The sequence below is a fragment of the Papaver somniferum genome, chromosome 2 (genome assembly GCF_003573695.1).
Source record: "Papaver somniferum cultivar HN1 chromosome 2, ASM357369v1, whole genome shotgun sequence".
Classification (NCBI taxonomy): Eukaryota; Viridiplantae; Streptophyta; class Magnoliopsida; order Ranunculales; family Papaveraceae; genus Papaver; species Papaver somniferum.
Genome location: NC_039359.1, coordinates 5,389,212 through 5,461,300, shown reverse-complemented (window position 1 = coordinate 5,461,300; position 72,089 = coordinate 5,389,212). Strand labels below are relative to the sequence as shown.

General features: G+C 39.1%; 3 protein-coding genes and 2 long non-coding RNA genes across 5 annotated transcripts; 4 read left to right on the top strand and 1 right to left on the bottom strand.

Moving 5' to 3' along the window:
• The first annotated feature begins 23,685 nt into the window (after positions 1-23,685).
• On the top strand, positions 23,686-26,327 carry LOC113346738. Its single transcript, XR_003358612.1, has 2 exons — positions 23,686-25,573; positions 26,105-26,327. It is a non-coding gene; the product is annotated as an uncharacterized LOC113346738 (long non-coding RNA).
• A 3,218-nt stretch (positions 26,328-29,545) lies between these two features.
• On the top strand, positions 29,546-33,566 carry LOC113346737 (protein DETOXIFICATION 33-like). Its single transcript, XM_026590239.1, has 8 exons — positions 29,546-29,877; positions 31,064-31,605; positions 31,701-31,787; positions 31,892-32,187; positions 32,292-32,410; positions 32,516-32,602; positions 32,699-32,764; positions 33,094-33,566. The coding sequence occupies exons 1-8, from the start codon at positions 29,611-29,613 to the stop codon at positions 33,130-33,132; spliced, it is 1,503 nt and encodes a 500-aa protein (XP_026446024.1). The 5' UTR covers positions 29,546-29,610; the 3' UTR covers positions 33,133-33,566.
• Positions 33,567-34,002: 436 nt separating this feature from the next.
• LOC113346736 (protein DETOXIFICATION 33-like) lies at positions 34,003-37,026 on the top strand. The gene is made up of 8 exons (XM_026590238.1): positions 34,003-34,420; positions 34,886-35,427; positions 35,536-35,622; positions 35,718-36,013; positions 36,092-36,210; positions 36,291-36,377; positions 36,482-36,535; positions 36,662-37,026. The coding sequence occupies exons 1-8, from the start codon at positions 34,151-34,153 to the stop codon at positions 36,683-36,685; spliced, it is 1,479 nt and encodes a 492-aa protein (XP_026446023.1). The 5' UTR covers positions 34,003-34,150; the 3' UTR covers positions 36,686-37,026.
• A 1,225-nt stretch (positions 37,027-38,251) lies between these two features.
• LOC113352931 lies at positions 38,252-39,290 on the bottom strand. The gene is made up of 2 exons (XR_003360993.1): positions 39,235-39,290; positions 38,252-38,582 (listed from the first exon to the last, which is right to left on the bottom strand). It is a non-coding gene; the product is annotated as an uncharacterized LOC113352931 (long non-coding RNA).
• Positions 39,291-54,044: 14,754 nt separating this feature from the next.
• LOC113350611 lies at positions 54,045-54,680 on the top strand. The gene has a single exon (XM_026594750.1). It carries the CDS (start codon positions 54,045-54,047, stop codon positions 54,678-54,680), a length of 636 nt encoding a protein of 211 aa, XP_026450535.1.
• The last annotated feature ends 17,409 nt before the right edge of the window (positions 54,681-72,089 follow it).

Sequence of the window (72,089 nt, the reverse complement as noted above, 5' to 3'; positions counted from 1 at the left end):
TCATATCAAAATGACCCTTGTTATATAGAGGATTGACATCCCTCTTGCTAGTGGTTATAGAAAAACAAAGTTACTGTCAGTGATGAATAATCAGTGTGAATTAGAGGTGGATTCAAAGACCTTGGTATTTTGTTTACATTTGTTTCCAAATTCTTGCTTCACTGTTTGCTTCTAAATTCTATGCTTCACTGCCTTTGGCTCATTGCCATTGTAACTGTCATTTGCCACTGTCACTCTTTGCTTCATTAGTTCACTACTCAGAGAATTAGCTTAGGAAACTTCAACTCACACCCTAGTCCCTGTGGATTCGACCCGTATTTGCACAAGCTACAACCGACACCGTGCACTTGCGGTATAACCATGTAGGCTTCCCTTATACTCTTATTTCATACATCTTTCCTAGCCTACCAACCAGCCACATCTCAGCGCCAAGGCGTGCCAACCATGCCAGTCGCACCACATGTGCCAATGGCATGTTATGCCAGCCACACCTCCGCGCCAAGGCATGCCAACCATACCACATGTGCTAATGGCATGCCGTGCCAGCCACATCTCCGCGCCAAGGCGTGCCAACCATGCCAGCCGCACCACATGTGCCAATGGCATGCCGCACCAGTCACACCTCCGCGCCAAGGCATGCCAACCATGCCATATGTGCCAATGGCATGCCGTGCCAGCCACATCTCCGCGCCAAGGCATGCTAACCATGCCAGCCGCACCAGTGTGCCAAAGCCATGTCGGCCCTACCACATGTCGTTGGCTGCCAAACGAAGGGTTGCGACAATCAACTGCCACCCTTCCATCTGAGATGCAGATCTTAGCTGTCCAAGGTCGCCAGCTAACGCGAGACAATCTTTGGCCCAATGCCAAGCCCTAATTTTGGCCGCGCCCAAACTATGCCAAAACCCTAGTTTTTGGCCACGCCTAAACTGTGCCAAAGCCATGCCGGCCATTCCTTCATGCCGCTGGCTGCCAAAACGAAGAGTTGCAACAATTAAAGACTACCCTTCCATCTGAGATGCAGATCTCATCCTTCCAATTTCGCCACCTAACGTATGGCAACTTCTGGCCCAAGGCCAAACATCACGGTTTTTCAAGACCCTAATTTTGGCCGCGCCTAAAATATGCCAAGGCCATGCCGGCCCTACCACATGCCACTGGCTGCCAAACGAAGGGTTTCAACAATCAACGACTATCCTTCCTCCTGAGACGCAAATCTCAGCCGTACAGGCTTGCCACCAAACCAAACGATTTGTGGCAACCTCTTGGATGCGATGACAAAGTTCCACGGTTTGTGCCGAACCCTAATTTAGGCCGCACCAAGAGCATGCATGAGCCGTGCTGGCCATGCCTCCATGCCATTGGACGTAAAACGGAGGGTTGCAACAATCAACCACCCCTCCTTCTGAGATGCAAATCTCAGCCGTACAAGCTTGCTACCAAACGACTAGTGGCAATCTCTTGGCTACACTGCCAACTCTTTGGCCACGACACACACTTTGCTATGTCAATTCTTTGGTCATGGCACCAAACCCTAATTATCCACGCCAAGAGCATGCGCAATCCATGCCAGCACTGTGGCCTCGCCACTGGCTACCAATGGAAGGTAACCACAATAAAGGCTAACCTTCCTCTCAAGATGCAAAATCTCGACCTTCGAATGTCACCACCGAGCCGGCAAGCCTCTCAAGATCAACTTGCAAAACAGTATCAACATGCTACACAAAACACTCGATATATCAAAACATGTCACAAACTGGGGGATTCTCATCAGGGTATTGGTCTAGCGGTTACAGCGTGCGGCGTACACCACGCCCGTTACAAGAAAGTGTCATAAGAGTGAGGCGGTTAGTAAATACAAGAAGTAATGTTGAAACGTTTTCTTCATTATGGAAACATCAATTCCAGGCGTTACTCGTTACCGTTTTCTTCCATTTACTCAACCGTTTCCACTTCTTACGAGACCAGGGTACGTTTCGTTGCGACTTGTATAAATGGGTCTCACCTAATTCCACCAAAGGAGAAGTTTTGGTCAGGAACATACAACACTCAGAAATCACCTGTTAGCTTTCACCTATGTTAGCTCTCTACTTTATGATACAAGTCGTTAAATAACTACTCTTCCAGAATCAACTATTCTGGTCTCAACAGTCTCTTCGCTTCCCTCCCCAAGACCAGCCCTTCTCCTTCACTTTGTGACCGAAGCAAGTCTGGAACGTCCATTTCTTGGTTTAGGACGGATTTGTACAGATTGATCTCTCGAATCAAAGTACTCCCTTGCAGTACATTGTTTAGGGTTTAGACTCGCTTCTCACCTACTCACGCGAAATTACCGAAATCAGCAGAAACTGTTTTCACCCTCAAACAATTGGCGACCACAGTGGGAGATCAATCTCTCAGTTACAATATCGATTTCCAATTTCCAGTATCACCTTTCAATTCCAACTTCAACATGGTGGAACTCAGATCCGGATTAGCTGCAAGTTCCGAGAACACCAACCCGGAATATGTCCCTGGTGTTAACGCTCATTCTAGCGGCATCACTACACCACCTACTGATCCCAGCAGCACTGAAAGCACTCCTTCATGTGTTACACCACCAATCACCAGGGCCAGATCCACTGCCGCCTCTAATGTTTCTGCACACCCTGCTAATCCTGGCAGCACCGAAAGCGCTCCTTCAGGCGTTACACCGCCAGTCACCAGGGCCAGAGCTGCCGCTACCACCCCTAATGCTTCGTTAAGCATGGCGCCTCCAACCGCCACTAGTACTCCAGTTACCGCACCAACGGGACGAGAAACCGGAGGAGCCATAGGGAGCCGACCCTATATCATCATCGCTGATTTGATGGAATGACATGAGGTTCTTGCTAGAGCCTAGAAGGACATGGTCTCGACTCAGAAAGAAGTACTCGTCTTTCTCAAGGTCCTGACAGAACGGCTACCGCATGAGTCATGCCATCCAGAGCCGATGGGAAACGCCTCCAACACCTCTGGCGCCGACACCAAAGCAGAGCGCATCTCCGCGGACGGAGATTCGTGACAGAGCCCCATTAGAGAGAAATCAGCCGTCCAATTTTGTTACACGAGAGGATTTGGAGCAACTTCTTCGGAATCGAGTCAAAAGTGATGAAATAGACATACATCAGCATCAACCCCCTTACCCACCTGAAATACAAAGAATTCCTCTTCCAAGAGGATATTCTTCTCCTCAATTCACTTTGTACGACGACACTGGAAATGCACGTGAGCATATCTCTCGATTTCTGGAGTTCCTAGGAGAACACGACTACAATCATGTTCTCCTTCTGAAGGAGTTTTCGAAATTGCTTACCGGAAGAGCATACACGTGGTACAACAGCATCACGCCAAACAACATCGTCAACTGGGGTGACATGGTTACCGCATTTTACAAGAAGTAATTCTTCGTGTCTGAGAAAGTTACCTTCTCGGATCTAGGAAGGATGTACCAACGAGACAACGAATATCCAAATGATTTTGTCAAGAGATTCAGGGTTCTCGCACTAGACTGTCATGACCCAAACGTGACCGATCAACAGTTGGTGAATTCCTGCATCAACGGTATGGCTCTCATTTACCGCGCCTTGCTAGAGAACCTACGTTTTCATACATTCTATGAACTCTATGAAACGGCCAAGCGATCAACCACGATAGCACCAGCATTATTAGAAAGAGCTAGACCATCCAGAACTGAAGACGTGCGCGAAACTCGCGGGAGTAGACGTCTCGTCAACCATCAATACAATGCCGGTCCCTCCTCTGTGAGCGTAGTAGACGAGGGAGGAAAAAGGAAGGCCCCAGCTGCGGACCAGCAGCCTAAACGTGCGACACCAGCACGACGAGCAACTCCGCCACGAAGGGCCACCGCTTAAGCTCCCATGCGTCATCACGAAGTTGAAGGAAGTGTTTTGGATTTTCCATTTCCCATCGAGGAGGTGATCGAACTCTTAGAGGCATGGATTCAAGATGATGTTAACAGACTACCATCTCCCAGGCGCCCACCGACCGAGGCCGAGATGGCAAACCCCAAATACTTCCACTACCACAGTTTTGTTCATCACCCAACCAGTGATTGCAATAGACTAAAGCATATCTTCAAGGAAAAAGTAGAAGGAGGAGAACTTCAGATGGGGAACGAGGGAGTGCATAGAGATCCACTTCCGGTGACGAGTTGCGGGGTCTCTGGGGATTCTGTGCACGAGGCTGTACAATCCATGATGCAACATGTATGCGAAATTCTCTACCTTTCCAAGGCGCATCATCAAGATATCTTCACGGCTCTCAATCGTGTCGTGTCGGGCAAGCGGCTTTTTCCTACTACGGAAACCGTGCCAAGAGCCCAAGCTCTCTCAGGAAGCGGTATTGAAAAGCGCAACTGGGGACTGCTGACCACGACCTTTTTAAGAGGCATTGAATTCAGCAACACACTAATCGACGCAGCCTCTGACTTCAACATCGTTACCTTCAAGACTCTGAAGGCTGCGGGAATTTTGAAGAAGGAGGCTACCCATTCCCCGTCTGTAATCAAGAACTCGGAAAGAGAATCCCTGAACGCGTATGGCTACGTTAACCTCGAGATCAAGATGGGAGACGCTATAACGCATAACAAGTTCCACATTTTCAAAGAACTAAGTTACGACATGATCTTGGGGCGCTCGTGGGTATTCGACAACAAAGCAAAATTGGGAACATCCCTTCTGCCGATGTCGACATCCAAAATAATCTCCAACAATTCGTCCAACCTGCTGCCGTGTCAACGACTTACCAACGAAACTAGATCACCCGGAGAAAGCCCGTTGGCGCTGACTCATAGATTCCAAACGCAAGTAAGTCTGGTCGAACAATCTTCTCTACAACCAATCATTTCTTTTCTTATTCCGTCATGGGGACTCAGTACGATTACCAACACGGACGCTGTCAAGAGATGTGAGTGGGGCACTGGGCCATTCAAGCACTTCGCCAAGAATTTGAAAGTTGCAGTCGAAACTGACGAGACCAAGATTCAAACGGTAACACAACACCCGAACTCGTTTCAAATTAGAGATATAGTGGTCAAAGCGACCTCGTTTCAAGTCGGAAAGATGACGGTGAAGATAGATGTTCGAACCGATCCACCTAAGGAAAAAGAAGACGAGCCATATCTGGTGACAGACGTCTTTCTGGGTGGTTATTGCAAGCTCATCAACACCGACAAGCTGGAGGGCGTGATAGTTCACTCGCGATGGCTCAAGCCTTTCAATACCTAGAGCGTTGTACTACTTTCTCTTCCAGCACTCTTCCTTTAGTATTTTCCTCAGCAATTTCTCTTTCCACTCAATATTTGTATCTCCTCCGAGATGAATGCATCGTTTTACATTCTTCATTAGGGTTCCGTTTTATTTACAGAATACCTTTCCTTCCAAACGAGTTTTCCGAATCTCAGGAAAAAAAAAACACATGCCAAATAAATCCCAAATCATCAAGAAACCACTAACCCGCAAGTCGCGACCAGAAAAGCCGAAACCGTGCAAGAAATACCTTATTAGATATTGAAGGGAATGATGTACAGACATGGAAAGTCGAACAACCTATTCTAATAGAAGATTGTGTCTTTCAAATAAGAAGTTTTATTCAAAGATGTAAAACCGCAAGCGGGATGCTAATTGGGGAAACCCTGACTTCGCCATGAATTCAAAGAAGATAAAAATGAGTCTGCAAAGCATCAAGACGACTACGCAACAAAGAGAAATAATAAAAAGGAGAAACTGGCAGATGCACGAGTTTCCAACGCCTCTGTCGGAGCTCTTTCAAGCACTTTCCCCAACAATCTCTCGGGCAACAAAGGTTCCATCCACAAGCCGCGTCAGCAGTAGCAACCTCAACATCCCACCCAGAAATCGTCTAAGCAGCAACAACATATGTCTACTTCCCGACGTCCGCTTCAACAACCGACCCAGCATATGCCACCATGACTTCCCCAATGTCACCAACAACAATTTCGCCGTCTACTCCGAAAGCTGTTTCAGTTTCATCAACCGCAGCGTCATCTTCCTCGAAAGTCTTCTCAGCGACCTTTTGAGGAGGATTTCCCGATTCATCCGCATCAGAATCAAGGATTATGACACTGTCTTGGACATGGAAGTTACGTTGGCTTTCCCATAAAAGTTTCGCAAACTCAGTCTTCCGGCGTTTCAACCGAGAAGTGAACCGTTCCGCCCTAGCACTGGGCCGCGAGGAAGTTTTGTTGCACTGAAGCCTCTCAACGCACTGGGATGCTTTGTCACCTTCCCAATTCTCCTCCATGTTCACCGAAGCCAAGAAGGTCTGAACACGCACCCGCACTTCGCCTAGATAGGCATAAGGTATGTCCTGAATAATTTTTCCAGATTCACGGAACAGAGATTCAATTGTATCTGATGCCTCCTCATGAGAAGAAAACTGGTTTTCGTCGATTCCAAAGCTTCTCTCCGAAGAGTTAGAGGTATGGATGTCACTGGAAGGTCCCATTACGCGCTACAAAACCAGCGAGGGGGGATAAGTTTTCACCCTGTATACACCAGCAACCTACATAAGAAAGAAGACAAAATGGGAAACCAGGAGAAAACACGAGAAGATACATGTAAAGAAGATGGGCACGATTTCTGGACGACCTGTGCGAATGAAGGATTCAAGATCATCTCTTATATCCAGCAGAGCGATGAAGTCCCGAAAAAGAAAGCCTTCTACTAGGTGAATTAAGGTGTGGCATCAGGTTTTTAATTAAACCCTATTATAATTAGGGTTCGGTGGGAAAACGTGGAAGAACATGTCTGAGACACACTTTCCCGCGTTGTTACTTCTCTATCGCCAGCAGCGAGACTTGAAAGAAAAACCGGCAACGTAACATGAGGAGAAGGAGTAACGCCCCCTTTTATGGGCATAACACTTTCGGAATTTGAATAAGGGAAAGATTCCCTATTTGAGCTACACAAGAAAAGAGGCAACCGGGCCCATAATAGCAAGCTGCGCGGTTCCAACAATCCGCGCCACGCCAAGCCAACGCTGTACCAAGCAGTCCGCGCCATGCCATGCCAACACCGTGCCAAGCAGTCCGCGCCACGCCAAGTCCCTGCTACGCCAAGCCCAAGCCAACGTCCAAGTCAAAGCCACGTCCGAGCCAATACAGCACCTGCGGATCCTTTCCAAGTTGCACGATACCTGCGGCTCCCATTCCAAGCCGATCCAGTGCTAACGGCTCCAAGTCCAAGCCGACCAATGATGACGGGTAATCCCAATCCGATCCAATGACAACGGCTTTCTCTTCACACCAAATCTACATTAGCGGCTCCGTCCCAGCCTAACCTGCAGTACCACGAATTTACGCAAAGCCGCCAAATACGAGGATCACGAATTCTTCTTACTTCCCGAAAAAGGTTAGACGGATTTTCCTGACCATCTCGCATAATTTACGTTTCGCTTCTGTCCTTGTCTGTCACCATCTCATGCTTACCTCGCAACAATGCCCCTGTTCCGAGCTAAGCAGTAGACTTAATGTTGATTGTGGTTTTTAGCTTAGGGTTAAAATCGTAAAATCCTAGTCAGACAGTAACGTCACGGAACTTGAGTAGTAATGTCTCCACCAAGCACATTTATTGAACCATTTAATATGTCTGCGAGAAAATTATCAGGGTACCTTTTTTTGCTAATTAGGGTTTCAATAGGCCAAACCCTAATTTCCACACTACATGTGCCAATGGCATACCATGCCAGCCACATCTCCGCGCCAAGGCATGCCAACCATGCCAGCCGATACACATGTGCCAATGGCATACCATCTAGCCACATCTCCGCGCCAAGGCATGCCAAATGATAAGCATGTAAATGCTACATTTTATACCCATATTTATATTAGCTAGGACTCGATATCTGGACTAATAACGATGTTTTGAGCTACTTGTAGGAAACTCAAACAAATTGGATCATCCAAGGATAATTGGCTTAATAAGAGCTAAAATGGTGTTTGCAATAGAAAGCACCAATGGGATGCTCATGGCACCAATGAACTAAAAGAGACAACCACTGAACCACCTCAGTTACTACTCACGACCCATATACAAAAGAAGTCAAGTTCAACACACCTGAAGACCAATAAAAGAAAGAAACTACAGTTCTCAAATCAAAGTCGGATTGAATGGAGAGAGTTATGTGTTGGCATGGGTTTGGATGGTTAGTAATATGAATTCTCGGTCTCGATAGAGAACTATATTGTCAGCAGTAGTTGGAGAGATGGTAGAAGGTGTTGCTGATTTACATCACGAAAATACCATAGAATGGAGATGAGAAGTGACGGAAGTTGGCACATGCTGGTGTTGGTCAATCGCATAAACATCAAAGATCAGGAAGATAGTTTGGTTCGAGTTGAGATGGATTTCAATTATCCTTATTGTCTGAAACAATTGCAGGTATTGATTCATGGACGTTGGAAGCTGGTGCTTAGAAGCTCAGAGCTGCTGATACTCGAATTGAGATGGCAGCGACACAAGGAGATATAGAGAGTCGTGGAGTTTTGGATCTGTGATTGGTTGAGGCAGCAGGTGGCGGTGCTGCTTCCTTCCGTTTCATATGGAGTTCATATATTTTTTCTACAGCAGCAACATCAGTGGAGATGCGCGCTTGTGATTATTAGATGGTTGTGGCAATGGTTACTCAGATAAGGAAGATGATGTTGATTGTTTCGATGAATGGAAGGAAGGTGGGAGCATCTGTTCGAAGGAGTTGGAGCTACGGAAAAGCTGGCAGTCATTTCTGCATGGACTGAAATAAGAAAACTGATGGGGAAACAATAGAATCCCGGGAAGGAGTTGTTCTTGAGATTGAATGATCGATGGTATTTATAGGGTCGGGTTCATCATAGTTGTGAACTGATTTTTAAAAGGAGTTGAAGTGGTCAGGCAAAGGAAAGTGCATGTTGGTGCTGTGAAACTCGTAGGAAGGATAACAGATGGACAAAGACATGCAGTGGCCTGACTTGGTTGGAACCTCAGTATATAGGTATTGGACTGGGCCTTCGCAGAGAGGGCTAGGTCTTATTCTGACTTTTGCGAAGCAACAAAAAGGAAAATCTGAACAAAGACAGGGACAGGAGGGGGACGAGACTGGAGGCTGCGGCTAGGGGCCGAAGAACAGAAACTGGTAAAGAAAAAAGAGGCCGCGGAAGTGTTTTGGAGCTCAAGAAAAAGAGGCGACGAAGACGATATTGGTTTAATCGGTTCTCCTCTTTTGTTATTATTTTTGATGGGTTTTAAGAAACCCTTTGATATGTTCTAATCCTTTTATAACTAGGGTTTTATGGAGAAAACTACTTATAGCAATAAGACCATTTGAATCGATATTGAATAATTTGGTATTAGGCTATGTGAATTGAATTTCGAAATCCGATAATTATGGTTTATTGATTTTACAAAGAATACATGTTGTTGCCTCACCGCCTTTGTACGACACACTAGCCTAAGTTCGTTAATTCATGTAGGTTACAATTTTATGTGTTAGTATTTGGTAATCCATGCTTAGGTTGATTCTTTTGATGGGTTATGCTTAGACGAAACAAATAATAATTGTGAATCTATAAATTATGTTTTCGATAATTCTCTCGTAATTATAATTTGATAGGTCATGCTTAGAAATTTGATGGGCTATACTTAGGAGATGCGAGTTTATGATCGGAAATTATATCAATAATAGGTGTTGCAATAGAACAAAGCTATAAACACATATTTGGAATTAGAGTTCTTTTCGGTGCACAATTATAAATAGTAGTGGAATTCATAGACCCTAATTACAGACTCCTTCTCATTGTGTTCTATTAATCTTCGTTTCTTTTGTTTCGCTCTTTTTAAATCCTTAATTCTAAAAATTCAAAAACATTTTTAATGGTTAGACGATTAGAGATATTGATTAGAGTATTTCCACCGCTCCCTGTGGGTTCGACCCGTACTTGCCTCTGTCTACTAGTTAGACACCGTGCGATTGCGGTTATTACATATAGGGTTCTTCCGGAATCCTATCAATTTTTGGCGCCGCTGCCGGGGAGTGGTTGTGGAATATTGTAATTGATATTTTTGGTTTTGTTAATAGTTAGGTTTTTATTTTATTTTTGTACAGTATTTTTATTTTGTTTTAGGATTTCTTTTTCCTTTTGACTGTTTTTGTATTTTAGAATTTGGTTTCAGGTACCTTTTTGAGGATGATGAATTCTTTGCACGAGATGTCATCTAATATGACACTTGCAGAATATAAGCGTAGAAGTTCACATTCTCAGGAGACGTCTTTTGATATGACGCTTGGGGAATATATGCATGGGCAAAGGTATGGAGTTCTTGCTCCAGATATGGTAAGTGAAGAATCACCTTTAACGATATATGAGAAGTATTACAAACATACACCGCCCAGTTTGGAGCAACGGTTGAGAATTCTAGCATGCCAAGAGTTATATGCAGATGATGATTTAGAAGAACCTGTTTATACAGAAGATACTATTGTTGAGTCTAACGACTTAGAGACAATAGACATTCACAATGAGGTACCTTCTAGTCATTTGAATAGTGAGATTCCTATAAATCACTTAGTCGATGAGTCGATTATTCATGATATTGTTTCTCCACTGAGCTCATGTTTTGCTGACCCATCTTGTGATATCCTGATTGCCGATATGAATGTTAAACAGATTGATACTGGTGCTGTTGATTTTGAACCAATCTCAGTTTGTTTAGCCCATTCTGCAGATTCCGAAGACCCCATGCTTATTGACATTGTCAATGCATTACGGTCTCCAATAATAATATAGGAAACTCAGCAAGGGAAGCTATTTCCTCGGATTTAGAACCATATTTAGAGTGTACAACGACTGTTGAATTCTCTATAAAATCTTTACTCATTATATGTGATTCATATTTACTCCAGATAACCACATATGATGAGAAAGGTTTAAATTGTGCTCCGAATAAGACTGAATTCAGTTTTGGCTCTCTGGGTACTAATCAATATTATTGTTGCAGGGTCATCTTTTCAGCTAACCTGATTTGTTGGATTGATCCCCAACTTTTCAGACTTTATATATATGCTCTGCATCTTACTTTAGTGTATCATCACCTTGTTTGAGAGAGCGGATACACAAAGATTATGCTTTGTGGGAGTCAACCCATACGATTTCTCTTCATGGGAGTCAACCCATCAGATTTGTTTTCTTTCCTCTATCTTTTATTGCTTGAATTTTCCATCTTAATTTCTATGTTGGATGACTCAATTACATTGGGGACAATGTAATGTTTAAGTGTGGCGGAGTGGCATTTTCGTTAATCTTTTTGTTAAAAAAAACAAAATGCATTTTATGACCAGCTGTTGAGCGGGTCTTTCTGATTATCTGTCTGTTGTTTAGCAGACATTTATATTCCACTTTTTAGTGGTTTCGTCTAGCTGTTTAGCAGAAATTTCTCGATCTCGTTGTTTAACGGATCCATCTAGATGTTTAGCAGACATCTCTATACCACTGTTTAGTGGTTTCGTCTCTCTGTTTAGCAGACTTCACTTTTATCCAGCTGTGTCGCGGATACATTATTTGTTTAGCTTGAGGACTAGCAAAATATAAGTGTAGGGGTGTTGATAAGCATTTAAATTCTATATTTTATACCCATATTTATATTAGCTAGGACTCGATATTTGGACTAATAACGATGTTTTGAGCTACTTGTAGGAAACTCAAACAAATTGGATCATCCAAGGATAATTGGCTTAATAAGAGCTAAAATGGTGTTTGCAATAGAAAGCACCAATGGGATGCTCATGGCACCAATGAACTAAAAGAGACAGCCACTGAACCACCTCAGTTACTACTCACGGCCCAGATACAAAAGAAGTCAAGTTCAACATACCTGAAGACCAATAAAAGAAAGAAACTACAGTTCTCAAATCAAAGACGGATTGAATGGAGAGAGTTATGTGTTGGCATGGGTTTGGATGGTTGGTAATATGAATTCTCTGTCTCGATAGAGAACTATATTGGCAGCAGTAGTTGGAAAGCTGGTAGAAGGTGTTGCTGATTTACATCACGAAAATACCAGGGAATGGAGATGAGAAGTGACGGAAGTTGGTGCATGCTGGTGTTGGTCAATCGCAGCAACATCAAAGATCAGGGAGATAGGTTGGTTCGAGTTGAGATGGCTTTCAATTATCCTCATTGTCTGAAACAATTGCAGGCATTGATTTACGGATGTTGGAAGGTGGTGCTTAGAAGCTCAGAGCTGCTGATACTCAAATTGAGATGGCAGCGACACAAGGAGATGTAGGGAGTCGTGGACTTTTGGAGCTGTGATCGGTTGAGGCAGCAGGTGGCGGTGCTGCTTCCTTCCGTTTCATATGGAGTTCATATATTTTTCTACAGCAGGAACATCAGTGGAGATGCGCGCTTGTGATTATTAGATGGCTGTGGCAATGGTTACTCGGATAAGGAATATGATGTTGATTGTTTCGATGAATGGAAGGAAGATGGGAGCATCTGTTCGAAGGAGTTGGAGCTACGGAAGAACTGGCAGTCGTTTCTGCATGGACTGAAATAAGAAAACTGATGGGGAAACAATGGAATCCCGGGAAGGAGTTGTTATTGAGCTTGAATGATCGATGGTATTTAGAGGGTCGGGTTCATCATAGTTGTGAACTGATTTTTAGAAGGAGCTGAAGTGGTCAGGCAAAGGAAAGTGCATGTTGGTGCTGTGAAACTCGCAGGAAGGATAACAGATGGACAGAGACATGCAGTGGCCTGACTTGGTTGGAACCTCAGTATATAGGTATTGGACTGGGCCTTCGCAGAGAGGTCTAGGTATTATTCTGACTTTCGCGAAGCAACAAAAAGGAAAATCTGAACAGAGACAGGGAAAGGAGGGGGGCGAGACTGGAGGCTGCGGCAGATGGTCGAAGAATAGAAACTGGTAAGGAAAATATAGGCCGCGGAAGTGTTTTGGAGCTCAAGAAAAAGAGGCGACGAAGGCGATATTGGTTTAATCGGTTCTCCTTTTTTGTTATTATTTTTGATGGGTTTTAAGAAACCCTTTGATATGTTCTAATTCTTTTATAACTAGGGTTTTATGGAGAAAACTACTTCTAGCAATAGGACCATTTGAATCGATATTGAATAATTTGGTATTAGGCTATGTGAATTGAATTTCGAAATCCGATAATTATGGTTTATTGATTTTACAAAGAATACATGTTGTTGCCTCACCGGCTTTGTATGACACAATAGCTTAGGTTCGTTAATTCATGTAGGTTACAATTTTATGTGTTAGTATTTGGTAATCCATGCTTAGGTTGATTCTTTTGATGGGTTATGCTTAGACGATTAGAGATATTGATTAGGCGATTAGAGATATTGATTAGATTATTTCCACCGCTCCCTGTGGGTTCGACCCGTACTTTCCTCTGTCTACTAGTTAGACACCGTGCGATTACGGTTATTACATATATGGTTCTTCCGAAATCCTATCACCAACCATGCCAGCCGCACCACAGTGCCAATGGCATACCATGCCAGCCACATCTCCGCGCCAATGCATGCCAACCATGCCAGCCGCACCACATGTGCCAATGGCATGTCGTGCCAGCCACATCTCCGTGCCAAGGCATGCCAACCATGCCAGCCGCACCACATGTGCCAATGGCATGCCGTGCCAGCCACATCTCCGCGCCAAGGCATGCCAACCATGCCAGCGAAATTTAAATCAACGTAGTCGAACCTAGAGCAACAAATTTTAATTATAGAAAGTCATATAGGTTTGTGCTTTGTTTCATGTTGTTTGCTCTTAGACTAGTGATGGGATGATTCTATAAGGTGGGGAGTTTTTGAAGACCGTAAGGATGGTTTGATTTTCGAGGACGAAAATATATAAGGTGGGGAGAATGTAAGGACCCTCAAGGACGTCAACGCTATTTGACCGGTTTAGCAATAGTCAAGAGACGATTTAGTTGATAATGACTCGATTAGCTAATATTGATTTTAATTAATAGGAATTAATCTAACAACGATTTAGATACGAGAGTAGTATCATTAGATAGGTCTCAAAAAGTTAGGCGAAATGGACTACTCGAACGTGTCATCCGGATACTGGACGAAGAAGTTATCATCGGTTGAGTATGAATGGCAGATTAGTCATTTTGTAGGCAAACCGTCTTTCCTCCCCTTGTCAAATCTCGTGGGTACCTTAGTGTTTTCCTTGGTCTTATCTAACCAAACCGAGCAGATAACTCACATTTCTTTTCTTCTTTCTTATTCTTATTTCTTCTCGTTTCTTCCTTCTTCTACTTTTCCTCTCTTCTTCCTCTGTGAGAGTTCGAGTGATCAAATTGAGAGTTGATAGAGAGATTTTGATTGCTGAATCTATTCAGATGATGAAGCAGGTGTTGTCGATGTGATTAGGAAGGAGAATATTAGAGATTGCTAAGAGTTTATGATGAATCAGAGAGAAGCATAATTAGGTTTTTGAGATTGATTGTGAGTGCATGATGAAACTGATAGGTGATTCGGGTTATTGTTAGATGGAGATCGAGAGGGTTGTTGTGTGATTGATCCGGCAGAGTCGTGTTAGTGAAAAATTACTGAGTTAGGGTTTGTAAGAAATTCAGAAAGGCAATAGAAGATGAAAGTTGAATCTTTGGAAGATTAATTGGAGATGGGTTTGACGTGAATTAGAGTATTTGAATGAAGCAGGGTTGTGCTAGCTGTGAAGATTGATTCAATTTAAGAATTATAGTCTGTCCTGTTCTTCCCCAAATTGAGAAATTGGGGTTTGTTATTGAAACTCGTGGTTAAGAAGGAGTTAACGGATGGGTTTTGATGAACAAGAAGTGAAGAGGAAGATTTTGATGCTAATTTGCAGACCCAGTTACTGAGAAGACTTCAATTTCATAGTTGAGGTAATTGTCTTCCTCTGTAAAGTTAGTAAGATTATTATCTTATTGTTGTGTTTCAAGTCGATGTTGTTGTGGTCTTGATTTTGATTATATCACTAAGATGGTGATGAATGAAGATTATGGAGTTTATTTGGTTTCTTGAGATGATGATGAGTTGTTGGAATATTTTGGTTGTTGCAGTAATGAGAGTTATACCCATGATCCGAGTTCATATGAATTACAATTATGGGGATTAATGATGAATGAGTTTTAATGAATTTGAGATTATGAGATGAGTCGCAACTGAGGTTGAATTGCAGGCTGGGAAGATGTGATGGGACTGTTTCTGTAGTTAGAGGTGGTTTTAATAGTAATGGGTTTGAGTAATTGTGGTTAATGGTTTGAGTTTGATCTTAACTGAAACTGCAAGAGGTATATGAATTGATGAAGGTGTTGCCTGAGTTGAAGTTAGTGAATGTGTTGTTATGGTTGCAGCTAGTGATACTTTTAATAGAAGCTTGCTGTTGAAAGTACTGAGTTTGGTGGAGTTGGTGGTATTGTAGACTACAAGAAATAAGTCCTAAAGAATATGTTTTGGTGTGTGTTGGTGGCCGATTGGATATGTAGATGAGATTACTCTGCTTTGCAGAAGAGTTGTAGTTACTGGAGTTGGTTATGCTAATGGTAATCCAGTTAGGGAAACAATCTTGCAATTTGGGAAGACTAGTGATTAGGTTGGTTTAGTTGGGAACCTGAAGTTGAAAAATAGTGAATATAGAGTTGTAGGTAGTCGTTGCTGTGAAAAGCTTAAAACTGCTATTGTTGTTAGTCTATATTAACGACGATCGATTCAAAGGATGACCCGGTGGATCATGGATCTCGAGGTAGGCGTGGCTTGTCAAAATAGGTGGGAATACTTTAACTCTTTTGAAACCATTGTTGTTTTATTTTACAAAAGTTTATGTTTATCAACTCATACATTGTTTGTCATGCATTCCATGCTTTATATAAACTGCACTATGATAATTCTGTCGATTCTTTGAATCTTTCCATGAAATGGAAATGACTTTTCAGGTATGTCATTATGAATTGTGATGGGAAATGAGAATTTCCACATGTGGTATATATGGTATGCTCCTTCACATTTATATCTACATGAATTCAGCTTTTATGCTTATATCAGTCGACAGTTTGCGAGTTCGGAATTGTAGACATCCATATGTACGATTAGGTGTGGATTTGCGAGTTCGGAATTGCACAACCATATTATACATTGTTTGACGAATGATTTTTTCCATATACATGTTTGTGCATTCCAGTGACTTAGTCACTGATGTTTGGGAAAACATTAATTGTTTTCCAAATCTTACTCATGATTTCTTTAAAGTTAAATGTTATTCCTACTGGGAACTCTGTGCTCACCCATTCGCACTTTCAGTTTCAGAGACAAACCAGAGTTGCGCAGCGAAATCTTCGAGGAGTTGACTCTGTTAATTAGTTAACTTCTGCTATTTTATTATGTTGTATATTCTGTTTGTAAACTAAATGACTATTGTATATGTATCATTTGAGGGGAGTTCTTATTTATATATTTCTGAGCGGGGTTAGTTCTTAATTGAATATTTAAGTAAATGATTTAGATTCTTAGTGCCTCTTTGTTTAGTTAATCTTTTGGATTAGTCGGTTGTTAGCTTAGGGGGCGCTACAATGTCGGTATCAGAGCTCACTATTAGATCTTATATGGGAAAATATAGAAATTATCCAGTGCCAGTTAGTGAAATAAATTAGTTTAGAACTGGGTTGGTTTGTGAGATAAATCTTAATCACTAAAAGTAATCAAGAACTAAAATACTTTGATTGATTGATTTATTCGTTTGATTGTTTGTATAAGTAATGAACTAAAAATCGTAGTGTACACCAATAACTTTAGCTAATAAAGGTTAGTGAATAATCAGTCTAAAAAGTATGAACACATATGTGAAGATTAAATTTAAAGGTTTAATGAAAATAATAAAAGAGAGAGTTACTGGGACTAGGATTCCATCGCGTTCATATCATAAGGCTCAATTATTTATTCTCAACAATTATCGCTCAATAAATAAAATAACATCGACTCTTATTTTGCCAAAGTAGATTCTCAAAATATTAGTTATAAATCGTAAGCATGAAACATCAAATATCTAAGCAAGCATGACCCATCACATAAAATGATAACTAATTAATTCAAATCATAATTCTATTTTAATTAGTGCAAAAGTCATATAGAAAATAAAATAAATTCACCCATGCATGAAGTTCGGCTTCCTCCGTCGAACCAGTGTTGGGGTTTAGCTTCTCATAATGAAAATATACTCAAAAATATAATTTATAGCTCAAATGGTGTTTTTATTGAAGAAAACTAATATTACAATGGAACTGCAACGCTGTATTGACGTTATAGAAGTCACTGTTATAAGAGCTGTTGCAAATTCAAAACAAGCGGGCCAAACTGACTGTTACGAGTACTGTTTATAAATGACAGTTCTCTGCGACATTCAGTAGGCGTCAAATGTTCTTCTTCTTCTCTGCAGCAGCAGAGAAATCTGCTCTGCAACCCTCTGGTCTTCTCCCCAACTCTCGATGATCTTCTCTGCAACACCAGCACCCTTTATATAGCCAGCAGCACCAAGAAATCTCGCTCAATCACTCCAAATGTTCCTCCATTACTGGTCAGTAAAAGAATATATCCTCGAGATATTTTCTTCCCTTTCTTGTCTCCTTCATGCGTTCAATTACTGCATACATACTCCACTATACTCGGTTAACATTCAAAAGTGAGTCAACACGCTGTAAACATGCTCAAACTTTGCAAAACAACCCCAACAGAACCCTGTGTATCTCTTCCAATCTGTTTTCTCATTAACGCACGTTTCATTCCTTTTTTTCGAAACTAACCCACATTCCTTCCCTGTTTATACGAAACAGGGTCAAGACAATCAACATGTATGAGAAAATCCCTAAAAACACTCGGCAAATCCTCAGGACTTGAATTCAGAAGAATCTGAGTTTCTTCCCTCTGTTTTGCCTCCATACTGTTATCCAACCCAATTAGGCTCGTTCGAACAGCCATACCAGCATTGTTTGGGCCTCTCAATTTCATCCCAATCGAAATCAGTGATTGAGTCTCACTGGAACTCTTCCAAAAAAATCCATCAGTAGTCTCGGGTATTCAAAGTTCCCTGTTTTTCTTCCACATGACTAACCAGCCAAACTGAATCGATTTCAACGACCTTACCAGCCCTGTTTGGCTTAGGAAAGAAAACCCAAAAAGTTTCAGCGCTTTAGTCTCCCTCTAACAACTCCAATTTACAAACCCTAATTATGGTCCGTGAAGCTCATTATTCCCGCCAATTTCAGATTCAAACGAAGAAGAAGATGGGTGCCCATTATCCGAGTCCGGTGTGCGAATAGCAATTAGGGTTCCCCTTAGCCAAAATTGAAGTCCGCTTAGCAAATGTCCTGCGGGGGTGCCCTTAGCAGTTTTTCGAGCCGATTCTTCCAAAAAACGTTTGTTTCCTAAAAATACCCACAAACAAGTTTATTAGTGATAAAATGAGTCCCAGCTAATGTATTTATGGGTGAAAATGCGTCGCACTTTCGTGCTTATCAAATTTCCCCACACTTACATTTTGGTAGTCCTCAAGCAAAACAGAAAATTGACCCGCTACACAGCTGGTCATATAATAAGATAGAGAGAAAGAGACCCGCTACACAGCTGGTCATTTTTTTTATATATTTTTTTAGACCCACTACACAGCTGGTCATATAATGCAACAAAAAGAAAAGACCCGCTACATAGCTGGTCATAACCCTAACAATCAAATTATTAAAAAAAAAAAATTCATTTTATATTTTTCATTTTTTTTAGCTCCGCTACACAGCTGGTCATAACATGCAAGAAAAAGGAACAGACCCGCTACACAGCTGGTCATGATTTGCAAGGAATTTCCTGAAAAAATAAAGTAAAAAGTTAACCTCTCCCCCACACTTAAGCATTACATTGTCCACAATGTAATTGAGTCATCCAACGCAAATATTAAGATGGGAAATGCAAAAAAATAAACGAAAATATAAAAATAAAAAAAAATAAAAATACATCTACTGGAATGTGTAAAAAGGATCCCCATAAACTAACAACCTGAAAATTTGGGGATCAACCCAAAATACAACATTTGCAAATGACAGCTTCACACTTATGTTATAACGATGCGGAGACATTGAAGCTATCAAAAACAGAGACTTACCTCCAAACCAAGTTTTTACAACACAAGGAAGTGTATAAACAACATAATATGGGGATTCTATCGGGACTGAGAAAATATCAATTGGCTCATGCACGGTATCAGAAATAGGCAAATCCTCTGGGTATTTAGATGCAAAATATTCCAACAACACTTTAGAAGCACGCAATTCTAACCCTAAATTAGGCAACTTTTGGAAGTCTAGGGGTTTAGAACCAACCCCTAAGTTGGGTGAATTATCTTGTGGGATGGATTCATCTATGGATTTAGGCAAATCATTGACACAATCATCCACAAGGTCATCTATATGTTCTGTTTGGAACAGAGAGTCACTACAGGATTCATCATCACCAGCATATAATCTTTGACATTCAAGAACTCTCAATCTTTGTTCCAAACTAGGCGGTGTGTGTTTGTAATACTTCTCATATATTGTTAAAGGTGATTCTTCACTTACCACATGTGGAGTAGAAACTCCATAATGTTGCCTACGCTAATATTCAGCAAGCGTCATCTCAGATGAGGTTTCCTGATAATTTTACTTTCTACGCTTATATTCCGCCAGCGTCATCTTAGGTGACGTCTCCTCAGAAGACGTCATCATCCTCAAAAAGTCCCTGAAAACAAATACAAAAAGAAACGCATAAAAAGGAAAAAATAAAATCTAAATGAAATGAAAATACTATACAAAATAAATAAAAATAAACCTAAAAAAATAATCTAAAAACAAATCCACGTCGGCGGCGCCAAAATGATGTGATTTTTAATTTGTCGTAGTAATAAGATTCGAACTCTAAGACTTTTGATGATTATATTTAAAGGTTTAATGAAAATAATAAAATAGAGAGTTACTGAGACTAAGATTGCACCGCATTCATATCATAAGGCTCAATTATTTATTCTCAACAATTATCGCTCAATAAATAAAATAACATCGACTCTTATTTTGCCAAAGTAGATTCTCAAAATATTAGTTATAAATCGTAAGCATGGAACATCAAACATCTAAGCAAGCATGACCCATCAAATAAAATGATAACTAATTAATTCAAACTATTTTAATTAGTGCAAAAGTCTTATATAAAATAAAATAAATTCACCCATGTATGAAGTTCGGCTTCTTCCGTCGACCCAGTATTGGGGTTTAACTTCTCATAATGAAAACACACTCAAAAATATAATTTATAGCTCAAATTGTGTTTTTATTGAAGAAAACCCAATGAAACTGCAACGCCGTATTGACATTACAGAAGTCACTGTTACAAGAGCTGTTGCAAATTCAAAACAAGCGTGCCAAACTGACTGTTACGAGTACTGTTTATAAAAGACAGTTCTCTCCGACATTCAGTAGGCGTCAAATTTTCTTCTTATACTTCTTCTCTGCAGCAGCAGAGAAATCTGCTCTGCAACCCTCTGGTCTTCTCCCCAACTCTCGGTGATCTTCTCTGCAACACCAACACCCTTTATATAGCCAGCAGCACCAAGAAATCTCGCTCAATCACTCCAAATATTCCTCCATTACTCGGCAGTAAAATAATATATCCTCGAGATATTTTCTTCCCTTTCTTTCCTCCTTCATGCATTCAATTGCTGCAGACACACTCCACTATACTCGGTTAACGTTCAAAAGTGAGTCAACACGCTGTAAACATGCTCAAACTTTCCAAAACAACCCCAACAGAACCCTGTGTATCTCTTCCAATTTGTTTTCTCATTATCGCACGTTTCATTCCCTTTTCTTCGAAACTAACCCACATACCTTCCTTGTTTAGACGAAACAGGGTCAAGACAATCAACATGTATGAGAAAATCCCTAAAAACACTCGGCAAATCCTCATGACTTGAATTCAGAAGAATCTGAGTTTCTTCCCTCTGTTTTGCCTCCATACCATTATCCATCCCAATTAGGCTCGTTCGAACAGCCATACCAGCATTGTTTGGGCCTCTCAATTTCATCCCAATCGAAATCAGTGATTGAGTCTCACCGAAACTCTTCCAAAAAATCCATCAGTAGTCTCGGGTTTTCAAAGTTCCCTGTTTTTCTTCCACATGACTAACCAGCCAAACTGAATCGATTTTAACGACCTTACCATCCCTGTTTGGCTTAAGAAAGAAAATCCAAAAAGTTTCAGCGCTTTAGTCTCCCTCTAACAACTCCAATTTACAAACCTTAATTCTGGTCCGTGAAGCTCATTATTCCCGCCAATTTCAGACTCAAACGAAGAAGAAGATGGGTGCCTCTTATCCGAGTCCGGTGTGTGAATAGCAATTAGGGTGCCCCTTAGTAACTGGGTGCCCCTTAGCCAAAATTGGAGTCCGCGTAGCAAATGTCCTTCGGGGGTGCCCTTAGCAGTTTTTCGAGCCGATTCTTCCAAAAACGTGTAATTCCTGAAAATACCCATAAACAAGTTTATTAGTGATAAAATGAGTCCCAGCTAATGTATTTATGGGTGAAAATGCGTCGCACTTTCGTGCTTATCAATATACAATCCAATACTAGAAACATAGTAAGATTAATATTATTGATAAATCTTGAAAGTCACATAGAAACTTATCTAGTGCGTTGACTTATATGTAAAATCAACAGTGTATAATTACATAAATGTTAGTAATATTTTTGAGTCTCAATAATATTTGTAAGAATAGTTAGAATAATAGTTCGACCATTCATGTTAATAAGAAAATATTATAATAGTAATTACAGATGATAATCAAAGTAATAATAATTTTACTAAAGTAGTTAGCATTTATCAATTAGTACCATATTGAGTTTAACTTAACTAAAATGTCAATGGGAGTATTTAACGATAAAGAAAAATAATGATTATGATTAAATCTCTACGGAAAGTTGTTAATACTTACATATGGTCAAGTTTTATAAATTAAACTAATGACAAATTAGGAATAGCTGTTTTGTATTTGAACTAGACGGTTAAGATAATACTTAAAATGTATAAAATAAAAAGACACTTGTTAGAATTCTTGTATCGAAATTATCTTTAGTCTAACAAAATGATCCAGTAAATCTTTATAATGAAACAAATATACATGAATTAATAATAATAGTATTTGGATGTTTAGTGTAATAGTAGAATTAAAAAAAAAATCATATATTAATAGGATACTTTACAGTAATAGAAAAATCTAAAGACTATTAGGACATATTATAATTTTATGCAGACTCAAATTTAGATCATATTAAGTTACCAACGCCAACATTTAACAAGATATAGTATATCGATTCAATTCGAACAATCTTTACGTAAAAGTAGAATTATATTTACATGATTAAGGCTTAGTGTGTCCGCCGGACTATCAACTTAAAAATAATGATAATAATAATATAATTAATAATAATATGCAAATAGTTAGGCTGGTAGTAAATTTATAATGGATAATTTTGGGAAAATTTATATATATATATATATATATGGTATTACAGTTAAGTTAAAATTATGAAATATTATAAATTGGCGTAAAAATCGAATTGACATTATTTAATAAATAAATTTAGATGACTAAATTGCTTAAAATGATGTGAACTATTTATATATTCTATGAAGTAAATTTACCAGACTTACACCAATTACGATAAAAGTTTAGAGACTAATTAATCTTAATAAATTAATACTTAGTTAATCGTAATAAGTTTGTATTTAGTTAATCCAGCACTGGGGAATAGTGAAGGTTGTGTTTTCTCTGTTCGTAGGAAGGCATTGTTGGGATTGACCAACCTTGACAGGGCAACTGCATTCAGAGATGACTGATCATAGAAGCTTGGTATAATTCTTCAGGAAACCGATAGATATAATTTTACTTAGAAAGACTCATAGGAATCTCCCTTGTAATTTGAGACAGGTATTTTATAGAATAGAAAGTAGTGTAAGGAGTTTAAAGACTAAAACTTATAGTTTTCCCATTATATAAATTAGTGTAAGAAAATTTAAACTTCCCTATTTGATAAAATTTAAATCAAGGTAGTTGAACCTAGAGCCACAAATTTTAATTATAGAAAGTCATATAGGTTTGTGCTTTGTTTTATGTTGTTTGCACTTAGACTAGCGATGAAATGATTCTATAAGGTGGGGAGTTTTTGAAGACCAGAAGGATGGTTTGATTTTCGAGGACGAAAATGTATAAGGTGGGGAGAATGTAAGGACCCTCAAGGACGTCAACGCTATTTGACCGGTTTAGCAATAGTTAAGAGACGATTTAGTCGATAATGACTCGATTAGCTAATATAGATTTTAATTAATAGGAATTAATCTAACAACGATTTAGATATGAGACTAGTATCATTAGATAGGTCTCAAAAAGTTAGGCTAAATGGACTACTCGAACGTATCATCCGGATACCGGACGAAGAAGTTATCATCGGTTGAGTATGAATGGCAGATTAGTCATTTTGTAGACAAACCGTCTTGCCTCCCTTTATCAAATCTCGTGGGTACCTTAGTGTTTTCCTTGGTCTTATCTAACCAAACCGAGCAGATAACTCACATTTCTTTTCTTCTTTCTTATTCTTATTTCTTCTCGTTTCTTCTTCCTTCTTCTACTTTTCCTCTCTTCTTCCTCTGTGAGAGTTCGAGTGATCAAATTGAGAGTTGATAGAGAGATTTTGATTACTGAAGCTATTCAGATGATGAAGCAGGTGTTGTCGATGTAATTAGGAAGGAGGATATTAGAGATTGGTAAGACTTTATGATGAATCAGAGAGAAGCAGAATTAGGTTTTTGAGATTGATGTTGAGTGCATGATGAAACTGATAGGTGATTCGGGTTGTTGTTAGATGGAGATCGAGAAGGGTTATTGTATGACTGATCCGGAAGAGTCGTGTTAGTGAAAAAATACTGAACTAGGGTTTGTAAGAAATTCAGAGAGGCAGTAGAAGATGAAATTGAATCTTTGGAAGATTAATTGGAGATGGGTTTGACGTGAATTAGAGTATTTGAATGAAGCAGGGTTGTGCTAGCTGTGAAGATTGATTCAATTTAAGAATTATGGTATGTCCCGTTCTTCCCCAAATTGAGAAATTTGGGTTTCTTATTGAAAATCTTGGTTAAGAAGGAGTTAACGGATGGGTTTTGATGAACAAGAAGTGAAGAGGAAGATTTTGATGCTAATTTGCAGATCCAGTTACTGAGAAGACTTCAATTTCAGAGTTGAGGTAATTGTCTTCCTCTGTAAAGTTAGTAAGATTATTATCTTATTGTTGTGTTTCAAGTCGATGTTGTTGTATCTGGTTGGTTCTTTGCACCTAGTTTTGGTGTAGCAGTTATATTTCGATTCATCCTGTTCTTCCAAGGATTTCATAATTGGACGTTGAACCCATTTCATATGATGGGAGTTGCCGGTGTATTGGGTGATGCTCTCTTGGAATGAATGGGCTTTCACGCACGAATCCAGCGACCGAGGAAGGAGCACTTTGCTTTCCAACCGGCTAAGGTATTCCGATTGACCCACCCCGGAATCGAGGAGTAGGGACGGGAAGATCTAAGCAAGCTTCGACTATATGAGTGACATCTACAGAATTTACTTACGCTTTGCGCGGTCATAAACAGTGGTCTTGATTTTGATTATATCACTATGATGGTGATGAATGAAGATTATGGAGTTTATTTTGTTTCTTGAGATGATGATTGAACTATGAGTTGTTGGAATATTTTGGTTGTTGCAGTAATGAGAGTTATACCCATGATCTGAGTTCATATGAATTACAATTATGGGGATTAATGATGAATGAGTTTTAATGAAATTGAGATTATGAGATGAGTCGCAACTGAGGTTGAATTGCAGGCTGGGAAGATGTGATGGGACTGTTTCTGTAGTTATATGTGGTTTTAATAATAACGGGTTTGAGTAACTGTGGTTAATGGTTTGAGTTTGATCTTAACTGAAACTGCAAGAGGTATATGAATTGATGAAGGTGTTGCCTGAGTTGAAGTTAGTGAATGGAGATGTTGTTATGGTTGCAGCTAGTGATAGTTTTAATAGAAGCTTGTTGTTGAAAGTACTGAGTTTGGTGGTATTGTAGACTATAAGAAATAAGTTCTAAAGAATATGTTTTGGTGTGTGTTGGTGGCTGATTGGATATACAGCTGAGATTACTCTGCTTTGCAGAAGAGTTGTAGTTACTGGAGTTGGTTATGCTAATGGTAAGCCAGTTAGGGAACAATCTTGCAATTTGGGGAGACTAGTGATTAGGTTGGTTTAGTTGGGAACCTGAAGTTGCAAAATAGTGAATATAGAGTTGTAGGTAGTCGTTGTTGTGAAAAGCTTAAAACTGCTATTGCTGTTAGTCTATATTAACGACAATCGATTCAAAGGATGAACTGGTGGATCATGGATCTCGAGGTAGGCGTGGCTTGTCAAAAGAGGTGGGAATACTTTAACTCTTTTGAAACCATTGTTGTTTTATTTTACAAAAGTTTATGTTTATCAACTCATACATTGTATGTTATGCATTCCATGCTTTATATAAATTGAATTATGATAGTTCTGTCGATTCTTTGAATCTTTCCATGAAATGGAAATGACTTGTCAGGTATGTAATTTTGAATTGTTATGGGAAATGAGAATTTCCACATGTGGTATATAGAGTATGCTCCTTCACATTTATATCTACATGAATTCAGCTTTTATGCTTATATTGGTCGACAGTTTGCGAGTTCGGAATTGTCGACATCCATATGTACGATTAGGTGTTGATTTGCGAGTTCGGAATTGCACAACCATATAATACATTGTTTGACGAAGGAGTTTGTCCATATACATGTTTGTGCATTCCAGTGACTTAGTCACTGATGTTTGGGAAAACATTAATTATTTTCCAAATCTTACTCATGATTTCTTTAAAGTTAAATGGTATTCCTACTTGGCACTCTGTGCTCACCCATTCCCACTTTCAGTTTCAGAGACAAACCAGAGTTGCGCAGCGAAATCTTCAAGGAGTTGACTCTGTTAATTAGTTAACTTCTGCTATGTTTATTATGTTGTATATTCTGTTTGTAAACTAAATGACTATTGTATATGTATCATTTGAGAGGAGTTCTTATTTATATATTTCTTAGCGGGGTTAGTTCTTATGTAGCATATTTCTTAATTGAATATTTAAGTAAATGATTTAGATTCTTAGTATCTCTTTGCTTAGTTAATCTTTTGGATCAGTCAGCTGCTAGCTTAGGAGGCGCTACAATAGCCAAGCTAGAATTTGGCGCATATTGGTGTTAGACCCAAATATGGCTTCGGAAATATTGGCTCCAGTTTCCATATCAAACTTAATTCCCTAGGGATCATTACTTGGCTTGGTTGGCGTGGCAACCTTAGCTAAGTTAGGGTTTCGTCGAAACCCTAATTTGTGCCTGTGGCATGTGACCGCGGCACGTTGACGTTTTTTGTGCAAACGGCGCCATGGCCACGCTAGAGGAATTATGGTGAAGCCAAAACGTGGGGATGGTCACAGGATCAAGGGTGGCTATGAGTGTCCATAGCATGGCGCCATTTTTAGGGTTTCCCGGTCCCACATGGCTCGTGGCATGTTGTGGGGCCCGAAGTGGCATAATTTGGGCCACGACCAAAGTTAGGGTTTCAACTAATGCCACTAAAGGAAATTGTGTTATAGTTGGGAAACCTTGACCAAACTCTATTATAGCGTTGGCCACGAACAGAAAGTAGGTTAGCACATAGGCGCGCTATTTATGGCACGTTGGTACGTTCGGCATGCTGCTGTGGCAAAGTGGCACGTTTGGCATGTTTGGCGGCATGGCATGTTTGGCATGCCATTATCATACGGAGCGGGATGGCACGTTTGGCATGCCATTGGCATGTCGGCACGGTTTTGGAAAGCCAATTTGGCACTGTGACCATCTGGCGCAATTTTCCCTCTTTTAATACTGTGGCAAGTTTAGAGTGACCTGATTGGTCAATAAAAAGAGGGGTCGGCCAAGCATGGGCGTGGCCACACTTCCAGGTGCACGTAGCGTATTTAAGGCGACCTGATTGGTCGACGGGAAATAGTGTCGGTCGGGAAACATGGGATGTGGCCATTTGCAAGTGGTGCCGGCTGGCCTATGGCATGACCACACCTCCCTTTGTTGTTGCTCCTATTTTGTGGATACTTTTATTCTTTGTTTTCTGATTTTGGATAGGATTTTGCACCTACTAATCCATGGCGGATTAATTGCCTAGTTTACCTAAGCTTAATTTCGACCGGTGGGGTCTAATATACTGCGCAGGGGGCAAAAGTCTAATTTTTGCAAATTAGTCAGGTTAATATCCGAATCTTGTGAATTATCACAAAATTGATTGAATTTCATGTGTTGTCACAAAGTTCTTTAAGTTTATTTACAGATAGCAGTATGCTTTCCGATTGAGTATTTTTATGCAGGGACCTTAACCTTGATACTTGGAAATTCGTGCTATTCTGCTGCGAGTGAACACAAATTGTCATGCCATATCAATATTAAGGGTTCAGCCAAGGAACATAGCATAGGAAAAATACTCGGCAGGCTCCGGCATTAGTGAGTAATGCAGCTAGAAGCTTATATACTCATTAGGCTCTATACTAGTGAACAATTCATCTAGGAGCTTGAGTTTCAATATAATATGAAGAGAGACATTGGCACTGATTTTGATATATTCTCCAAATTCCCTGCGGAATATAGACATATCAATGTTTACTACATCTGATGTCGGGTCAGGTAGATAGACTTTTACAGTTTTCGCCCTATACTAAAAACCACCATCAATAAAAAGAAAGAATTTTTTTTTGAAAAAAATAAATAAAATTAGTCAAGGTTATCTAAGTAATTTAACTAGCTTTAGACACCCCCATATCAACCTACACTAGTTAGGGTAAGCATTGTGTAGCCTCGAAACATTTCTATATGCCCCAAAACAAGATTCGACAGTTAAGAGAAGAGGAATGACGTGTATTTGGGTTGTTTGGGTAACCCAAATATTATTAGAAACTACTTCGGTTATTTTATTTTATTTTGTCTGTTGTTACTACTAGTTGGGTCACTGCTACCTTGATAGCAATAGGCACTCTAAACTTAAAAACCTCCGGTTCATGTTACTTACATGTTTTGGATGAACATTGGGTTGGGTTTAGTCCAATCACTGCCTTGTGCTTTGATACAAACTGATTTCGTTCTCAAGATCAGTTTGGCTCTTGAAATTTGGTCATTTCCTTTGCGAGAGAGAAGATCGTCTGATAACTTGGTGGAGATACTATAACTTGTATGACTTAATATACTGTTTGGTCCTCCGGATCATGTTACTTACTATAATGTTTTTAGTTCTGAAAGGATAGACTGGATAGGCAAGAATTGGTGGAGATACTATAACTTGTATGATTTTTCTATCGTCTTGAAAAATTTCTGTAAGGTTTCCGAGAAATCGACTCTATCAATATATTATCTCAGGTCAACTTCTTTTCCGGAGAAAAACAAAATTATTAGAGGCTGCTGTCATGTGCGTAAATCCTGGAGAAAAAAACCCCATAATCACTATTTTTTCTTTTTCTTTTTACAAAAATTCTAACCGATTGCCTAAGCAACACCAAAAATGTCTGACTCACGAGTCAATTTTTCTTGTTCATAAACTACAGTTAGTTTTCGCACTCTTTTAGATGAAATTTTGCTCTTCTATCAAAAATCATAATAACCTGCTGCACTGCACATTATTTCCCCAGAAAAATGGAAATTTTTTTAATTAATTATATCTTCACTCACATATCCGGTCATTGATTTGAGAATAAGAAGATGAAAACTTTGCGTTCAAGAAGATTACGAAATTTCAGGAACAATAAGGTTCAATGAAATTTTAAAAAACTAGCGATGGTTAATTTATGTGTTAGACGACGTCATATCTATTAGATCTGGCGGTTAGAAGTCTGCTAGTTCAAATAATTTTTTCCCAGAAGTATTTACTAAAGGTTTGTGGATTTTTGTTCCCGAGGGCTGGGCCAAACGCAACTACTACAGTACTACTAAACAAAATTGGATGGATATCATATCATGTCATGTCACCCTCTCATAATAAACGAAATTTAAAACTACTGCACCTGCCAATGCCATCACTATTACTCCCACAACAACTCTCTTGCATCTACAGAAAGAAAACGTGTATAACCACTAAACCACTAATACTCCTTTCCGGATTCTTAAATGTTAGAATTTCTTTGTTCACAAAAATTCCAAAATGCTAGTAGAACTCTTTCCGATAAAGCTCTATTTTTTTGTCCTGTTTTTTATGTGTCGACGTGGGCAATCTCTCATCGTTCGTCACACCAGTAACGTCTCCTAATCCGTCACTTAAGTAACTATCTATTAAAGCAGCTAAACGATGATACCGAGAGTTTGTCAACTCCTCACACCTCACTAGCTAGAGAGAGAGCAGGGAGAAAAAAAAAATGGATAACAATTTGGAAGATCGGTTAGTCGAAGGAGGAGGAGAAGAAGACATTGACGAGATAAAAACTTGGGGACAGTTCGTAAAAGAATCAGCAATAGAAAACAAAAAACTATGGTTATTGGCTGGTCCTGCTATATTCACAACCATTGCACAGTATTCTCTTGGAGCCATGACTCAAGTTTTTGCTGGTCATCTCACTACTCTTGAACTTGATGCCGTCTCTGTTGAAAACTCGGTCATTGCAGGCCTTGCTTTCGGTATCATGGTATATCTCTTATCTCTCTCTATATATTCTCTTTATATATATAGATGTATAGTAGACTAAAATTGTTTTAGTGGTGGTAATTAATGATTGAGTTAACCTGGTTAGCTAGATATGACAATTTCCTCTAAAAATTTAATCATAGTGGGATAGCCAAATATTGTAGCTCTTTAGCGACTTTGCATTGCTATGCATATGGCGAGTTAAAATAGCAGTTGGTCTATTTGGCATATGGAGTATCAACTTGTTTTTGACCCTTTACACACTCCATGAAAGTTAGTGAGTCTGAAGCTAAACTCGATCCAAGATGGAGTATGAGTCTATGAGATTATACTACCCAATATGGTTGTGAAGGAGCATGATTCATACCCATTTTAAAGTTGGCTTTCGTTTCATACCCAGTTTCAACTTTTATATGGTTGTGTAAGTCATACTCGTTCTCCAGAACCCTTACAATATCTGACAATCAACCTTTTCCATAATATTGTGTTTGCCAGCCAAAATAACTACCTCTAAGTTAAAATTTTGGCAATTTTTCCTCACAATTGGTGTTGTTATGATCAGGTACAGCCGTTTGAACTTACCATCTTGGCAAGTTCAGCTGGCAATTGTCAAAAACCTACTTTTACCAATTTCGTTTTGATATGTAACTTGCCTAAAATTGCCAGTTTCCATAGCACTGTGGTCTGTGGATGAGAGAGGTTGTAAGTTGGTAGTAAGCAGAATCATTCAGTATTCTATTGGTAGGGATTCTAAGGAAGAAGATACATAGAATCCAAAGAACAAAAAGTGACTATCATTTTGACCACCACTTGTAAAATGGGTGCACCAAGCCACAGTCTAAATGTTTAACTAAACCTCCACTGCTTTTGATTTGTCGAGGTTTGAATAAACAATTTGTGTTTTCTGGTAAGCATACAGGAATATTGTGTGCACTTCCGCAGATAGAAACAGAATTCGTTGTTTTATGCACGATGTATATTTATCCCAGTACACTTGGTGTCTACCATGATAAACTTACAATGCACATACATCGATACTTGTTTTGCACACCTCCAGAAAACCCAAATGCTTGTTGGTATTTTTGTGAGAAGATTTCCTCATTAAGTAAATCCATGCATGCATGTTGATGGTGCTAAGAATGTATCCTTTTATAATAATCCTAACCATCAAAATGATTTTTTATCAGCTGGGAATGGGGAGTGCATTGGAAACACTGTGTGGACAAGCATTTGGAGCAAAACAGTATCACATGCTAGGTGTTTACATGCAACGTTCATGGGTCATCCTTGGTTTGACGTGCTTTGTTGTTCTGCCGATATATGTTTTTGCTACCCCGATTTTGAGGTTCTTTGGACAAAACGAAGAGATTGCAGTTCTTGCTGGGAGATTCTCCCTCTACATGATCCCCCAACTGTTTGCTTATGGGCTGAATTTCCCATTACAGAAATTCTTACAGTCACAAAGCAAGGTCATGGCCATGGCATGGATATCTGGAATAGCTCTTCTGTTTCATATATTCTTAAGTTGGCTTCTCATAGTACAGTTTCAATTAGGGCTACCTGGTGCAGCTGTATCACTCAATTTATCATGGTGGGTAGTGGTCTTGGGCCAGTTTGCATATGTTGTTATGGGTAACTGTCCTGGTGCCTGGACTGGTTTTAGTTGGAGTGCATTTCATGATTTGGGGGCATTCGCTAGGCTCTCCATTGCTTCAGCCATCATGATGTGGTACACTCACTTCCACTCTCTCCATCTCTTTTTCTACAACAATCTTAGCTAAGCAAATGATGTGGTCTAAAAGCGTCTTTCCATGTTCCATGCAGTCTTGAATTCTGGTATCTGATGTTTCTCATTGTGGTAGCTGGTCAATTGAAGAATGCTGCAATAGCGGTGGCTGCAATATCGATATGGTAAGTCATTCATATTTCACAATAACTATTGCATTAATTTTACGCCTGTGCAAAATGTCAATTTGGATAGTCGTGTTAACACTTTTTATGGTTACCAATGGCAGCGTAAACCTGAGTGGATGGGAATTTATGATATTCTTAGGGTTCAACGCTGCAATTAGTGTGAGGATTTCAAATGAACTCGGGGCAGGCAGACCAAGGGCAGCCAAGTTCTCTATACTAGTGGTGGTGATGTCTGCCGCAGTGGTTGGCATAGCTTTCATGATCCTTATCTTGGCTCTGAGAAATGTTTATGCTCTCCCATTTACAAATAGTCCTGAAGTCGCGGCTGTTGTCTCCGACCTTGCCATCATTTTCTCTTTCACTTTGCTACTCAACAGTGTCCAACCCGTCTTAACAGGTCAGACCATCTCTCTGGTTTCTCTGGTCTCTACTTGACCCTCTCTTTACTTGTCTCTCTTTCATACTGTTCCTCTCTGACATTTCTTGGCCTTGATGTTGCAGGTGTGGCAGTAGGAGCTGGTTGGCAATGGTTGATAGCCTATGTGAACATTGGATGTTACTATATTGTCGGTCTTCCACTGGGATACTTACTTGGCTCCTATCTGGACATGGGTGTAAAGGTAACTCATCTAATAAGATAATTCAAAATACTGCATTTTAAGTAAGACAACGCTAAATTTATTGTTTCACAGATTCTAACAAATGTTCGTGTTCTGAATGGCTAGGGAGTTTGGATTGGAATGATCTCCGGAATTGGATTGCAAACTTTGGTCCTTACTGGCATTACCCTTGGCACCAACTGGAACAAAGAGGTTTCTCTCTCTCCCTCGCCCCACGCACACACCCAAATACACTACCCCATCTTCAACTTTTTTTTTAAAGATTTTTCTCTTCTTTTTCTCCTGCAGGCTCTAATGGCAAAATCTAGGATAAACAAATGGGGAGGTTCAGTAGCTCCTCAAATGGATAGCCAGGTTATAATCAAAATCATTTTATTTTTAATTAAAACAAATTGATGTGGTCATCTAACTCAAATCAATAGACAATGAATATATATGGCCCCATGAACATTGCATACTTGATAAAGCTAGTCTGTCCCTGTGAAAAACTTTTGTGTCATTTTCGGAAGAGCTAGTATATGTAGTACAATGAGTTTGATGACCCTGAAAACCACAGGGGTATGCTTAAACGGCACTCCCTTGCCTTTCATATTTATCCAAATAGATTTTGTTCCAAATGCGAATGACATAGTGAACTAAATCTCTATGCATACAATTAACAGTTTTATGTTGGTTGATGGCAGAATCCAAATTTTTCCAAGCAAAGAGATGTGGTGTTTTAAACCAAACGGACTGTCACACGTTCAGGAGAAAAACGGTGGGTGCTCAAGATGTAAACATTTTACCACGCTGGAAAGAAAAATGCATTGATGTTAGAGACAAGAAAATTTCTGGAAGTAGCAGTGGATTTTTTGTACCCTGATATTTTACCGTCTCTTCATCAGTTTTTTGAATTCCAGAGGGCAGTTCCTCTTCTTCAAAGTTCAAACTGCTCTAAATCTTGGTCAAGACTAATTCCCCTCTATCTGCTGCCTTTAATCTTATGTTTGTCAAGTTTTTGGGTAATCTGGTGGCACGTGAATTAGCCTTGGCCCGTAATTTAATCCATGTTCTCCTAGATTTGTTTTTGATGCTCTCTATCTTAAGACGCTTATGTTATGCAAGTGAGGTTTTCACAACAGTGCGCCTTGAATGAATTTTATCCTTTCTTCGAATAGATTACAATTTACATGTATGGTTAAAAACAGGTGGTAGTACTCGTATGGTTAAAAATAGTTGGTGGAGATGGAAACAGACATGCGTAAAGAAAACGGCTAGAACGACCAACTAGTCACTACAGTTGCTCATGTTCTTTACATTGATTGGTCATGAAATCTTAATCCAGTGGAGTATCACCAATTTTAATATGTAATTAGATTAGAAATCTTTCCAAATCAAACAACCACCTTTATTCGTTGTGTCGGCATGGCAACAACGTACTCTCTTTCATTTGCCACAGCATTGACGTTCATTCGTCGCCCACGCGCGCCAATAAGAGAATCAGGACAATCATAATATCTTGGTACGTCTATATCAAAAAGACAAAACCAGAGCCAATTATTACATTAGGTAGAAGTATAGAACACGTGCAAATTAGCAGTCCAGCACACTGCTGACTCATAAATAACAGGAGAAACCAAGATCAGTCGATATCAGCTATCGGAGAGGAAAAAAATGTATATAACCGGCTGAAGAGTTGTGCTGAGTTCGTCAAGTCCTCACTAGCTAGAAACAGAGAGGGAGAGAGAGCAAGAAGAGTAAATGGATAGTGATTTGCGAGATCGGTTAATCGAAGGAGAAGGAAGAGAGGAAGATATTGATGAGATAACAAACTGTGGAAAATTCATAAAAGAATCACTCGTAGAAAACAAAAAACTATGGTTATTGGCCGGTCCTGCTATATTCACATCCGTTGCTCAGTATTCTCTTGGAGCTATCACTCAAGTTTTTGCTGGTCATCTTACTACTCTTGAGCTTGATGCTGTCTCTGTTGAAAACATGGTCATTGCTGGCCTTGCTTTTGGTATCATGGTACGAATTCCTCTACTTCTACAACTTGATAATTAGTAGCTACTAGTACTTAGCCGTGTAGTTCATTTTGATTTAAGAACAACCATATACTGAGTTGTCACTAGAAGCTGTTTAGCTATCTAGATCCTAACCGATGAGAATCTTTCTAGTTTATAGTTTCCTTTTTGTTGTCTGTAGGTAGTGTAAATGAGGTTGAAAAATTGGTGGAATTAAAACAAAACAAAATGATTGAATATTCTTCGTTGAATATTCTTTAAACAAGAAAATAAAAGTGATTATGATCAATTTGATAACCACTTGTAATATATGGGTGAACAAAACCACTCAATTTTAGACCGTAAAAACGGAGTTCCGAGTACGAGTTACACTCAATAGTGTAGCTTAAAAACTTACACTTCAGAAGATACGGTATTTGGCAAACTTCCAGAATGTGGTTGTACTAATAATCATATCTATTTTGATTAGTTGGGAATGGGAAGTGCATTGGAAACGCTATGTGGACAAGCATTTGGAGCGAAACAGTATCACATGCTAGGCGTATACATGCAACGTTCATGGATCATCCTTGGTGTGACTTGTTTAGTTGTTCTACCAATATACGTTTTCGCTACCCCAATTTTGAGGTTCTTTGGACAAGACGAAGAGATTGCAGTTCTTGCTGGGAAATTCTCTCTCTACATGATCCCTCAATTGTTTGCATATGGAATGAATTTCCCATTACAGAAATTCTTACAGTCACAAAGCAAGGTCATGGCTATGGCATGGATATCTGGAATAGCACTTCTGTTTCATATATTCTTAAGTTGGCTTCTCATAGTACAGTTCCAATTAGGGCTACCTGGTGCAGCTGTATCACTCAATGTATCATGGTGGTTGGTGGTGTTGGGCCAATTTGCATACGTTGTTATGGGTAACTGTCCTGGTGCCTGGAATGGTTTCAGTTGGAGCGCATTTCGTGATTTGGGTGCATTCGCTCGACTATCCGTCGCTTCAGCCATCATGTTGTGGTAATCTCTCAGTCCCTCTCTAAAACATTGCTAGATCAACCATGCGACGTTACCGCACTAAATAACCAGATGATGTGGTCTAAAAGGGTCTTTCCATGTTTGATGCAGCCTTGAATTCTGGTATCTGATGTTTCTCATTGTGGTAGCTGGTCGATTAAGGAACGCTGCTATAGCAGTAGCTGCAATATCGATATGGTAAGTCATTCGATTCCGCAGTAACTACTGAAATCTGTGTGAAAATGTTAGTTCTGGGTATGTGTGTTAACATTGTTCATGAATACCAATGGCAGCACAAACCTGAGTGGATGGGAATTCATGATTTTCTTAGGGTTCAATGCTGCAATCAGTGTCAGGATTTCTAATGAACTTGGGGCAGGCAGACCAAGGGCAGCCAAATTCTCTATACTAGTTGTGGTGATGTCTGCCGCATTGGTTGGCATAGCTTTCATGATCCTTATCCTGGCTTTGAAAAATGTTTATGCTCTCCCATTTACAAATAATCCCGAAGTCGCCGCTGTCGTCTCTGACCTTGCAATCATTTTTGCATTCACATTGCTGCTCAACAGTGTGCAACCCGTCTTAACAGGTTAGACCATCTCTCTGACTTTCTTTGGTCTCTACCTGCCTCTCTCCTCTCTGACATTTCTTCGCCTTAATGTTGCAGGTGTTGCAGTAGGAGCTGGTTGGCAATGGTTGATAGCCTATGTGAACGTTGGATGTTACTATATTGTCGGTCTTCCATTGGGATACGTACTTGGTTCTTATCTGGACATGGGCGTGAAGGTAAACTCATCTATTATGATATACCAAAAACTACAGACCTTATGTACTGATCCAGATATAATGTTTCACTGAATGACCAGGGAGTTTGGCTTGGAATGATTTCTGGAGTTGGCTTGCAAACTTTGATTCTTACTGGCATTACCCTTGGCACAGATTGGAACAAAGAGGTTCCTATCTCTAATTCTTTCCCTTTTCCTCATAGACCCAATCCTACTTCAATAACTCTAGAATTAAGAAATCTTTTTTTTTTTTTTTTTTTTTTTCCCTGCAGGCTCTGATGGCAAAATCTAGGATAAATCAATGGGGAGGATCAGTAGCCCCCCAGGTTTACATCTACTTGTGCCATTAATTTTACCCAAAAGAGATTAATATAATACCAAGAAAAAGAAATTGATGTAAATTTCATTATATGCATGACTAACTAAATAGTTTTTGTATTTATCGATGGCAGATTCAGAATTCCGTCAAGCCGTGAGAGGTGGCATTGTAAATGAAAGTTTATGTCGCACCTTCAGGGGAGGCATGACAGTCGATTGTGCCAAATTATCAATAACCAACGCTGGAAAACAGAACAACTTTATGGATGGTGCCCACTGGGTTTTATGCTGCAGATTTTATGTTCTCTAGATAAGAAATTGTTCTGGATGGAATTGTGAACCTTGAATGAATTGTAACCCTTCTTCAGAAACAAAATATGTAGGCTTGTGTAATTGTTTCGGGTCAATGAGTTGTGATATGTAAAGAAATTTTAATTCTGGTTTAAATACATAAAGAGTTTCACCTATTTTTTTTTTTATAACAAGAGAATTTTATTGATGGATAGAATTGTTGTCTCCTGTTAGGAGACTATAAATGGCAGGAGAAAAAATTTCATAACTCTCACGGGCCTGACTAGCATTTGCTACTTGGTTATCATCACGACTAACATAAATAAAAGAACAAGAAATAAAACTGGAAATTAAATGTTTGATCTCTTTAATAAAGCCAGAATTTGAGGAATGGGCGGGCAAGACATCAACCAGCTTATATTTAAGGGGTGCAAATGGGCTAAAATTGCTTGGATTAAGCTTGGGCACTCATATTTGCCTGGCTAGTTTGGGCCCTAGTGTGATTATTTGGGTCCTATGAATTTCTTCAACCAACCTAGAGAAAAGGATATAGGTGTTTAAAATATGGTAAAATACTAAATTATCCTTTAAAGAAACCTTGATCATTCTAAAACAAATTCAAATACAAAATCATAACCACTCAATTAACAAATACAAAAATCATTAATCAAAACTAATTTTTTTTTTTAATTTCCATCAAAATCAAAAACTAAAACCTAATCAATCACAGACAACAATTGAATTCTAATTTTTTTTGGGTTTTGAAAGAAAATTCGAAAACAAACAATTCGAGTAATTGAGTTAAAGCCCTTTAATCCATTCCTTTTAAGAGGAACTCAACAATGATTTAACTCTAAATCTCTGAAATTTACTCATCAAATTTTCGGAAAATCAACCCAGAATCGGTTTATGTGTGCATTACCGTAAAGCGATTGTTGTTGATGTTAACATGAATCCGTTTTTATTGTACAACTATCTAAACCGATTCTAGGTTGATGTGATGAACATCAACCACAATCGGTTTACGCCAATGCATACATAAACCGATTCTGGGTTCAAGTTTGGATTTGTAGGGAAATCAAGAATCGGTCTTTATGTGCCTCATATATAAACCGATTATGGAAAGGTATCTATTTCACAATATTCCAAATTCACAATCGGACTATATGTGCCTTTATATAATTTGATTAAGGGTGCACACGGTACGGTTCGGCTCGGTTCTTGACGAGACCGAGTACCTGTACCTCCCTAGCCTCGGTTCCAAAATTTTGGACTGGTACCTGTACCTTGTACCTCGGTTCCGGTTCCATTCGGTACCAGGTACGGTACCGATTCCAATCGGTTCTTTTCCAGACAGAAATATGTTTTTTTCTCTGACAATCTAAGTACATGTTTTTTACCTGTTTTTCAATATATTAAGTAATAACTCATACTTAGAACAAAGCAACAATTAATAAGTAGTTATATTACTAGCAAACCAAACAAACAAAGTTTTGAAAACCTGAGTAGCAGTAGGCAGTAGCAGTGTAGCACACAAACTGACAGTCTCACAATCACACACACTAAAGTCTGGGAAATCCGAAAAAAACAACAATTAGAAGTAGGCAGTAGCCACAGACACACACACTAAGTCTTGAAAATGAGAAAATCTGAAAAAAGAACAACTAGCAGTGCAGCTAGTGATGCAGTAGTCTTGAATCTTGATCTTCTAATCCATATCAGCAGCACTTGTGGTGCCATCAGTGTTGATAGAACCAAGTAACGCTGCCAAACAAATAATAGTAGTTAGTAACTCAATATCATCTCAGCTTGCATCACAACTCATTTAACCCATCAACATACATAACAACTCTTCATTAGACTCAATTCATTAATCAGCTAAACATCCTAGAATGATCAACATCCAGAAGACCAAACTTCAATTCATAATTAAGATGAGAACTACAAAACCACCACCAAAACAAATTAACACCCTAATTTCTAACACCCTAATTTCTCAAATTAACTACACACATCAAGATACACATTACCAGATCAATAACAAAACATGAACCCTGCATTAAGACAAGTACTAGCTTGTTATTAGCAATTCAGCTAAACTTTCAATCCAAAGATTTTGCAGCTCATACTCAAAATCAAGATAACATCTGGATCTTCTCAACATCATTCAATTGATCAATTCTCATCCAAACAAATCCAAAAACAAAACCCTAACCCTAAAATCACAAATTCAGTAACATAAAACAGAGCATAGCATCACAATTCAATGAAACACACATCAATTAGATAAGATCTCAATCTTTCAAACATTAAACAACAAAACTAAAGCAAAGCCCAGATTTTATTTAACACCCTAATTTCATTAACAAAAATAATGAAAAATCAAAAGAAAAGATTAAGAAGATAGAATTCTTACCAAATCCAAGCCAAATCAATCAACTCTTGCAAATCTGATGAACAAGTCTTAATTACAAATCTGAAAAATCAAAAGATTAAAGGTAGAATTATTAGATTCAGATTCTCAGAAGATTCAGAATTATTACAAATCTCAATTACAAAACCCTAGGTTCAGTTCGCTTACCCTTTGAATCAACACTTGAGATTCAAAGTAGGTTCAGTTTGCTTACAAATCTTAATTACTTACCGTTTGAATCAACACTTACCCTTTGAATCAACACTTGTAATGGAGAAGAGAAGATTGTCGCTCGTCTCTGTTAATCAACATTTGTAATGGAGAAGATTGTCGCTCGTCCCTTCTCAGACAGAGAGGAGACGGAAAAAAAAAAGAAGAAGAAAATGAGAAGAGAAACGGAAACCCTATAATGTTCGCTTATATACCCCCCTCTAATCTAACGGCTAATACTGATCCCTTATCCCCTAAATCTAACGGCTCTAATCATTCGGGACATTCGGTCCGGTACGTCACGGTACTTGTACAGGACCGTGTACCTGTACCCCCAGACCTCAGTTCCTATTTTTTGGACCGGTACCTGTACCTTGTACCTCGGTTCGGTCCAAAACCAGATACGGCTCCACCGGTTCTGGTTCGGTCCATCGGTCCGGCTCGGTTCCTGTGCACCCTTAAATCTGATTATTACCGCAAACGGCTTTTTTTTTTGAAATTATAGTTGTTGGTCCCTTGTGTATATTAAGAGGATAGCATATTCTCTATCATACACTACCTTATTCAAAGAAACTTTTCTTCATTGTTCATTTTTTTCACTCGAAGATGTCAAGTCCATCATCATCAACTACCAATTCATTTGAAGACATACTTAAAAGAAGCAAACGAACTACAACATCATCATCAAGTGTTGTGATGCAAGAAGAAGACATACTCAAGGCAAAGAAACGAGGTGAAGACCAATTCCAACTAAGGCATATATTGAAGGATGTTGAGGAAGAGACCGAATGGGTGAAAAATTATTACATAGTCAAGGATCTTCCCAAAGAACATCAACATGAGATCATATTTTGGATCCAAGTTTCATTGTGTCCTTTCGTTCCAAAGATGGGCGATAAGTACAAAAAACCATGCCATCATTGTGCTCCAGCCCATGTTTTTTCAAGGAAGATTCACGTTAAGAAATTGTGATCCATATACAACGAGTTTCTCGATAGGCACAGAGGCGACGGGTTTGCGGAACAGGATGCTTATACCAGGTGGAGAGAAAAGTCGTTTTATCATTTCGAAGCCGCGTAGATAGTTGAATCTCATACTAAGAAATAAAGAAATTTCTTTTTATGCAATTACAAGATCAATGCGGTACTCTAGTACCGTATTAGTTTATCGTCGCAATGTACTAAGTTTGAATTTTAAGAGTTTATGCAAAGTGGAAATTGAGCACAATCGGGTCATGTTTGACCACATGTAATCCAATTAAGGAATTAAAAGTTATTTTTATTTTTTTGTAACTTATTGTCGGATTACATATTCTTCCACACTGACAGATTCTGAATGAATTCCCAGGTAGGTTTTATTCAGAATCGGTTTCTAGAGACACCAGCGTAAACCGATTCCTTATTTAATTCAGAATCGGTTCTTAGCTCATGTAAGAAAAACCGATTCTGAAGAAGCTGCAATATACTAGTTTCAGAATCGGACTTTAATGACATATACGTAGACCGATTGTATAACACATTTCATGAATTAAACATAACAAAAAGACAAATTTCACGAATTGCAACCTTAAAATCTTTCATTTCTTCCTTTCTATCCATGTTGGTAGGTGGTCTACCCGTTGGCGGTAGCACCGTTGGTTCTCCAACCGGTACCATGTGGGGGTTAGCAGCGAGTTTCAAGTCTGCATCAAAACTTTTCGTGCCAAACCATCCTTATTTGCGAATTTCTCGATTATTTCTCTTCCAACATCCTTATCCACAAAGGATTCGGTTGGAGCTTCAGTTGGGGGTGGGTTGAAACTTAATTTCTTCCAAAACGGATCAATGATATCAAACGGAATTTCTTGTTCATGCCGCGCAATCATGTGATGACACAGAAATCCCAAGGCTGTCATCATCATACATGAACAATACTCCTTCTCCTCATCTCGTTATCCACATAATATTTGTAATCCTTCATCATAGAAATTATTTCCCAATGAGACACCCTATAGTTTAAACCTCTAATCAACCAATGGTAATCCTTATAGCTGGTGATGATTTTCGTCCTACTCTCTTCTATTTGCGTCGTTATCTTGACGATATCAGCCTTGGTGTATTCATGGATGGCTTCTTGTACCGTAGCTACACAGTTTTGGCTCTCACAGAGAAAACTCTTCAAACGTCCATGAGATCCTTCCGCGATACTTGTCGCCTCATTCTGGTAATGCATATGTTGGTAGGTGTAAGCATAGACAATTTTTTCCTTGTACAGATCCAACAATTCCTTCAAGCAATAAACCACACATTTCTCGTAATCCTTCTTCTATAGCCCAATAATAGTCTCAAAATAAGATTCGAACACGACCATGGACATTGAGTGTACCATTAAATCCCAATGATGTTGAAAAGCCTTCCGTAGTAACCCATTATCTTCATACTCTTTTCTGCTTTTCTTGTTCTCCTCCTTTTTGTTGTTCCGGAGTTAGTTTTTGAAGACGCTCATCTATTGCCTTCTCACGAGCGGTACATTTTTGTGGCTTTGGCTTTGGATATGACCCCTACAATTACTTTTAATATTGCATTGTATATGTCATGTGCATAGAAAATGCTTAGCGCTCGAGAAAACTACCCCGATGGCATTCATTAGTGCTTGGTCCTTATCCGTTACTATGATCTTCGGAGTTTGATCACCACGGTATATATCCTTCAAGGTCTCTAGCATCCAAGTAAAATTCACATCATTCTCCCGATCCATAAACCCCCATGCCATAGTAAAATTTTGCTTGTCGGAAGTGTGGCAATCAATGTTTAACAATGGCATGTTGTATTGTTGGTCTTGTACGTACAATCTATTAACAAAACTTGATAGAAGAATTGGGCCAACTTGATCATCTCCGGATGCGCCAAGAAAATACGAGTCACTTTGCCTTTCAATACCTGCTTCCCCATTGTGTATCCGTGTTGATCTGCTAACTACCGATATTGTTCCATAACCGCTCTACCATCCCATTCCATCCTCCTAAAGGATGCTCTTTCCACGTAAATTTGCCTCAAAGTGGACAAGTTATTCTTATCATCCTCATTAATCTTCCTAAGTATGTCACTTGGTGTACACGCTTTAATTGACCTTACCGTTTCCAATTGATGTGGTTTGAACCCACAAACGACAACGTTTCCAATAAGAGAATTTAGATCATCATGATTATGAAAACCATTCATCATTTTATAAAGATTGTATACCTTACCATTGGGTCTATTAACTATAATCTTAAACGGTAATCTAAACTTCTTTGATTTAGTAATGTATTCCCTTGTCGTCGTCTTCACGTACGGTTTATCCTTTGCCCAGTGACTTTCTTGCGTTCCACCTCTCTCGCAAACAATATATAAACGATCACGGCTTGAACGACGACCTAAATAATGCGCATTTGATCTATATGCCCTTGTCTATAACCATTGCTTTGTATCGTTCATATCTTCCCATGCCAAATCGGTGTAATAGTGGGAGGAGGTATCAGGACCCAGCAGAGATACGGTCTTGGGTTGATCTCGTCGAACACCACAAAAATTTAAAACATATATCGACAAGTTAAGATTTCAGAATCGGTTTATGTGTAACAGTCGAGACAACCGATTCTTGAGAATCGATTTACATGTGCGATTATAAAATCCGATTGAGGACCTCATTTTTATTTTCAATGTTCACAATTGGTTCACGCTGCATAACATGTAATCCGACTTATGTCCCCCTTTTTCCTGTAACATTTCTTCTAAACAATCGGATTACATATACACGTAAATAACACGATTATGAGCTTTGTGTATTTTACGTGAATATCCAAGTGGAGGAATTGGCATATATACATCACCAACAAAAACCGATTTTCGTCACGTACCTATCGCGCCAAAAGTGTACTACAATCGGTTTATATGGTGATGAACAACGACCGATTGTTGTTCCCAATTTGAGGATTTTACCCAGAATCGGTTTATGTGGTACTATCGAATAAACCGATTTTGGGTTAAAATTTTCAAAATTTTCCCCTTTTTGGGCGATTGTGACATGCAAATACATGTTTGTAGATCGTTACAACTCATACCTTCCCATTGGAAGCATTATCACCTTCTTCTTCCCGACGATATTATTCTTGTGCTACAATAATATCCTCAAGCATGCTTTGGTTAACATGCTCTTCTTCATTCAACAAATAATTCAGATCGATAGGATCGAAATCAAGATTATCTGATGCATCCACTTCTTCATCACTACTAGAGCCTTCATCGTCACTATAGATTTTCATTTTCTCTAAAAAAATCACAAACCCTGATTTTTTTCTTTTTTTCCTCTAATTCTTCTTTCCCTCCAAACCTTAGAAGAGGAAATGAATTTCTACTCTAATCTTAAGACTATAATCAAACTCAAGCACTAATTAATTTAACTAATACTAACTTAATTAATCATCACTAATGAATAAGGGCATATTAGTCACTAACATAAATAGGTGTACGAGGGGTTTATAGAGATTACGTATTAATGACCCTTTTTGTTTTTTAGTACCAGGCCCCAAATAAGGGCAACTCCCATGGTATGGATGATAAAATATCCACATCTCAAGGAGAATCCACATAAATAGGGATGGTTAGTATTTTATAGAGATTTATTCCACTATGGATATCTAGATAAATATCCACTAATATAGACCCATATATTCCTTTTCTTGTTTTTAATATATTAGAATACCAAAAAAATTGACATCCGGTTCACTAGTGACCAGATGAGAAAAAAAGGGGGAAAATATGCATCCGGTCATTTAGTGACCAGATGAGAGAAAAAACAAAACGAAAAAGAATATATCCGAGCATAGGATGATCGGATGGGAGGATGACCGGATGAACTCTCTATATCTACCTCCACATATTTGAGGGCCCCCCTCTGGACTTAACAAACATATGGATGTTAAAATCATCCATAGTAACACTTTTTGATCCATAAAATGTGGATCATCACAAAGATATGGATGATTTTTGGTTCCATAGGAGTTGCCCTAATTTTCAGAGCACTGCTCGGTCGAACTGGCATGTGTTTCTATCTCAAGCATGTTTGTATCAGACTAGGATAAAAAGTGTAGTTGAGCTCAAGAACTCCATGGCGATCATCATACAAGACGAAGAACTACTCAAGGAACTGGTGGAACTTCATCGACTAAAAGGTATCTGGAGACTTGAACTTATCTATCACTCAAAAGTCTATATACTCTATCTTGAGACAAAATTCGTTTTGCTATATAGACTTTGATTATACACATTTGCTATTTCGAGACGAGTTTATCTCGCTTATCTATTTCTCGAAATATGTGTTGGTAAGCTTTCGTTGTGGCCAAGTTCATCTTTACCTAGTGATGAAAGTCGTGTTATGTTGAAAATGGCTTTGACGAAAAATGGTTTGTGAATAACAACTATATAACGTCCTCTAAGAATGTTTCAATGATTGAAATGAGAGTTTAGATTATATAACCATTGTTGGATATAAGCATATTGTGGAAACACATATATGTATAAGTCCTTATTCCTTGAACCAAAGTATGCGTACTTTGTTGATCAGGAAAACCAGAACAAGAGCTGTGAACTCAGTCCGCGAACTGGCGGAGGTTCTCATCCCGAGAATATCTGTTGGAGTTTGTGAACTCCTTCCGGGAACTTAAGTCCGCGAACTAAGTCCGCGTACTTGAGTTGGTTATCTCTAATGATGATTATTTGTGAACTTATATTTATATTAACTAAGGAATGCAAATTGCAAACCGTGGCTATAAATTCATGAATCGATTCGAGTGAATCAAATCGTTTTTACTTCGTTTGTGTCTTGTATAGTTATATAAGATTTATACAATTAAACAACTCTATAACTAGTTCATTTGAATCATTTGAACTAGTTATGGTGAAGAAGAATATGGTTGATATGAAAGTGCTCATACGGCTAACCATTTGGTTAACTACTGTTGAACCAACAAATATACATGTTTGGGTACGGTTACACAAACCTAAAATCGTGCATTTCATTTGTGCGTAAAAAGCTAAGTTTTTGATCCAACGGTTGAAAGATATTAGCTTGAATCTAATCAGGTTTTCAGCTAACGGTGAATATTGAATACTTTGTTACTAAGCTAACATTGATTGCAAACCCTGATTTGAAAGATTGTATAAGGGAGAATTCTAGCAACTGGGAAACCTAATCCCCACACCTCCTGTGTGATACTAGTTGTATAAGCTAGAGTCTATTCTCCTTTAACTTTAGGTTTCTTCTCGAGACCCTGTAGGTTAACGACTTGAAGATTTCATTGGGATTGTGAAGCCAAACCGTACTACTTTCTTGTAGTTGTATGATCTGATCTTGCTGATTCTATAGTGTTGAGTACAATTGTAACGATTGGCTTGAGATTATTATCTCTGATATGCAAGATATAAAAGTAGTCGCAAACATCTTCGTCTCATCGTTTGTGATTCCACAATATCTTCTTTCGCCGCGCTGATTAAGATTATTGTGAGGTGATTGATAATACTAGGCTGTTCTTTGGGAATATAAGTCCGGGTTATCAATTGGTTCATGTTCACCTTGATTTATCAAAAGACGGAACAAAACTTGTAGGTATATCTGTGGGAGACAGATTTATATATTATCTTAGACTTTTCTATGTGATATAGATTTGTTTATTAAAGTCTTCGACTTTGGGTCGTATCAACTTTTAGTTGTGCGTGAGATCAGCTAAGGGAATCAAGTGCGTAGTATCCTTCTGGGATCAGAGACGTAAGGAGCGAAACTGTACCTTGGATCAGTGTGAGATTGATCGGGGGTTCAACTACAATCCATACCGAAGTTAGTTTGTAGTAGGCTAGTGTCTGTAGCGGCTTAATACAATGTCTGTTGACTCTGGACTAGGTCACAGGATTTTTCTGCATTTGCAGTTTCCTCGTTAACAAAATTCTGGTGTCTGTGTTTGTAGATGGTGGATTTTCGACAAAGGCTAAAATCATAAAACCATAATTATACATGCTCCTGATCCAGCAATCAGATGAGTATTGAGGCTCATGTCTCTCATTGAAGCATGAAAGCTCATGCCATAAAATCTCTTACTGAGAATACTGTCTCTCAGAGTATATGTAGATGTGTAGTCTCTCAGCCGAGGCAATGGCACATATCATAAATGCTGAGCAATTTCATTAATTACTTCTATATAGAATCGAAGGATTGGATGGCTCCTAGACAGCTTGCCTGCTAGTATAGAGCAATAACGTCTTCAGGGTGCAACAAGGTTTTCCCTGACTATATAAAGGAAATATGACGTTTCAACAAGCTCATGTTTCTCAATTCTCAGATAATTAATGCTCTTATACAGCATGCCTACTAGTATAGAGCCATCAATTAATTATCTTTAATCGTTAACTGAATATTCAGCAATATTCTACGATTCTTCGTAATATTTCGTCACTTCAATTCGTGGTTCTTCCCAGCATAATTCCACGGGTTAGTGATAAATGTTCAACGTACGGGCATCTGAGCCGCTATCGAGTAAGCCCCGACCAAAATGGTGCAAGTGTACTCGGCAATAATGCACAAACGATCACCTGAATGCACGAACGAGCATTCCGAAACACGAAGTAACGATGAACCTATACAAAATAGGAAGAAAATAATAAATAATAAAATATTAATTGAGGCGTCAGGGGACTAGGCCCACCGGACGGCCGGTCGTGCCATGGCCAGTCCCACGCCTAATTTTATATTTTATCATATTTTTATTATTTTCCTTGATCTCATGAAAATCTCTTCATTTGAGAAAATATCCTTCGTTTCATGAAAACTCCTTAAATTCATGAAATTTCCCTAAAGTCATGAAAAATAATATAAAATTAAAGAAACTCGTGGGACCGGTCCCTAGCCGGTCCCACACTTCCCTTATTTTATTATTATTATTTTTTATGTTTCCCTCATCTCATGGAAACTCCTTTATTTCAACAAATTCCTTGGTTTCAACAAACTCCTTGGTTTTATGATATTTCCCTAAAGTCATGAAAAATATTATAAAATTAGGGAAAGTGCCTTGGGACCGGGATCCTTGTCCGGACGGCCATGCCTCATCCATAGCCGGTCCCACACTTCATGACTCCCTATTTTTATTATTATTATTTCCATAATCTTATGGAAATTTCCTAACCTCATGAAATTCCCCAGTTTCATGGTATTTCCCTCACATCAGGGAAAATACATAAAATTGGGAAAGGTGTTGCGGGACCGAGCTTGCTAACTGGTCGTCCATGCCCTAGATGTGGTCGGTCCCACACCTTGCAACTCCTTATTTTATTAATTATTTTTCATCATCTCATGAAGATTCCCCAGTTTCAGCAAGACCCTGAATCCTTCATATTTTCTCAAAATGTTGTTCAAACGCGCATCAAAAAATATAGAAACTCTCAGGACTGAGACACGGACATTATGGTGACACGGACATGTCTCCTTGACTGACCAAGGCCGGCCTAGGGCTTGCAAATAGCCGGTCCCACGTGTTTTAATAATTTTGACCTAATTTGCTCAGTTGCTCATATTAGGTCCAAACTCTTCTCAAACAAATGGGAGTTCGCTCAAACGACCATCAGTTGGTCCCACGACCACCAAGAGCCGGTACCATGGCTCCTTGCTCGGTCCCTCATCTATACATAATCAGGTTTTACTACCTAACGCTCACAAGAGCATTATTTCAATAAATGATTAAACCAGCATTTAATCATCCTTTCACCAACTGGTCTTCAGGAGACTTTGGCATTTTGCTCGTTTGAGCATCTGGGCGTTACATGGTCGACTCGTCATCCCATGTAGCCGGCCCTCCTTCACTCTGTAGTTGATTTTCAATAAATCATCGATTGATCAAAAATTAGGGTTTCGAATCCAAAGCTCTGCAAAAACGTAATTCTGAGCAAATACAAATACTAATAATTTTATGATGATCCTGTGATAAACACTTTTATTATTATGCTCGGCCTAGCTGCCAGTATCTTAAATTAATATTTTATCTGGTCCTGACACCAAAAATTCATCAGATGAGCAGCAATTGCTCATACGAGCAACATTTGCTCAGACTAAGAAATATTGGTTCAACTATCAATATTCAACAATTCAGCAACAGTTTGCTCGTTTTAAGTTATCAACATTTATTCGATAATGATACCTTCGTCTCAACAGAATGTTCAATTCATGAGTCTCAGAACATTTGCAAATCACGTTCGACTCAGCGATATAAGAACTCATCGTCCCATGAAGTCAGCAACAGACTCCACAATCACGAGACATCAATCGTGTCACATGGGGGATATTAATTAGGGTTTTGGTCTGGCGGTCTATGGAACGCGTGTTCATACACACGATGAGAATGTGAGCAAGTCATGTAATCAGTTGGAGATTTAGCAAAGTATTGGGTGGAAAATTAACCAAGTCTCTGCATGATGAGAAACTGGTTTTGACACAATTTCCCACTTCTCCACTCTTTGACTCCAACAACTGTCACACACCCCTTATTTTATTATTATTTTTTATGTTTCCCTCATCTCATGGAAACTCCTTGATTTCAACAAATTCCTTGGTTTCAACAAACTCCTTGGTTTTATGATATTTCCCTAAAGTCATGAAAAATATTATAAAATTAGGAAAAGTGCCTTGGGACCTGGCTCCTTGTCCAGCCGGCCATGCCTTGGCCATAGCTGGTCCCACACTTCATGAATCCCTATTTTTATTATTATTATTTCCATAATCTCATGGAAATTTCCTAACCTCATGAAATTCCTCAGATTCATGGTATTTCCCTCACATCAGGGAAAATACATAAAATTGGGAAAGGTGCTGCGGGACCAAGCTTGCTAACTGGCCGGCCATGCCCTAGACGTGGCCGGTCCCACACCTTGAGACTCCTTATTTTATTAATTATTTTTCATCATCTCATGAAGATTCCCCAGTTTCAGCAAGACCCTGAATCCTTCATATTTTCTGAAAATGTTGCTCAAACACGCATCAGAAAATATCGAAACTATCAGGACACAGACATTATGGTGACACGGGCATGTCTCCTTGACCGACCAAGACCGGCCTAGGGCTTTCAAATATCCGGTCCCACGTGTTTTAATAATTTTGACCTAATTTGCTCAATTGCTCATATTAGGTCCAAACTCTTCTCAAACAACTGGGAGTTTGCTCAAACGACCATCAGCTGGTCCCACGACCACCAAGAGCCGGTCCCATGACTCCTTGGTAGGTCCCTCATCTCTCCATAATCAGGCTTTACTACCTAACGCTCACACGAGCATTATTTCAATAAATGATTAAACCAACATTTAATCATCCTTTCACCAACTGGTTTTCAAGAGACTTTGGTATTTTGCTCGTTTGAGCATCTGGGCGTTACATGGTCGACTCGTCATCCCATGTAGCCGACCCCTGGTGGGCCCGGAGATGTGTATAAAATTAAGCGAAATGAAAACGCGGGCCTACAGTAATACCGCAAGTGCACGGTCGTCAGTTGTAGCTCGTGCAAGTACGGGTCGATCCACAGAGATTGGGAGTGTTTTGTTGTTTCTAGCTAATTGGGTTCCTAAATTGCTATTGTTGGGCTTTGATTCTCCTTTGAGTAAATTGGGTCTAATGGGTTTGTTTTTAACAATGAAATGAACTGAGCTTGGGCTCAGTTGGTCTTGAAGTGCACTAGGCTTTGGGCCTTTTATTGAGTTCAGGCTTTTGGTCTCTGAATTAGGCTTTTGATTAAGCCCACAGTTGACTGAATTGGGCTTTGAGCCTTAACCTAAACTGTGGCTGGGCCTTAATGAAATGGGCTTTAGTTTGTACAAACAATGGACAGTGGGCTTAGAACTGAGCTTGGGCTTTTGGGATTGCTGTGAGCCAAGATCATTTGCAGCAGCAGCAGCACAAGGCAAAGAAGAAGGAAAGCAGCAGTACTGCAGCAGCAAAGCTGGAGAAAACAGCAGCAACAGCAGGGGAAGTGCAAAGAAAGCAGCTGCACAAGCACTGAGTAGCAGGGTAGGGAAGCAACAACAGGGCAAAAGCAACAGCAGCAGGGCTTCTGGCTTAGTAGCAAAAGAGGAGTGTAAACAGTGGCTCTAGGCCAAAGATGGAAGCAAACCAGAGAACAAAAGAATGGCAAAAACAGCAAAGATTAAACAGACTAAAAACTAAACAGCAAAAGAAAGATGACAATGAAGAAAACAGTGTGAACAAGATAAATGAACCAAGGCCTAAGGCCAAGGGCAAGGGAGATGGTGAAACTGAAATGGTGACAATGCAAGGCCAAGGGAAGAATACAGGCAAACAAATAGAATGGGAAGAGAATTAGCTTGCTATAAGCACTAATTTCTCCCAATGCTCAATCAACACAATGCATCCTAAGCATACAAAAATGGAATGGCAAGATAATCAGCTTGCTATGAGCACTGATTTCTTCCATTACTCAATCAATTCAGTGCTTCTAAGGCTTCTAGCCTAGCATTCCATCACTTCACATGTATCACAAACTTAACACTAAACATTTACAGTGAATTAACATTACATGGAACTAAACATGGCACTAACATGAAGATTAACAGGAAATTAAAACAGGGAAATTAAAACATGCACATTAACAGGAACTGATTTGAAACTAAAATTGAACATTAACAGGAACTTGCACAACAAACATGAACATAAATGAAATTGAACTGAAATTGAAAATTAACAGGACTTGAAAGTCCTGGACACTGGCTAGTCCAGCATAAAGTTTTACAGCAAAACCCACAAGGCTATTTATAGTCTACAACACTCAATTAGGGTTCTACAAGTTTCCCCCAAATCAGTCAAAATTAGGGTTAGATATTTTACCTAATTTGATGTGATAACTCCCAATTATTCTCGACCCATGCTTCCATTTGTACTCCTTTACCTCTCCACGCCTCCAATTGCTCTCCTAACTCACCTAACTTACCAATTTTTCACACGTTAGGGTTTTGAGAAAAACGTGTATAAAAATGGGAAATTAGGTGGCTAGATAGGTTGTAATGATGGTAGTGGAGATGGGTTATGGTGCTTGGTTGATTTGAGAGGAGATGGTGGTGGTTGAGGTGGTGGTTGAGCGGGGCAGGGTAAGGTGGCGGACATGGCAGGAGCAGAGCTCGACTGCTCGAAGGAGGAAGATGAGACTTGGGTAAGGTCTGTTTGGTTTGATGGGTATAGGGTTAGGTTGTTTGAGTGTGAGGCGGCCCATCATATTTCGATGTCTTGCGATGCTTAGCCGTGGGGTGTGGAGATGGTAGGTAGATCGGGCGGTAATGCGGAGGCAAGCGAGGAGCGACCGTCGGATGAAGGGGTACAACGAAACGAACGGTGCTAGATTAGGTTAGGTGCTGTAGTGTAAGGCGGAGATATCAAACTTTGATGAACAGCAAGGGAGCAACCGTTGGATTCAACTATCATCTAATCTGAAGGCTTGGAATTTCAGCGCTGTGGTTCTTGGCAGAGACTTCAGATTTTGATGCTCTATGAAGGAGCGACCGTCGGATGCTTCTGAGAACTGATCTGATGGCTGAGAACGGAGGCGTTTTTGTGTGTAGAAAATGAGGTTGTGCGCACCATTCTTCGCGGCTTCCTTGCGTGATTTCTCCCGGCTTTTCACTACTTTTCTGCTCTTTTTGCTCCGCAAGTCATCCAGACTTTATTTATTACCTAAAAATGCAAAATTAATTAATAAAAATATTTATTCTTGAAAACAATGAAAATACAGAATATGGGATAAAATGTAGAATTAATGCACAAAAGATGAGTTAAATGCCAACAAAAAGGGATAAATATATACATTATTTGGCACTCATCAACCCCTCCTTCACTTTGTGGTTGAGTTTCAATAAATCATTAATTGATCAAAAATTAGGGTTTCGAATCCAAAGCTCTGCAAAAACGTAATTCTGAGCAGATTCAAATACTAATAATTTTATGATGATCTCGTGATCAACACTTTTATTATTATGCTCGGCCTAGCTGCCAGTATCTTAAATTAATATTTTATCTGGTCCTGACACCAACAATTCATCAGATGATCATCACTTGCTCATACGAGAAACATTTGCTCAGACTAAGGAATATTGGTTCAACTATCAATATTCAATAATTCAACAACATTTTGCTCGTTTTAAGTTATCAACATTTATTCGACAATGATACCTTCGTCTCAACAGACATGTTCAATTCATGAGTCTCGGAACATTTGCAAATCACGTTCAACTCAGCGATACAAGGACTCATCGTCCCATGAAGTCAGCAACTGACTCCACAATCACGAGACATCAATCGTGTCACATGGGGGATATTAACTAGGGTTTTGGTCTGGCGGTCTACGGCACATGTGTTCATACACACGACGAGAATGTGAGAAAGTCGTGCAATCAGTTGGAGGAGTTAGCAAAGTAGTGGGTGGAAAATTAACCAAGTCTCCGCACGATGAGCAACTGGTTTTGACACGATTTTCCACTTCTCCACTCTTTGACTCCAGCAACTGTCACACTTTTTGGGATCAAGGTGTTTACATTTCTAGCAATATAAATAAGTCTCTGAATCATAATTGAAAAAGGAAAATCTCTCGTCAAGCAGACAAACAAGAGATCACGAACTCATCATTCAATCAATCATAACTTATCATATTTCTTTACGTAGAATACACAGCACACCTACAATCTTTGATCACCATTGATCTCACACATTTCTCAGTTTCCCTCATACAGATCAACCTATCCTCTCTTGTGACCGAAATGACTCTGGAACGTCCATTGTCTTGGTTTAGGTCGGAATCCTATAGATTGATCTCTCGAACTTAAAGCATTCCCTTATTACATTGCATCTGTGTGAGGTTGAGCATTTTCTCGGTTCAAATAGTCTCCGTACGGCGATCTCCTCAATCCCGTAAAAAACAGCAAATCGTTTTTCCCCATCTACAGATTGGCGACCAAGGTGGGAGATCAATCTCTCAGTTGCAATCTCAAGATTTCACAAGATGGTTGGTCTTAGGATTAATTCAACTGCTCCATATCCCAGCCAGAATCTTTCGAATGGTAATGTTCCTCACGTTCCTTCGAACAATTCTGGTTACAATGAACTGTCGTATTTTTACTATTCCATTTATCTCTGTTGAATCAAACGATGGAGAAATCCCAATTTTGGCTGAACTAACGCGGAGACAAAGCAATTTGTCAAGAAACGTGGACAGATTAAAAGGAGAAATTGACAATTTGTTCACCTGCTTAGTGCACGTGACAAGAATGCTCGGAGCAGAAGTGGTGGAGCGCCCAAATGCTCCAACTGATGACCTTCCTCAAACCAAAAGTTTCACTACTTACGAGAAGACGGTGGACTAGGAGGTTGCACAATTGATCGGAAATTTGTGTGAACTCTTACACTTCTCCAGAGAATAACGCATAAACATGTTTTCTGCACTTAACCAGATATCATCAGACGTGCAGCTAATTCCGTCATGCCTAACAGTCGAAGAGACATCCATGATGTCTGAGCATTTGATCAACAACATCACATTCGGATAAGAAGAACGCATGGCAGATGAAGGGCATAATCGAGCCTTATACGTGACAGGTTTTATCAAAGACTCTGAATTCAAAAGGGCTCTCGTTGATACAGGCGCTTCCATAAATATCATTACCATGAAGACTCTTAAAGCATCCAAATTCCCACAGAATAAAATTATTCGCCATCCCATCTTGACGACGGGATTTGAAGGAAGCCAGATCCATATATATGGATATGCATACATAGACCTGAAGGTAAGGCCTATTCAATCAAAAGCCAAATTTCATGTGATCGAACAAGAGCCTGATTACCACATGATACTTGGAAGACCATGGATCCATGAAAATAAAGTGGTTCCTTCAACATACCATCAATGCATGAAGGCTCTGCTCAATAACAAGATTGTTTGTATTGCAGCTTCGTCATCTACTTACGCTCTGGTCTATGACGCTGAATTCCTTGAGTCTCAAAAGGACATCCCTGAACCTCCAAGGAAGATCTACAGTACTACACTCCCGATCTGGGAATCCATTGAAAAAGCTGCTAACAAACCATCACCGTCAGGCACTAAACTGATTAAGTCATTTGCTACACCAGTCAAGCGCCGTAAAGATCAGGATACAATGCCAAGATCCAACTTCATAGCCAGTCATGATGCATAAGGGAGGGTCACGTACCACCGGCGAAAAGATTAGCAATTAACAGGAGAGAAAAATGAAAAGTCTCCCTGCCATGAAGAATCATACCAGAGTGAACAATCACATGATGAAGAGATTCAATATGCTCCACGACAATTGAAAGATGGCACTGATTCTACTACTGATGACCTCGAAACGATCAACATCGGGACGGAGGATGATCCAAGGACAATCTTGATTAGTTCAGCATTATCATCGGAAGAGCGGGCGGGATTGATAAGTCTGTTGAAAGAATATCAGGATATCTTTGCTTGGACATACGAAGAGATGCCTGGTCTTGACAAAAAATTGGTCACTCATCATCTGCACATCACTCCTGGTTCCAAAGCTGTCAAACAGTCGCTTAGGAAGTTCAGACACGAAGTTGAGGAGGAAATCAAAGTCGAAATCCAAAACTACTGGCGGCAGGATTTATCAAGCCCATTCAGCATCCAACATGGCTGGCGAATGTTGTTCCTGTAAAGAAAAAAAATGGTCAAATCAGATGTTGTGTTGATTTCAGGAACCTCAATAAATGTTGTCCAAAAGATTATTTTCCTCTATCCAACATTGGCATGCTCGTTGATGCAACCAGTGGTCACGGTATGTTCTCATTCATTGATGGTTACATCGGATACAACCAGATCAAGATGTACGAATATGATGCCAACAAAACTGCATTTCGTACTCCCATTGGGAATTTTCATTACACTGTGATGCCCTTTGGATTAAAGAACCCAGGTGCTACTTATCAACGGGCTATGACTGCCATATTCTAAGATATGATGCACAAGCAAGTGGAAGACTATGTTGGTGATGTGGTGGTAAAGTCGAAGACTCGAGCATCCCACTTAAAAGTTCTGAGAAAAGTTTTCGAAAGATGCATGGAATACAATTTAAAGATGAATCCTCTGAAATGTGCCTTTGGTGTCTCCTATGGAAAGTTTCTAAGATTCCTGGTCACCGCAAAAAGAATCAAAGTCGATCGAGACAAAACGAAAGCCATTACTACCATGCCTCCTCCACGCACTGTGAAAGAACTCCAGAGTTTTATGGGAAAAGTAAATTATATTTGACGCTTCATCCCTGGACTGGCTCAACTCATTGCTTCGTTCACCCCTCTGTTGAAGAAAGGAGAGAGTTTTACATGGAAAACTGTCCAACAATAAGCGTTCCAGAAAATACAACAAATATTGTTATCACCTTCTGTCATGAAATCTCCAGTGCAAGGACAGCCACTAATACTTTACACAGCTTCCAGTGACGTCGCTATCGGGTCACTTCTTTCTCAAGAAGACGAAGAAGGTGTCGAACATCCAATTTATTACTTCAGTCGTACTATGAGAGATGCTCAGCCCCGATACCCAAAAGCTGAAAGAGCATGTCTAGCGTCGGTACATGTAATCCAAAAATTCAGGCACTATTTGTTATCCAACAGAGCTGTGCTCATTTCCAAGGTCGGCCCCATAAAATTTCTACTGTCAAAGCCAGCCTTGATGGGGAGACCGACAAAGTGGCTACTGCAGATGTCAGAATTCAACATAGCATGTGTGTCGCCCAAAGCAGTCAAAGGACAAGGAGTTGCAGACTTGCTTGCTTCTTTTCCAGGGGAAGATACAACAATGTTAGACGAAGACGTGCCCGACGAGTTTCCAGAAATCTTAGTCATCAGAGAAGAGACGTGGATTTTATACTTTGACGGGTCCGCCACCCGTAGAAATGATACTGAAGGAGCGGGCGTGGTGCTAGTATATCCATCTGGTGAAGTCTTCTCACACTCATTCAAGATGGATTTTCATTGCACTAACAATTCAGCGGAATATGAAGCTTTCTTACTAGGCATGTCCTTGTCAAAGAAAGCAGGAGAAACATACCTTGAGATAAGAGGAGATTCAAAACTACTGGTCAATCAAATGAATGGAGCATACTCTCTCAAAGAAATCATACTCGCCCCTTTCAGAGCTGAAGCTCAGCGGATATTAGCTCATTTTGCTGATGCAACGATTGTCCACACTGGACGAACTAACAACAGGCATGCTGATTGTCTGGTAACTCTCGCTTCCAAACTACAGTTTGAAGGAGCAGAAAAAACAATCACAGTACAGAGGCAAACTGTGTCATCTACTTGGCTTGCTCAAGTCGAAGACATTCAAGCAAACAATTGGAGGGAGCCTATTATTCATGAACAGAGCAGTTCTCTTTCAGAAGGGAAAGTCAGTCTCAAGGAACTAAAGAATTATTTCTTGCTTCATGGAGCGTTATACTATCGGAATCCTGGCGGGTCTTTATCACGATGCCTTGGAAGCGACGAAGCGGATGGACAACTTAAACGCATACATGAAGAAATCTGTGGACAGACGTTGGTGGTAACACTTTACAGAAAGCTTCAAAGGATGGGATACTATTGTCCTTCCATGGAAGCTCAGTCAAGAACTATCCAAAGATCTTGCCCGAATTGTCATACGCCTCCTCATCACCTAGAAGCTTTGACAGTTCACCACACTAGGGACAGGAGGGAACCTTACATCAAGTACCTTCGGGACAATGAGTTGCCGTTGGAAAAGAAGGAAACAGCCAAACTCATTCAGGGAGCTAAAAGATTTGCCTTTCTTGACGGAATCTTATACCGCAAAAGTTTTGGTGGGAACCTACTGAGATGCTTAGCTGAGCATGAAATCCAACAATTTTAAGGGAAATGCACGACGGAGAACATCAAGGAAAAAGGAAACTATTTCTCCATATTCATGAGAAATATTATTGGCCGACCATGGAAGACGATGTAGCTGCACATGTTCAGAGATGTCACCAATGCCAAATCCATGGTAATCTCATCCACACTCCTTGTCTCCCATTGAATTCTGTGAATATTCCATGGTCTTTCTATAGCTGGGGACTGGATATCATAGGGAAAATAAATCCAGCGTCTTCGAAACAGCATGAGTACATCATCACTGCAACTGAGTATTTTTTCTAAATGGGTTGAAGCTATCCCTCTTCGGAGCACTACTGGAATCACGATCGCGGATTTCATCAAGGAACACATAATATGCAGGTTCGGCATTCTAAACACATTATCACTGATAATGGAACTCCTTTTGCCAACAAATACGTGACAGAATTGCTCGAAGAATACGACATCAAACAAGTTTTCTCCACACCATACTATCCCAAAGGAAACGGATAAGCAGAGAGTACCAACAGAACTTTGATCTGAATTCTCAGCCGAATAATTCATGATAATCCTCGAACATGGCATGAACAATTGCCTATGGATTTATGGGCCTACCGTACGGCACCAAGGAGTTCAACTAGAACTTCACCGTACTCTCTTGTCTATGGAGCTGATGCCATACTCCCGGCAAAAATCAAGATTCCTTCAGCAAGGATCGCCAAATCCAGTGGAGTACAATGGGGTGAAGCAAAAGTGTCCAACTCAAGGATCCCTGAACTGGACATGCTTGAGTCAAGAAGGGATAAGGTAGAAAAATATGTGGAAGCATACAAACAAAGGATATCCAGAGCTTACAACAAAATGGTAAGACCTCGAACTTTCCAAGTAGGAGATTTGGTACTAAAGACGGCAAAACACATTCAACAAGATATGTTTGCTCCAGAGTTCTCTCCAAAATGGTAAGGACCATATGTAATCATCAAGGCAGTGTCCAGTGGATATTACAAGATCTTAGCCATTGATGGAGGAGAGGAAGGAAATACCATCAACGGTAGATGGCTCAAATCATATTATGCCTGATCCGTAGAAAACCATTACCTTTTCATTATTTCAAGAATTTCTTAAAATGTAATTTATATTCCTCCAAAGAGTATGCAAAGTACTCCTTTTTTCATTAAAACATTTCATAAATGAACAAAAAATTCCTTCCATGATCAGTCATTCTACCTAAGAAAAAGCCTAAACCTATTCAAAAATGACAATCATAAATGCTCACTTAGAGTAAGCCATCCAGCAGAGAGTAATTCTTAAAAACAGCCATGTCAAGCTTCTTTTGAAAGTTTCTGGTCTTCACTTTCAAGTCCTGGACAACCTTTTCGACTTTTGCTGACTCCAAGGTAAGTGCCTTCTCCTATTCCAAGAAAGCAGTTGTGGTAGAAATCGCATCACCAGCAGTCGCCGCCCTGTGAATTTTGATCATCTCGAGCCGACGATGAAGCCAGCCTATGTTGAACCGCAAGGTTTCACAGTTGGAAATCATTTTATCCCACCTGTGCAGTTCATGATTCTTGACATCTCGCAGATTCATCTCATTCATCTCTTCGATGATCGGTAATAATCCGGAAACCATAGTCAGAAGGGTTGGGAGAAAGCCTCTCCATATTTCCGTTTTACCAATGTGCCCGTACCGTCTCCAAGTTTTGGTATACAAAAGTACGTGATATATGGGTATGAAGAATCCACCGACTACTTCATTATTTGGGGAAGTATTAGTCATGGGAGCTTCAAAGGGGAGTTCAGTTGTTGGATATTCGTGAACGTGACCTCTAACCCCAGCCTCCACGGAATCAGTAGAGTCGTCGTCAACATGGTTGCTGCTATCGTCAACCACGACCACGGACTTCCCATTCCTCCTCTTTCTAGTATCAACGACAACACTAACATCAACATGCGATGAAGTAAAAGAGTGTTTGATTTTATTGAACATTGAGCATGGAGAACATCAGCTGAGAAGATATGAAATTACTTACGGATGCTCCAGCTTCAGCATGAGCTGACCTATGACGGGAAGGGGCTTTAACAGTCCGCTTAGGCCTCAAATTATGCGAAGAAGAGGGATTTTTCTGATCATCCTGCAATAAGTTATTTTTCTATGATCAATAATTCTGATCAAATGAGGATGAAGAAAATATATACAACGACTTACTGAAGCAGACGCTTCTACTTCATGCTTTGATTGAGGTTCGTTTCGAGAAGAAATGCTACTGCTGGACATGGAGACGAGAGGTATGATTGTGATCAAAATTACTTCTGATAATGCACAAGGAAGGAAACGAGATGTTGTTTAAATAGAAAAATCTAAACATTGAAGGTTTGGATGCTTATCCTATAGTGGATATAGTCAAATCTGTTGCGGTTTTTATTGAAAACCTAATTCTCGAATCAGTGTATTCGGTATCATAGAAAAAGTGCGACAATACTTGGGACTGACAGCTCAGGCATATTCAACATGACAATACTGGGGACTAATACTTCGGATGTAATCAGTTGCAACCGTGATATGATAGGTCACGTGTCTCCTCCTAGCCGGTTGTATAATCATGCTTCATGGATAATTATTGTCTACATGGACATTGGTCCATCCTATTCGGATGTGAAGAAGATTTGGAAAAAGATACGACAAGGGATTCTGGTTCAAAAATAATCTTTAAAGAAATATCTCTACAGTAAGACTGCTCAAATAACCAGAAAATGTCTACTTCGACAAAACAAATAATCTCAGAGAAATTCATGAGCAAGACTACTCGTCATATTCATCAGAGTCATCAGATTCGCCAGAATTATCAGATTCATCATCATCATCTTTCTCGGAGTCCTCTTCAAATTCTTCATCGGAATCACTATCAGGGCCATTGACGAAGCCTGGATGAATCTCAGGATCGATATACAAGGAATCCCAGTACTCTTATTTTTCATGCTCAGCTTCAAGGTCAGCTTTGACCAGTTTCTCGATCTCCTTGGTACGCCGGTCTGGCTTAATATTGAGATCTCGTAGCACCCATATGGGTTCATCTTCCGAAGCATCAGAGTCAGAGGGTACACCGTCAGTTCGAGATCGAAGTTTCTCCTCAGCTGCTAGCACTCTACGCTGGACCCGGTCCCTTCTTCGTCGATAATCATCCATCCTGTCATCTTCGGATTTTCTCTTCATGAGCTCAGCATAAGTAACTATATGGTTATTAAGAGGAGCACTATGCTTCGCTCCCTCAGTACGATTCATCTTAGCTCTTGATTTGGATGTGGAAGCTTTGGAATCCTCTTCAGAAGAGGTGGAAGAATATCTTTAATCATAATCACTGCTGCTGGAAGTCACCATTTTCTGGAACCAGGAGCACAAAATTACGGATATGCTGATAATGAATCCACTACAAAAATGGTAATTCTTAATTCTTACTTCTTTACAATTCCACTAGCACGGTGATGCAAGAGTTGGAACTTCAAAACCTTCCGCGTTTCTTCGAATCTACAAAAGACGAACAAAACTCGGGTTTTCATAAAATCACGAACACTTCCATCATGCGAGCATTAATCACCGGGTTATGAAAAACTAAACAAATATTTCATCACAGATAATTGTTTGTTCTTAAATATTGCTCGAAGTGTTTTCGAAAATATATATACATACATGTGTATAAAAAAATAAAAAGTAAAATTTGACGCGAGCCCAGGCTCACGTGATTTTATCAAAAAAAGAAATCTTTGTGGAGGCTCCACAATTTGATAAAAAAAAAAAAACTTTTTCCTTCGTACAATCGTTTTTCTTTGAAACGAAGGTTTATTTCGGTCTTGTGAAAGGTTCATATCTTTTTAGATAAAGTTTTGATTTCCATGAAAGCTCATAAACAAAATTTTATCGCTGGACACAGTTCTATTTCAAAAGAAAAATCTCTCTCAAGTTAGGGATTATTGCTAGTCTCTTGAACTAATGATCGAACGAACATACGTTTAATAAAATAAGGGTTTTTCTACAAAACTCACACTCATACATACAAAAATTTTTAACATGATCAAAGCATGAAAAACTCATGGGTAAAGTATTGAACTTCTGGAGAAAAAAAAACTCACTTGGTCGGTGTCGGCCGAAATATGGCCGGACGGTGGTCGGACGGCGCCACCGATCAACAACTCCGGCGAAAATATCCCTGCTCTCTCCTGTGCTCGGACGTGAGGATGAAGAAGGGATGAAGGTGGTGGTCGGTTGTGTGAAGGTGAAATAAAAAAAATCCCTTTTATATCAATTTTTATTTCCAAAACCTAATTTCACAAGGATTTCCTTACTCGGGCCCGACCCGTGAATCCTAAACCGACCAAGGTCCCATCATAAAATTAGCGGTTCTACATCAATTTTTGCTCGTTAGATGATACTCTATCATGCCGCTGGGATCTTCTTTCAAACCGTGGTTCGCTCGCTCGATCGAAAATCCGGTAACATCTTATCTTACAACTAAGTTCAATTACTTATTTTGTTCATAACTGGAAAATCACCATTTTGTGTTTACTGAGGAACATGAATGTCCCTCACTAAGCAGGGGGCTTAATGTAGATGCTGGATTTTCGACAAAGTCTAAAATCGTAAAACCATAATTATACATGCTCCTGACCCAGCAATCATATGAGTATTGAGGCTCATGTCTCTCATTGAAGCATGAAAGCTCATGCCATAAAATCTCTGACTGAGAATACTGTCTCTCAGAATATATATAGATGTGTAGTCTCTCAGCTGAGGCAACGGCACATCTCATAAAATGCTGAGCAATTTCAGTAATTACTTCTATATAGAATCGAAGGATTGGACGGCTCCTAGACAGCTTGCCTGCTAGATAGAGCAATAACGTTTTCAGGGTGCAATAAGGTTTTCCCTGACTATATAAAGGAAATATGACGTTTCAACAAGCTCATGTTTCTCAATTCTCATATAATTAATGCTCCTAGACAACATGGCTGCTAGTATAGAGCCATCAATTAATTATCTCCAATCGCTAACTGATATTCAGCAATATTCTACGATTCTTCGTAATGTTTCGTCACTTCAATTTGTGGTTCTTCCCAGCAGAATTCCACGGGTTAGTGATAAATGTTCAACGTACGGGAATCTAAGCCGCTATCGAGTAAGCCCCGACCAAAATGGTGCAAGTGTACTCAGCAATAATGCACAAACGAGCACCTGAATGCACGAACGAGCATTCCAAAACACGAAGGAACGATGAACCTATACAAAATAGGAAAAAAATAAAAAAAAATAAAATATTAATTGATGCGCCAGGGGACTGGGCCCACCGGCCGGCCAGTCGTGCCATGACCAGTCCCACACCCAATTTTATATTTTATCATATTTTTATTATTTTCCTTGATCTCATGAAAATCTCTTCATTTGAGCAAATATCCTTCGTTTGAAAACTCCTTAAATTCATGAAATTTTCCTCAAGTCATGAAAAATAATATAAAATTAGGAAAACTCGTGGGACCGGGCCCTAGCCGACCGGTCATGCCCTAGCCGGTCCCACACGCTCCTTTTTTTTTATTATTATTTTTTATGTTTCCCTCATCTCATGGAAATTCCTTGATTTCAACAAATTCCTTGGTTTCAACAAACTCCTTGGTTTTATGATATTTCCCTAAAATCATGAAAAATATTATAAAATTAGAAAAAGTGCCTTGGGACCGGGCTCCTTGTCCGTCCGGCCATGCCTTGTCTATAGACGGTCCCACACTTCATGATTCCCTATTTTTATTATTATTATTTCCATGATATCATGGAAATTCCCTAACCTCATGAAATTCCTCAATTTCATGGTATTTCCCTCGCATCAGGGAAAATACATAAAATTGGGAAAGGTGCTGCGGGACCGAGCTTGCTAACTGGCTGGCCATGCCCTAGATATGGCCGGTCCCACACCTTCCAACTCCTTATTTTATTAATTATTTTTCATCATCTCATGAAGATTCCCCAGTTTCAGCAAGACTCTGAATCCTTCATATTTTCTCAAAATGTTGCTCAAACGCGCATCAGAAAAGATCAAAACTCTCAGGACTGAGACACGGACATTATGGTGACGCAGGCATGTCTCCTTGACCTACCAAGGCCGACCTAGGTATTGAAAATAGCCGGTCCCACGTGTTTTAATAATTTGACCTAATTTGCTCAATTGCTCATATTAGGTCCAAACTCTTCTCAAACAACTGGGAGTTTGCTCAAACGACCATCAGCTGGTCCCACGACCACCAAGAGCCGATCCTATGACTCCTTGGTCGGTCCATCATCTATCCATAATCAGGTTTTACTACCTAACGCTCACACGAGCATTATTTCAATAAATGATTAAACCAGCATTTAATCATCCTTTCACCAACTGGTCTTCATGAGACTTTGGTATTTTGTTCGTTTGAGCATCTGGGCGTTACATGGTCGACTCATCATCCCATGTATCCGGCCCCTCCTTCACTTTGTGGTTGATTTTCAATTAATAATCGATTGATCAAAAATTAGGGTTTTGAATCCAAAGCTCTGCAAAAACGTAATTCTGAGCAGATTCAAATACTAATAATTTTATAATGATCCCGTGATAAACACTTTTATTATTATGCTCGGCCTAGCTGTCAGTATCTTAAATTAATATTTTATCTGGTCCTGACACCAACAATTCATCAGATGAGCAGCACTTGCTCATACGAGCAACATTTGCTCAGACTAAGGAATATTGGTTCAACAATCAATATTCAATAATTCAATAACAGTTTGCTCGTTTTAAGTTATCAACATTTATTCGACAATGATACCTTCGTCTCAACAGACATGTTCAATTCATGAGTCTCAGAATATTTGCAAATCACGTTCGACTCAGCGATACAAGGACTCATCGTACCATGAAGTCAGCAACTGACTCCACAATCACGAGATATCAATCGTATCATATGGGAGATATTAACTAGGGTTTTGGTCTGACGGTCTACGGCACGTGTGTTCATACACGCGACGAGAATGTGAGCAAGTCGTGCAATCAATTGGAGGAGTTAGCAAAGTAGTGGGTGGAAAATTAACCAAGTCTCTGCAAGATGAGCAACTGGTTTTGACACGATTTCCCACTTCTCCACTCTTTGACTCCAGCAACTGTCACACTTCGTGGGATCAAGGTGTTTACAGTTCTAACAATATAAATAAGTCTCTAAATCATGGTTGAAAACGGAGAATCTCTCGTCAAAAAGACAAACAAGAGATCACGAACTCAACATTCAATCAATCATAAATTATCTTATTTCTTTACGCAGAATACACAACACACCTACAATCTTTGATCACCATTGATCTCACACATTTCTCAGCTTCCCTCCTACAGATCAATCCATCCTCTCTTGTGACCGAATTGACTCTGGAACGACCATTGTCTTGGTTTAGGCCAGATTCCTTCAGATTGATCTCTCGAACTTAAAGCACTCCATTCTTTCAGTGCATATGTGTGAGGTTGAGAATTTTCTCGGTTCAAGGAGTCTCCGTACGACCATCTCCTCAATCCCGTAAAAACCATCAAATCGTTTTCCCCCATCTAAAGTGTTATTTCTTTTCCGCATTATATTTGTTATATAATATAAATATCACAGGTTGTTCGTTAAGATTAATCAATTAGAATATCCAACCTTTGGTTGTTGATTTACATTAATTGACACTTGAACATTGGTCTTTGGTACCGTTCAAGTTATTTCACATAATAATCAGGCTCATGGATTTCTGTCTGTTCGATTTACTGATTACATTGTGAAATAGAGATATTAGAACTCTTTGATATACTTTATTAAGATTGAGTCTGGTTGATTCTCTTGAAAGTATATTGGAGTTAGTCCATACAGATTGCTAATCGGAATATTGGGTGTGGTTGTTGTACCCCCGCTTTTTTCAATTAGTATCAGAGCAGGAAAACACGTTAAAGACCTTACAAGTCTGTGTTTTTAGCGATCTGACTTCATGGACAGAGGTGTTATCTCTATTAACGTACCACCAGTCTTCAATGGATGTAATTACTTATGGTGGAAAATTTCTATGCGAGCTTTTCTTCAAGCATGTGATTTTCAATCATGGGTATATGTAGTTAATGGCTATGATGCTCCCGTTGTGGCAGTAGGAAATGTAAACATTCCCAAGAATATTGGTGAATACATTCCTGCTGAGATACTTGTTGCAAAGCAAAATTCCGACGGTTTGAATGCCATCATACATGCCATTACCCCAAATCTTCAGCACCATGTGACAAATTTCACTAGGTCTAAAGATGCGTGGGATATCTTAGAAATCGTATTCGAATGTAATACCAGTGAAAAGGAAGCTAGGCTTCAAAACCTTAATTCTGATTAGGAAAACCTTCATATGGCAAATGAAGATTCATTTGATGAGTTTAATCAGAAAGTGTCTGAAATTGTTAATGCATCTTTTGCATTGGGTAAGACTATTCTTGAAAAGGACATTGTGATGAAAATTCTCAGATCGCCGCCATCTAGTTACGATTCTAAGAAGCATGCCATCGTTGAGGGAAATAACCTTAATACACTTTCCAGAAATTCCCTAGCTGGTAAGTTGAAAATTTTAGATCTTAAACTTGAACGAAGAGAGAAGCATCATATGTTTAGCAACCATGTTGTTGCATCTGATCATAAGTCTCGACGTCCTAAATTGACTGATAAAAGGGAAGATAATTGCTTTAATTCGACTCTGTCACTGTTTATACAACAGCTTAAGAAATCTCTTAGACAGAGTAAAAGAAAGTCTCAAAAGAAAGCTCAGTCAATCAATAAAAAAGTTTAGAAAAACCATGTTAACAATACTAGTTTCAAGTGTTATAGAAGTGTTCATGATACTTCTAAATGTCCTGATACGGAGTTGAGTGAGATGACTAAAGCATGGAGGCTACTCTTGACTACTGTCCTGAAGATAATATCTCTAATCTTTTTTGCTGACAATCACGTATGTCCTCCTAACAGTCCTGATTATTCCGTGATAAACAATCTTACTTCCTCAGAAATTATTCAACTAGAAAAGGAAGTCTTAATTAAAAGGATTAAAAATCTGGAATGTCAACTGTCTAATTTAAAATTGGAGATGATCAGTTATAATCGTGATTCTTACAAGACATATCGAACCTCTTTGACTATGCCACTTAAAAATTGTCAGCAAATTTCTCCTGATTCTATATCATTCGTAAGTCACTTAGGCGACAAGGATCATATAGAAAATCACAAGAACGTACCTAATCTTGTGATTTCCTCATATGTTATCAAGATCATCTTAAAACTTGTGGCATTAAAAAACAGGAAAATCTCTCCTCTGTCAAACATTGTTTGCAGAAGAAGAAAAAGAAATCTCATACAAAACCCTCATCCTTTGTAAAAGAGATTTCCAAAAGAATGCATAGTTTACGAAATCAACAATCAAAGTTTTCAAATCTGTGCTAAAATAAAGAAAGGACGATGTGCATAACTCTTCTTTCTTAAAAATAAGACAGAAACAAGGTATAACAAATACTTCATCCCCTCATAAGAAGTTACCCAGTCCTATAGTGGATTGGAACAACTACAGTCTGTAATGTTGTATTGATGATTTTTGTCTATCCCTCTTAGACAAAAATCATAATCTTCAAAAGGGTTTTGATGAAATATTTCTATTGATTGTTTCAATTTATTTTAGCTCAGAACTGTTTATGTTTTCAAATGGTTTCCTCCTTAAGACCTCTTCTGAGGATAACCAAATTCTGTTAGGGTTTTGGTCAAAGGTATTTTTGGATATTTATCTCCTATCCTCAGCTCCTTTTAAAATGAAGTTTTATCCTTAGCATAAACATTCCATCTATCTCTTCTACCATGTCCTCTTCAAGTCTTTCAAGCAAAGAAAGTGATGTTTTGACTGTTCTCTTTCCATGTAAGAAGATACGGTTTGATTCTTCTGATAATGTGATGAGCCCTGACAATCACGGTTCTTCTCTGGACGGAAAAATCTCTGTTTCTCATTTTGATAATCTCTCTTTAACCATGAATATCATGTTGGAACAAGTTCGTGCCCTGAAAAGTGAACTTGAAGCCTCTTCCAAGACTTGAAGAAAAGATGGATAATATGGAATCTATAATTGATCTGATCGAAGATGAGCTTGATGAATACAGAGAATATGAGAAGAGTATTCAAAGTAAGTGTAATGCTTTAGGAGTTTTATTTGTCTAGTAAGTATTCTTTTATTGTTTTATTTAGAAGAATAACTAGAGTTTGGAATAGCCATTATTGTGATTACACATAGCTATGTCCAACGTTTTCATCTTCATGTTTTTAGGTTTATTTGTTTAAATTATAAAATTGTTTGGAAGATGATTTTTGCAGTATTAATCTTTATGGTTTTATATATTGCAATTTTTTATGGGATATGTGTGTTTGCGTCCGTGAACTGTGATTGTCCCATACCTTGTCAAACGTTAAGTCTTTCATATGTCGATATGCATGTATTGATAAAAGAATGAATGAACTTCTGACAAAACAAAAGTTAAGCCTATTATGTCATTTTTTGATGGAAGATTTGTTAAAATCTTTTGTTGACAAGGATTATGTTTATTATATGTCATTGTGCGAATAGTGATGGAAAATAGAATGAATCCTTGTATATTTCGTAGTATTGATCTTCCCTGATCCATATTGTTATGTTATACTGTGAGGCTCCGTAAGTTCTCTTATGTCGAGCATGATCAATTAAATTCATCACTTTTTATGGTTAATTTGGTTGTATATTTCCGATTAGATTAATTATAGGTTCTCTTGTGATTAATCTAATTGAGTAATTTTGGATTCAAATTCATATTCGTATGTGATTTGTTATGTCCAAAGAAATCCTTCTTTTCTTTTGAAATTAAGGTCGCTATTGTTGTTCTTTCGGGAATGACATATTGTGGGGGAAAGTTCTTAATTGAATTTGTGCTTGATTGCCAAATCTTTGTGGGAAGTGCGGTTGTGGAATATTATAGGAGTTATCTTGTATCTTTATGAACTCCTTGATGAAAGCATTTAGCTTCGGCTTTATGATTGCATCTAAACAAGTTGATATGTGCTTTCTTTTGGTCATGAAATGTCTCTTTTGGAAATTTCATTAGGATCCCGTTTTCGTACCTTTGCCAATTTTATTGACAAAAAAGGGGAGAATTAATATGTAGTTCACACTACAAATACATATGGTTTTCGGATCATTATGTAAGGGGGAGTGGTTTCCATGTGAGATGGAGTATTGACTAAGGGAGAGTGATACATATCACCATAGTATTGTTGTTGAAGTTGTGATACAATTAAACTTTGACGTTGTGTAATAATACTATGACACTGTATAACAATGATCGAGAATTCTGTTTTCTCATTGTTATAGCTACGGATTTTCAACAACGATGATGCTGAAATTACAACCTTTGGGATCATTGGAGTACTTGGAAGTGACGAATATTTCGAGTAATGTTGAAGATTAGGCATGTGGAATATGAGCTACCAAAGTTTATTCATTTATTTTTGTATTCCATATGTATTAATAGTTTTGTCACTAAAATTGACAAAGGGGGAGATTGTTAGAGCACTGCTCGGTCGAACTCGCATGCGTTGCTATCTCAAGCATGTTTGTCAATGTTAGTGATCAAAACTATAAGTTGATTTCTGGTCTACCACAGCAAAGTCTCGGACTAGGATAGAAAGTGTAGTTGAGCTCAATAACTTCATGGCGATCATCATACAAAACGAAGAACTACTCAAGGAACTAATGGAACTTCATCGACTAAAAGGTATGTGGAGACTTTAACTTATCTATCACTCAAAAGTATATCTACTCTATCTCTTATCTTGAGATAAAAGTCGTTTTGCTATATAGACTTTGATTATACACATTTTCTATTTCGAGCCGAGTTTATCTCGCTTATCTATTTCTCGAAATTTGTGTTGGTAAACTTTCGCTTTGGCCAAGTTCATCTTTACCTACTGACGAAAGTCATGTTATGTTTCAATCACTTTGAAAATGTCTTTGATGAAAAATGGTTTGTGAATAACAATTATATAATGTCCTCTAAGAATGTTTGAATGGTTCAAATGAGAGTTTAGATTATATAACCATTGTTGTATATAAGCATTGTATGGAAACACATATATGTATAAGTCCTTATTCCTTGAACTAAAGTATGCGTACTCTGTTGATCAGGAAAACCGGAACAAGAGCTGTGAACTCAGTCCACGTACCCAGTCCGCGAACTGGCGGAGGTTCTCATCCCGAGAATATCTGTTGGAGTTTGTGAACTCCTTCTGGGAACTTAAGTCCGCGTACTTGAGTTGGTTATATCTAAAGACGATTATGTGTGAACTTATATTTATATTAACTAAGGAATGCAAATTGCAAACCGTGGCTATAAAGCTCATGAATCGATTCGAGTGAATCAAATCGGTTTTGCTTCGATTGTGTCTTGTATAGTTACATAAGATTTATACAATTGAACAACCCTCTAACTAGTTCATTTGAGTCATTTGAACTAGTTATGGTGAAGAAGAATATGGTTGATATGAAAGTGCTCATACGGCTAACCATTTGGTTAACTACTGTTGAACCAACAAATATACATGTTTGGGTACGGTTACACAAACCTAAAATCGTGCATTTCATTTGTGCGTGACAAGCTAAGTTTTTGATCCAACGGTTGAAAGATACTAGCTTGAATCTAATCAGGTTTTCATTTAACGGTGAATATTGAATGCGTTGTTACTAAGCTAACATTGATTGCAAACCCTGATTTGAAAGACTATATAAGGGAGAACTCTAGCAACTGGGAAACCTAATCCCCACACCTCCTGTGTGATACTAGTTGTATAAGCTAGAGTCGATTATCCATTAACCTTAGGTTTCTTCTCGAGACCCTATAGGTTAACGACTTGAAGACTTCATTGGGATTGTGAAGCCAGACCGATACTACTTTCTTGTAGTTGTGTGATCTGATCTTGCTGATTATATCGTGTTGAGTACAATCGTAATGATTGGCTTGAGATTGTTATCACCGAAAGGCAAGATATAAAAGTAGTCACAAATATCTTCGTCTCATCATTTGAGATTCCACAATATCTTCTTTCGCCGCGTCAATTAATATTATTATGAGGTGATTGATAATACTAGGATGTTATTCGGGAATATAAGTCCGGGATATCAATTGGTTCCTGTTCACCTTGATTTGTCAAAAGACGGAACAAAACTTGTAGGAATTTTTGTGCGAGACAAATTTATCTATTATCGTAGACTTTTCTGCGTGACATAAATTTGTTTATTAAAGTCTTCGACTTTGGGTCGTAGCAACTCTTAGTTGTGGGTGAGATCACCTAAGGGAATCAAGTGCGTAGTATCCTGCTGGGATCAGAGACGTAAGGAGCGCAACTGTACCTTGGATCAGTGTGAGATTGATTGGGGTTCAACTACAGTCCAGACTGAAGTTAATTTGTACTAGGCTAGTGTCTGTAGCGGCTTAATACAGTGCGTGTTCAATCTGGACTAGGTCCCGGGGGTTTTCTCATTTGCGGTTTCCTCATTAACAAAATTTTAATGTCTGTGTTATTTATTTTCCGCATTATATTTTGTTATATAATTGAAATATCACAGATTGTGCGTTAAGATCAATCAATTAGAATATCCAAACTTTGGTTGTTGATTTACATTGATTGACACTTGAATATTGGTCTTTGGTACCGTTCAAGTTATTTCACATAATAATCAGGCTCGCGGATTTCTATCTGTTCGGTTTACTGATTACATTGTGAAATAGAGATATTAGAACTCTTTGATATACTTTATTAAGATTGAGTCTAGTTGATTCTCTTGAAAGTATATTGGAGTTAGTCCATACAGATTGCTAATAGAAATATTAGGTGTGGTTGTTGTTCCCCCGCTTTTTCACCAATCACACTAGGCCATAAACTAGGGAGGCATATTTAAGGGGGTACAATTACATACCCACCTAACGTGGCTCCGTCCCTAAACCAGTACGACATCGCGGCTAATTATATGGTAATTAAAACGAGCCAAAACCATGAGTCCTTGGTTGTGCTACTAAAATCGGAAAATTTAGGCACTCTCACAAATTTATTACCTTGGTCTCGTGATAGTCCACCATGACCATTGTTCATGCCATCCTCCTTGATCCCTTTCAGACTTCACTTTACAAGATTAAGCAAGGTGCATAAACTATCATATGTCGTATGCAAACGCAATTAACGCAATATTATGTTCAAATTGGATTAGGTCTCGCGATTTATCTTACAAGATTGTAATTTCCTTGTTAACAATGATTTATTGTGCCTTGTGTTGTATCTTTTCGATATTATATTATTTATCTTTATAATTGAGATATTACAAGTAGTACATTAATACACATATACAGTTTTTAACTCAACTGTATAAAATCGTTCTTGTGAATTTGTGTCTTGAAATTTGGTTCGTGTACATTCGGGTACATACTAGGTTGTTCATGCATATTGATATTTGAGATCGTCCAGGGAACATGCTTCACAATCAGATACAAAGATCTTTTATGTTGATCTATACTTATTGATTGTAACATGGAATTATTGATGTTAAAACCATTGCTCGGTTGAGCTCACCAAGCATTGGTATGTCAAGTTTGGTTGCCAAATGTAT

Bases quoted from the DNA above. Each gene is read 5' to 3' on its own strand.
- LOC113346737 (XM_026590239.1), top strand. From the start codon at position 29,611: ATGGATAACAATTTGGAAGATCGGTTAGTCGAAGGAGGAGGAGAAGAA. The intron at 29,878-31,063 runs GTATATCTCTTA...ATTTTTTATCAG, and splicing joins GCCTTGCTTTCGGTATCATG to CTGGGAATGGGGAGTGCATT. The intron at 32,603-32,698 runs GTTTCTCTCTCT...TTTCTCCTGCAG, and splicing joins GCACCAACTGGAACAAAGAG to GCTCTAATGGCAAAATCTAG.
- LOC113350611 (XM_026594750.1), top strand. From the start codon at position 54,045: ATGGCAGATGAAGGGCATAATCGAGCCTTATACGTGACAGGTTTTATC.
- LOC113346736 (XM_026590238.1), top strand. From the start codon at position 34,151: ATGGATAGTGATTTGCGAGATCGGTTAATCGAAGGAGAAGGAAGAGAG. The intron at 34,421-34,885 runs GTACGAATTCCT...TATTTTGATTAG, and splicing joins GCCTTGCTTTTGGTATCATG to TTGGGAATGGGAAGTGCATT. The intron at 36,536-36,661 runs GTTTACATCTAC...TATCGATGGCAG, and splicing joins GAGGATCAGTAGCCCCCCAG to ATTCAGAATTCCGTCAAGCC.